This window comes from Electrophorus electricus, chromosome 8, assembly GCF_013358815.1.
Source record: "Electrophorus electricus isolate fEleEle1 chromosome 8, fEleEle1.pri, whole genome shotgun sequence".
In the NCBI taxonomy this organism is placed as follows: Eukaryota; Metazoa; Chordata; class Actinopteri; order Gymnotiformes; family Gymnotidae; genus Electrophorus; species Electrophorus electricus.
The window spans coordinates 10607076-10668023 of record NC_049542.1 but is presented as its reverse complement, the minus strand read 5'-3'; the positions used below and the strand labels follow the sequence as shown (position 1 = coordinate 10668023).

Sequence of the window (60948 nt, the reverse complement as noted above, 5' to 3'; positions counted from 1 at the left end):
CACGAGATTAGCAGGTTTTACGACTTATCAGTAACTGGAAAGAGTAAAATAAGGCTTATCACTTTTCGTAGTTTCAAATTCTAAACAGATTTTTAAAAATTATTCTGTCGTGTTTTTAAGTTAGGCTAAATAATATCTTAAATAGCCTACTACTACTACTACTACTACTACTACTACTACTACTACTACTATTTTACTACGATACATTTTTGTAAATGTAAATGTTTATCAAAACAGTGTAGGCTTAGATTGTATTGGTAAAATAATATTTTTAACCCTAGCAATACTCGTTTAGGGTCAAATTTTAGGGTCGTTTAGGGTCAGTTTTATATTGCCTGCAAGTGGGGGGATTCCCCTCTGGTGAACGTCAACATGAGCAGCTCGAAGCAAAGAAAATGAAATTGAAACTAGCTCATAATCAGCACGTTATCATCTTGCCCGAGCTCACTTGTTAGTACTTAAATTGCCGTGAAACATGAAAGTGGATTTATTTTAACGGATTAAGCATACGAATACGCTGGAGTCCGTGTTTAGATATTTAAGCGCCTTCACATCATAACCTTTATGTACGAAGCTTCGGCGGTCTATAACCAATAACATGCGGAGATATTTGGTGTTCGCTTTCACTATATGTACGGATTTTTTCATGCTCTATATGCTGGATTTCGTAGACACATGTTTGAGGTGTCGACAAAGGAGTTTAGACGGTACTGATAAACTGGTAAGACAATGGGTTAAGTCAGTACTGCGATGGGCACTGCTATACACTGCATCTATCTTCTACACAGACTTGAGAGGGTCGGTGGCGAAGCGCTGGATTTTGACCCACTGTTTCATTGGTCCGATGTACGAAACTGGTCGCTTAGCTCTTTTTGGAAACTATCCGCTAGCGAAGTTTGATATGTGGTTGGTTGGTAGCGTCGCTGCTGCCTTGGGGTGCTTGTTTTGGGAGATGCTTTTTCCTGACTCTAACGGAGAAAGTAACGGAAAAGAGAGGAAACAGAAAGCCAGGGTGCTCTTTATGAGAGTGATCCATTTATACCAACCTGACTACCTGTTATTGATTGGAGCATCGGTCTTTCTAGCGTTAGCTGTTCTCTGTAAGTAGTTAGCTTTTTGTATTTAAAAAAATCGAAGGTCAGTGATTGAAACACCAATGCTGACGCGAGATATTATTTTATTTTCAGGCGAGATGTTCATTCCACTATACACGGGAAAACTGATTGACATCTTACGTGTCGATTACCACTGGGAGGAGTTCCGAGCGGCAATAATATTCATGACGTTGTACTCATTTGGAAGGTCAGTAAAACGTACTACACGTGACAATAATCTATTTATATTATTAAAGCTGCACTATGTAAGATTTGTTAATTAAAATTGTAAGAAGTATTTCTCAGTCAAGAGGGAAGATGTCTGCTAAATAGTGTCTTGCAGCTGTGAATCACCCTGTAAAGCATGAAGTACTCATTCGAGTCATAGGTGTCGGATATGGCGGGATTTTTTTTGGACTACGTCTTTATGTAGGCTATTAACATCACATGCACAGGCTCAACAAAAAAGTCCGGCTGGTTAACATTAGTGGGGTGTGTGACCTGTACATTGCACAAAGTTGGAAGGAGATACTGCTGAATATGGAGACATTGGAACAGTAGATCCTGTCATCCTCTACGACTTCAGCCATGGTCAAAGTAAAGAAAGCTGGCCACCTAAAAGCGACAGACCTTGAGCTAAAATCAGAATAAATATTGGCTTAGATTTTCAGAGTTGATGACAGCTCTGTGACCTGAAGGGATTTAGGAGTGATGCTGAGTTGGCTTTTTTATTATTGCTAAACAAGTAAGTTATGTGGGTGGCTCAGTACCTAGCTCGCAAACCACCAGGATGCCGAGCACCCAGCTGGAGGGACACGCCCACTGACACACACCGCACCTGCCCCACTCCCAATCACCTAAGTACTCACCATGAGCACTTGTGATTTGTGCGTTTCTCTTCTATTTAAGCCTACAAATATCTCCTCCAGCCCTGTGCACTGCTCGCTCACAGTGCTAATGATGACGCCACGAGTTGTTAGACTCTTTAACGTCTACGCACTGGAGTCATTACTGCCAGCATGTGTTTCCTTTTTTATTTTCTAGTTTGGCCAGCTCTCCGCAGTGCACTGTTATTGAAAATGAAGATACTCCTTACCCACACTTGTGTCTCGCTCCCTCCCTGCCGATGTCACATTGCTTTTGTAGTGTAAAGCAATGTACCATTATAACTATTAAGTTGATTTAGCTGTACAGACAACAATTTGTATAGACTAATTAGCTAATGTTAGCCAGTTACTTTGCTGTCTTTTTATGGTTGAGTTTGTCTTCTGTGGTTTGACAAACAAGACTAGTCATTATTGTCAGATCATTTCTAGTGTTATCATCTGTTTTTGTGTAAACAATGATACAGCTACAGTGCATCCAGAAAGTATTCACAGTGCTTCACTTTTTCCACATTTCGTTTTCTTGCAGCCTTATTCCAAAATGGATTAAATTCATTTTTCCCTCGAAATTCTACACACAATACCCAATAATGACAAAGTGAAAAATGTTTGTTTGCAAAATCACATGTATATAAGTATTCACATTTCCATCACCGAGTTCTGATCAAGTTCATTTTGAGTACTCATTCAGCATGAATGCATTCACTATCATCAGAGAAATTTGCTCAGGGAAATGGATTGCTACGGTGGATGTCGTAGCTCATAGCACTACAACTCTACAAAAAATGTTTTTCTGCACATTTCTTGCAATTACATATTTCCACTGAGAGGTTGCCAATTCCCCAAACTTACACAGTGCAGCTTTAAGTTTCATTTTTAGAAGCCAGCACTGTTCACTTTGCACCTTTCGCATAACTGTCAAAAACTGTAACCAGTGCTGTAGCTATTTGAATGATCATTGTATGATAGATATTAAGATATATATAGGCCTAATGCTTTTTTCTCTTTATTCAGCTCGTTCAGTGCAGGCTGCCGAGGAGGCCTCTTCATGTGTGCTATTGGCAGCTTCATTTGTAGAGTAAAGCTTCAACTCTTTAGCTCCCTGGTCAAGCAGGAAATTGGATTTTTTGAGACCACAAAGACAGGTAGACTTTTATCTGCTCATGCAATATTCAGCTGCTTGAAAACTCAAACAACAAACCTCTCCATGGATCGACTGAATATTTTTTAATAAAGGCCTATTGGGCAAGTGATGTTTGTTGTAACTTTTTGCTTCCATAGTGATACACTGCTACAATATATCTTTTACTTTTTCTAATGACTGTTGTTTGAGATTGAAAGCCAATTATGACATTTTCTGAAATGTGCATATTTTCTGTTCTGTAACCCTTACTCAAAACATAACAGTAGAAGCTGTAATGAGTTAGGAACATTAGCCTGCTGCCAGTTATGATCTTGACTGGGTGGAGTGGAGCAGTTTTGGATATCTCTGTTAAAGATTTGTTGTGTAGTAATATTTGGTGGATTTGTTTTTTTTTAAATATTGTTTATTGTGGCACTTATGGCTCTCTTTATCTTCCTTTCTGTTTAATTACTGGGTCCATTGTCATGCCTTCCATAGTGGAAGAAGTAGGAGAACCAAGTAAAAAATGTCAAAATGTTGAATGATGTCACTTTTTGCACTTACCAGCCTGCTCTACATATCATCCATGCATGAACAGTGCACTGCCTCTCATTGCATTTTTTGTTGTGAACTCAGTTTACCTAGTTGAAGTAAAAGTGGCTAATATAATCTGGAAGTGTGTGATTTGTGAAATAGCTGTCCTGCTATCCTATCCAAAGAAAAGTTAAAGCAGCAAAGTGACTCACAATAGGGCCCCCTGCTTGGTCACAGTTAAAATTTCTTACAAGAGTGTATGGAAGTACAGAGATGTTCATAAACAGAATATTGAGTGTCTATGATTCTTACATTTGGACTTACATTTGGCAAACTTTGTGTATTCTAAATTTGTCATACAGGAGACATCACATCCAGACTATCCACAGACACCACTCTGATGGCTCGAGCTGTAGCTCTAAATGTGAACATCCTTCTACGGACTTTGATTAAGATCCTTGGCATGCTGTACCTGATGTTCAGTCTTTCCTGGAAGCTTACACTACTGGTGCTGATGGAGACACCTTTGACTGGCCTGTTACAAAACATATATGATACTCACTACCAGGTATTGACCAAAACAGAACTATATATTATCTCAAAACATGAACCTTATCATCTAGTAAGATAAATTTGGAGTGGGTTTTGTATGTCTCTGTCAATACTAGTTTAAAACAATGTCCTATTCCTTCTTTGTTACAACATAGAAAGAAATGCATAATGTCCACAGATGATCCACTTTATTCTTGATGTATGAACCCTACTTTGTCCTCCATCATGATTCCCTTTTCTAAGGCCTAGGCCACTCAGAATTTGTGTAGAATATTTACCAAAGTCCTCTGAGGGACAATTGCTCACAAAGGATTAAGTCAAACTCAATGTCAATTTATTTACATAAATTTTTTTCAATTGCTGTTGTCACAAAGCAGCTTTATACATGTCCAAGTCCAAGCCTCCAGTAAGCAAGCCAAGGGTGACAGTAGCAAGGAAAAATTCCTTAGCGTATGAGGAAGAACCCTAGAGAGGAACCAAGACTCGAAGGGGGGCCCATCCTCCTTAGGCCGACAATGGACACTACAGTAATAACAATATAAACAACAAAGAGCAGAATAAGTAGTGAGAGAAAATAATAATAGTAAAAATAAAGAAATAAACAGTTAATGTCTATTCCAATTTTCTAGAAGTCCTAGTCTGGGTTCGACGGTATATGTGTGTGCCAAACCCATTTTGCATGAGACCGTCTATCAAGGTCAAAGGAGAAATAGCAGGCATCAGCGGGTGGTGGGAGGCACCATAGCAGCTGAGACAGGTTGAGGCTTAGTAACAATATGACATCAGGAATAGGTGTACCTCAGCAGAAAGCGTGAATAGATTAGGCATGTCCAAGTACAAAGGTGTGTAAATTAGGGAACTATAATTTGCAAAGATAGAGTCTGGCAGATCTAGATATAGCACCACAGTCAAAATGTTAGAGCAAGAGGGAAACACAGGCATTAGGGCATCCTGGAACATCAGCAGGCCACTGCTCTGAGTCAAGCAAACCTGAGTGACAAACAGAGGTGAAGTAACAGCATCATAACATTACCATAACTCTCAATGCCCATGGACTCCCAGATCTACACCTTTACCTAAGATGGAAAGTAGTTAATAAAATACCTGACTGTACAGGTTTTCAGCCTAGCCTTAAATATTGAGACTGTATCTGAATCTCAAACATTTACAAGAAGGTTAGTCCATAGTGTGGGAGTTTATAGGAAAAGGCACTGCCTCCTGTGGTAGATTTTCTTATTCGTAATTAAGCATTATCTTTCAAAATTCTACTCAGTTGAAGATAGTTTGAAAGTTTAAAGCCAATTTGGTTGAAGCAAGCATCTGTAACCATGTAACCTTTGTAACTTTCAACAAAAGGTTAAAGTGTTTGTGTTGTCATGTCTTTCTTATTTTTGTTCTTCATATAGAGACTATCAAAGGAGGTTCAGGACTCCATAGCTAGAGCAAATGATGCTGCGAGTGAGGCAGTGTCTGGCATTAGGACACTTAAAAGCTTTAACACAGAGCAGAGTGAGTCCCATCGTTATAATGACCGGTTGATGAATACTCATAAACTAAAGACCCAGCGGGACACAGTCAGGGCAGTGTACCTACTACTGAGAAGGGTGAGTATGAATTAACCACCTCCAGTGTTTTTTTTTTTTATATAATATTATTTTTCAGGTTTAATGGCACTATAAAAGGGCCAAGTGCATACGTAAAAACAGCAGCTATACTGTTTTGTTCTGCATAGTGAAACTCTGCAATGCCAGCTTTCCAACCATCAGGTACCAAAGTCTTTTTAGAACATGTTGTACATGTTGCAAAATCTTGCACAGCCTTAGTATCAGCTTTTTCTCTGTGTGCTTCTTTTTACATTTGTTTTTATGTGAAATTGCATTTCTATTGTTTGTGTCAATTGCAGCTGATAGAGTTGGGAGTGAATGTGGCTATGCTACACTATGGCAGGTTGTTTATCCAGTATGGTCAGATGAGCACAGGAAATCTGGTCTCATTCATCCTTTACCAGTCAAACCTTGGGAACAACATCAGGGTATGTCTAACTAAAGGTGCAAAACTAACAGAACTAAAGTCTTTAAAGAAATTATTCTGTGCCTTCTATAATAGTTTATGAAAATCTTCTGTGGCTGTATTCTTTCAGACTTTGATTTACATATTTGGAGACATTTTGAACAGTGTGGGTGCAGCAGGGAAGGTGTTTGAGTACCTGGACCGCACGCCTGAAGTGAACTCTGATGGGATCCTGCAACCAGAGGAGCTGAAGGGACATGTCTGCTTACAGAACCTCACCTTCTCCTATCCAACACGTTCTGACCTCAGTGTGCTGAAGGTGCAGCTCTTAGATCAGCTGACACTTGTAACTTGTAATGTTGGAATCACACAAAATTACATTTAAAATTATACTGCACAAAATCTTGATTATTTCTTACTGATTGAGCAAATGTAACATTTATTGATAACCTCAGTAGAAACATTTTTAGATAACAATTCACATTCATAAATGTTTTATTCCATACACTCATTAATGCTTGTTATAAATATGTATTGCAAGAAATAGTTTCAAAGGTAGCTTTAACATTCAGAAATCTATCTATCTATCTATCTATCTATCTATCTATCTATCTATCTATCTATCTATCTATCTATCTATCTATCCATCCATCCATCCATCCATCCATCCATCCATCCATCCATCCATCCATCCATCCATCCATCCATCCATCCATCCATCCATCCATCCATCCATCCATCCATCCATCCATCCATCCATCCACCCACCCGTCTGTCTGTCTGCCTGTCAGTGAAAAAAAAAAATTCAGCTCCATGTGTTGCTTTATTCAGGACTTCTCTCTGGAGCTGAAGCCAGGTCAGATGACTGCCTTGGTAGGGAAGTCTGGTGGGGGCAAAAGCACATGTGTCAGTCTACTGCAGAGGTTCTACCAGCCTCAACAAGGGCAGATCTTACTAGATAGACAGCCTCTGGAGAACTACCAACACAAGTACTTGCACAGCAAGGTAAGACTATACTTTACTTTTACCATACTGTTTCCAACATAGTTTCACTGTGCAATTAATACTTGTTCTGCACATTTTTGAAAATGTAACAATTTATATAAGTAGTAAGCCAATGTATAATAGTAATGACTGTAATGATATCATAGTAGGGACTGTTCTGAATTATTTGTTTAATATCATATTCCTTGCATTCATATTTACTGCTTCAGATTGTTGCAGTGGGTCAAGAGCCTGTTCTTTTCTGTGGTACGGTGCGAGAAAATATTGCCTATGGCCTACCACATTGCTCAGATGAGAGAGTTGAAGAGGCAGCCCGCAAAGCCAATGCCCACGACTTCATCTGCCAGCTACAAAAAGGTTATGACACAGGTAAGTACACATGTTAGATAAATCTTAAGTCTTCACATTCTCAATGTAAGTATATTAATTGCATTTATTATATCCAATATTAATGAGATTAAAACAATAAGTATAATGGAGTTTAACTATGATCTTGACAACATGGAGCATTAAGAATATAGATTTGTAATCATGTACTTAATATTTTCTGTATGACAATATATGCCAGTGAAGATGAAAATCTTTATAAAAAGATTCTGAAGAAATGTTGTTCATCAGATGTAGGTGAACAAGGAAGTCTTCTCGCTAGTGGTCAGAAGCAACGCATTGCCATTGCCAGAGCTCTGATCAGACAGCCACAGGTTCTCTTACTGGATGAGATCACCAGCTTTCTGGACACTGAGAGTGAACAGATGGTAAATATATGCATAGACACACACACACATACACAGTAGAAGGAGCAAAACTGCATTTATTTAGTCAGTGAAAGTTAATTAAATTACATGTAGAAAAAGTGAACAGAATGGCTATAACAAGACTGTTATGGTTTACAGGTCCAACAAGCCTTGGCCAACTGCCCAAATCAGACCTTACTTGTGATTGCGCATAGACTGAAGACCATCGAGAGGGCAGACCAGATAGTTTTGATTGACCAGGGGAGAGTGCTAGAACAAGGCACTCACCAAGAATTGATGAAGAAAAGGGGTCATTACTTTAAACTGAAAAACAGGCTGTTTACTGAAGAGTCCACTCACAGTGAGATCTCTTAGTAGCTAGCTACGTCAGAGTAGTGTGGTGCATGTGGATTGTGGGAAGACAACTTGATTTCACAGTTTATGAATTTGCAGTATGAGGTAACCCGTGATTAATTGCAGTCAATGTATGTTGTCTGTGATGTCTAACATCACAACAAATAAATTTGTAAACATTGGTTATGAGGAATTATTTTTAAAAAAAGAAAACAAAGCAAAACTTCTGTCCAGAGGACATTTTCTGCAGTCTAGAGTGCACAATAAATTGCACTGATGAGGAAGTATGAAAATAATCACATATTTCATGCTAATAAAAAATGTGAGTAAGGAGGAAATACACTATGCTGCATCTTTACGATACAAAACAAATATACACCATAATGTATATTGACACCATAATGTATATTGAGGCAGTCTGAAATTATATTGAGGCACTCTCAAAGACTTGAGAGCCTAAATACTTGCATTCCTAATTTCCTCCAGTGTCTATCTTCTAAATCTACTTGCTATAAAATGAAAATGTGCTGTATATACGTAAATTGCAAATTAATGGCTATAAATGTTGATTTTGTTGATTATTGAGTGGATGATGCTAGAATAATTGTTCTTCATTAAAGACAAATATTTGAATAAAACAGAAATTAGATATCAGATGTACTAATTTATGTAAAAGATTAACAAAAAACTAATTCATAACATGAACATCCCCATGTATTATCAGTGCTAATAAAACTTTTAATTTTCCTGCTTTGATGTAAAATGGTATATTATATATGATGGTGCTATCCCCCTGCTGAAGCCACTGGCATTCGGTAGAGATCTTGCATGATCATTCATGTGTTTATGTTGTTTTTATGTTAATTGTCACTTGTCTTTATGTTAGTCCACTTCTGCATCAGGTGGCGTTTGCTGTCCATCAGTAGCTATTGGGTTGGAGATTTGCATTTGCTTTCTTTTTTCTGTACATTCTTTGCCCATAACATGCATTTTCTGAAACTCTGCCTTTGAGATTAGGGATAGCATGAAAATGTTTACTAGAGTTCTGTGTATGTTCTATGAGCTCTGTGTATGTTGCTATATTAACAAAAATAAAAAATAAAAAAAAATAAAAAAATAACAAAAAGTCATTATGTCTCCCTAGTTCCCTAGACTAGAGGTTCCTTAGACTTTCAAGCTTTTTTTTCCTCTTCATCGTTGTTTATCTGTTTAATTAGAAAAATTAAAATGATTGGAAAGGAAAAGGACTTCAACATTGTCAAATTTTGTATTGGACAAATGATCATGTTCTGTATCCTTTGTCTCCATGGTGCATTAAATGAGCAGTTATGATTATAATGTGTTTTGTTTGCTTCTACATGCTGGACAGTTGCTATTGTGTTGTATGATATTGTTGCATTAACTACTATTGTGATCATTTAAGTTCTTGTGGACACTAAGGGTTAATTCAGAGAATCTTATTAAAAGCATACTGTATGATAGACACACCCAGATTGCTAGACCTGCTTGTCTGAAACTACAGGTTTGGCATTGTCAGGGTGCACCTGCATTGCCATGGTGTAGTCTGCCATTTTGTGATCATTTTTTTGGCTGCATCAAAATGGCAGAGAGTCTGTCCATCACAATCAAAGGGACTCTTTGGAAAGTCCCTTGTTCTCCCATTTCACTTTCCTTTTGGTGTTTCAGTTGACCCTGCCAGCAACTTGCTGTGGTGTCTAAATTGCTTGCACTTGGTGCAAAGCCAAAACCATGTCTAATGTTTCATGTAGGTCAGTGACGGGAGGGGACGCAGAAGGATAATGAATTTAATATAAAATAGCAAGATTTTCATTGCTTTTTTTTCTTCTCGCTCTTTTAACATAGGAGACAGTATGATATTGTTATATCCTTTTATGATTCAGCATGTGAAGGAACAACAAAGTGAAACTTACCAAGCCCATCACACACAGTAAACCTCAGCACCATAGTCTAAATAAAGAAGTACAGTGGTTTTGCTAAAGATTATTATTTTATTTCATTTTATTCCTTTTCAGAATGACCTGATGCCCTGATTATTAATACTAATTATAAATACAATACTAATATTAAGACTAATACTGATTCTAAAAAGACTATTCAAAATGCATGCACCACTTTCCTTTTATCCTTTACTTTTATCTTATTTTAATTTGTTTTTTCTCTCTCTCTCTCTCTCTCTCTCTCTCTCTCTCTCTCTCTCTCTCTCTCTCTCTCTCTGTGTGTGTGTGTGTGTGTGTGTGTGTGTGTGTGTTTCATATTTCATAGTCAGTAGTGCCATCTTGTGGAGTGGCACACATTTTTTGAAAAATACAAAACATTGGTAAATAAACCAGTTAAATTTGGGGCAATGGTGCACACATTTCTGGATTATGCTTAAATTACATTTTATTAATATTTTATGTGCATTAAAATTTTTACTGCCTTTATTCCTATCATTGATGCTGCAGTATAATTATAGTTATTTGCTATAATTATTTGCTATATATAGTCCTAAAGTGACTATGCACAATTTGTGCTATAATCATCTTGTCACTGATGGTCAGTTCATGTGTAGAAGACTAATGACTAGATATTTCTTGGTGGTGTATTACTCTCAACTCAGAAGTGACAATGACAACATGTAAAGATTCGAGCGTTGCTGTGCCTTATACCAGCAAAATACTCACTACTGTAGTCGTGTATAGGCTGAAAATATTAATATACTTGCTCCGATTTCCACTCGACCTGTGGAAAGAAACTCATCCCTGATGGAATTGAGGTTAACAGGTGTAATTGTACATTTGTAAACTGTACGTAGGTAGGTCTATCTAATAAACTGACCACTGAACATGGCTACCGGTAAGTGTTTTTTATCTGTTCTGTGTGTTTTACCTCTTCTGAGTGTTCTGTGAGTGTATGGTGTAATAAGCCATGTGTGCAATAGGCCATGTGTGTAAAATAATAATATTTTCTCCCAAAAGCGGGTACATTTAGGTATTCTATAACCAAGGCAGGTAATGAACATTGGAACTCATAAACCTCCATTTAATTGTCCTACCAATAATATAATCCATTACACTCATACTGTAAATTAGATGGATACAGATCCATCATCAGAAATTGTCAAGTCAAGTCAAATTTATATATATAGTACTTTTTATAACAGATGTTGACATGAAGCAGGTTTACAAATGTCCAAGTCCAAGCCTCCAGTGAGCAACCAACAGTGACAAAGAAAATCTTGTTGGACCATGAGGAAGAAACCTTGAGAAGAACAAAGACTCAAAGGGGGTGCCCATCTTCTGGTCAACCACGGACACTACAATGGTAATGTGTGTGGCTGAAACAACTTAATAATTAGGAGGGGTATCCACATACTTGGCCATATAGTGTAGTTCTGTTTTATTTGTGCACACATTTATTAGTAAATATTGTCACAGTGTACAATTACAGAGATCCGAGTAACAGGCACTCACTCTTAAAGAGCAGTATGGAAAAAGCTCTACATTTTTAATCAATGATAGCCTGCGATTTACATTGTGATTGTTACGTGTATGAATGAACGCGTGTTTCTGTTTAATGCGACTCATCTCCGCATCCTGCTTAGCCTCCAAGTTACAATGTTATAAAAATGAAAATAACTGTATGAAAAGACCATGCTATAATAATGAAAATAAGTGATAGAAAAAAACCCGGCTTGTTAAAAAACAGTTAACCATCAGATGAGAAAATTCTCAAAGATAAATGAAAGATCTCAGAGTAAAAAGGAAAATGCACATAGAGTACTAATATTGTATTTTAGCAGGCTACAACTAAAGGGAGAGGAAAGTAAGAGTTCTAACTGCAGGAAAGCGCAGTCGGGGGAGAGAAAATGAGCATCTTCAGACACACCTGCACGACTCCTTCCAGCTGAGGAATGGCCTTACACTCACACACATACAGCCCCTCCCAACTGATAGAAGCCAATCACAGACACACACAGCTTCATCCAGATGACAGAGAGGAACAGCAACACCCAACAGATACCAGAAGTAATCAGAAAATAAGATACAACAATTTTATTGTTTTTTATTCTATTTCATTAATTTTATCATTCCACTCCATCATTTCATCAAATAATATACATTATTTGCCAGTAATCAGTAAAGCATAAAATAGAAGAAGGAAGGACACCCCTTATCTTAACTAAGAAGGAACTGGAAAGTCTTGAAGAAATGAAGAAACGGAACAAAATGATTAGCAAGAAAGAAAAACAATGGTGAATGAGAAGATCCTTTGATGAAGAATTATGCCAAATAATAAGAGACACTGAAAAACAACAGAAAATTAGAAAAAGAGCTCAACTAATTGAATAACAGTGGGAATTAGCAGTATTGCAAGCCTTTTGAAAACATGCAAAGCAATTGAAAAAGAAAGAACTGGAATACAAGCAGAAGAGTGAAGCAGAGGAAAAATGTGAACAATATTTACAACTACAAAAAGAGATACTAACACCATATGCCCCAAGACAAGATGCTACATAAAATCTATATCCAGTACTCACTACAAGAGAATGGATGGAAGTAGAAGTACAGATGGAAGGGAAAGTGAAGATAAGGGCTACTAATGAAGAATGGAATGGAGGTTTGCTGAGAGAAAGAATTAACACCAGAAAGCCAGAAGTAAAGGAAATCCCTTTATAGTTCCAAACTCAGGGCATAACCCTAGTTAATAGTCTATCGACTATTTCAGAGGGTAAAATAAAAGAAAAGTCTCCACCAGCCAGGTTAAAAACTCCATACTGGGAAAACGAGAACTATAATCAGAATCGAGAAGTGATCCATACAAAGAAGGAAAAGGCCTTCTTTTGGGCAAATCAAGAAGAAGAGCAGGCTAAAAGAAGACATGAGGTTGTACAGAAAGAGTAGAAAGAAATGGAAGAGCAAGTGAAGAGAAGAGACATGAAAGTATGTTGAGAGAGTTGGGTAAAGTGAAAGCTCATCATGAAGAACAAAGAGGACAAGAAGTTCAAAGACAGCATTGAAAAGAAAAAGAGCTTCAAGAATTCAGAGTGTTTTCAACAAGATGACCAAGAAAATTGCTGGAAGTGAAGTGAAAAGACAAAAGAAAGTTATGAAAGAAACTTAGGTCCAAATACAAGAAGAAAGGTCCAAATACAAGAAGAAAACTTAATGTATCCCAGTAAGCTAGAAAACATGGAACTGTATATGGCCTCTTCCCTTTAATTCCACTGATTGTAATAATCATAAACCTTGTCCATTCTGGTGTTTACTGTACAGAGGTATCTCACACTTAGTTTAAACAATGAAAAATATGTCATCCTGTCAAAGGTTTATTGAACAATATAACACTATTCTTTCCCCAGAGCATTACTGTATTATTGATGGATTTAATGAGGAATATAGTGAAAGTGAAAGTGAAGATGAACCACCCAGACCATCTGCAAGATTAACACAGAAATATCCAGTTAGAGAATGTCCACTATCACAAACAGTATATAAAGGACACAAACACACTTATATGCCACGGTCATTTATGGATTTAAAAGGACTGATTAAGCAACTGCAAAACTAGAGCAGGTCAAAGATGGATTACAGCCTTTGAAGAATGCACAGCAGGACATCAATTGGCTATTGGAGATATAAAAGCTATCTTGTCACAAACAGTTGGAAAAGGAAGGATGGAAAATATTTTCTCAATGGCAAAAATGGACAACCACATCAAGAATGGATGGGATGATACTCCGTTTGACCCACACAAAACAAGATGTGGGATGCTATCAGACAAGAATTCCATCAAAGACGGATTCCAGTCAGCTAGAAAACATGGAACTGAAGTCAAGCACATGTGTCAATGGGCACATCAATACCTTTCAAAAAAAGTAGCTGGAGGAAACAGGGTCATCATGGAATCAAAATGAAACCAATCAAAGACTCTTTCAAATGATGCTTAAGAAAAGCCTGCCTCAAGAAGTGCAAAATGCATAAAAAGAATTTGTAGGTTTAACTGAAAAAGAAAGAGGAAAAAAAGAGGATGCAACAACTATAACTGCTGTAATAGTTAAGCCACAAATTGAGACCCCAGTAGTGCCCCATCCAAGTGACACCATCTCTCAAGATGCAATGACAAAGAGGTAGAGAATGAGGAGGAATGCAAAGACTAAATGGTGTGTACCAGCAAGATAGAAATCAATAAGTTCAACAATTAATAGAAGAACAGTAAGATCAGAGACCTCAGACATATTGCTAGACATGTAGACAACCTGGACATATAAGCTGCATATGCCCCAATGAAGGATGGTATTGAAGGGGACCTAAGGGGGGAGCACTTGCAATTTTTAACTTCAACCTCATTGGTAGGGGAGCCCAAAGTGCAAGATTCAATTAACAGTCAGCAAAAATCTCTGTTCCTGATAGATACAGGTGCCACACACTGGACCAGAAGGCACTCACCTCCCCTGTCCAATGAGCAGATCAGGACATAAGGTTTCTCTGGGAACACAAACACAAACTGGATTATCATCCAGAACTGTTTGGTATTAGAGGACCATTTGTGCAATGGTCTTGATTGCTCATGTTAAAGTTCAAGTTTGGTTTATTTGTCACATACATAGTCATACACAGTATAGCTCACAATGAAATGGTTTGAGAGTGCTCTGTCCAAACTGAGGAAAAAACAAGGGTGTATAGGGAAATATATATTTATATATATACAAAATATATTAACAATGTATGTACAATATATGTATGATATGTTTATATACACAATGTACAATGTATATATGGATATGTATAAATGTATGTACCCAATGTACAGTTCCAGCTTACAATTGAATATTTACAGTTACATTGTGGTGGTGGTCCCCACAGTTTATCAGTTTCCCTGATTCAGAGCCCGAATGGCCTGTGGGAAGAAGCTCCTCTTCAGTCTCTCTGTCTTGGTCATCAGGGAGTAAAAGCGCTTCCCTGACCTCAACAGAGAGAAGAGCCTATTGTTGGGATGGGTGGGGTCCTTCACAACCTGGCCTTGGTCTGGCACCGGTTGTAATAGATGCTCTGCAGGTCAGGAAGTTCCATATGAGTGATGCGCTCTGCTGAACGCACCACCATTTGGAGTGCTTGTCTGTCCTGCTTGGTGCTGTTCCCAAACCAGACTGTGATGTTCCCCGTGAGGATGCTCTCGATAGTGCAGGTATAGAAGTTCCGCAGTACCTTGGAGGGCAGTCTGAAGTCTCTTAGGCGTCTGATGAGAGGTAGGCCCTCTCATCGTTGTCCGAGATCAGGCCCATGACAACGGTATCTTCAGCAAACTTGGCAATGATGGTAGAGCTGGAAGTGGCTCTGCAGTCGTAGGTGTACAGTGAGTAGAGCAAGGGGCTTAGGACACAACCCTGAGGAGCTCCATTGCTGAGGGTGAGGGTGGATGAGACACAGTTACCCACCTGTACTGATTGTGGTCTGTCTGTTAGGAAGTTAGAGATCCAGTCACACAGGGATGTATGCAGTCTTAGATCCTCCAACTTAGTAGTGAGTAGGGAGGGGATGATGGTGTTAAATGCTGAAGTGTAGTCTACAAACAGCATTTTAACATAATTACCCCTCCCTTTGTCCAGGTGGGTCAGTGTGGTGTGGAGCAGATGTGCAAATGCATCATCAGTGGAGCGGTTGTGGCGGTATGCAAATTGCAGTGGGTCCATGGAGGCTGGCAGTGAAGATGTGATGAAATCTCTGACTAGCTTCTCAAAGCACTTCATCACGACTGATGTGAGGGCAACAGGGTGGTAGTCATTGAGGCCAGAGGGTCGAGGTTTCTTCGGGACGGGGACAATGGTGGAATGCTTGAAGCTGGATGGGACGATACCAAGCGTCAGGGAGAGATTGAAGATGTCAGTGAATACCAGGGCTAGCTGGTCTGCACAGGCTTTGAGGACTCTCCCGCAGATACCATCTGGTCCCGCTGCCTTCCTGGTATTCACCTGGATTGTCTGTGTTATTGCAACCTCAGCTGTTTTTACCAACAACTGGATATGGTTAAGTAGGGAAGATGTGCATACATGCATCAATCACACACCTGCGGTATGATTAAGAGGCACTACCATATCACATTTGATCAATTACACAGTAGAAACAGGACTAGGACAGAATAAACGGAGTGTTATTCACTCTCTAAAAAACTTGCTTGAAGTCTTCATGGAACAATTAGAGGTTAATGCATCCATATACACTGATAATGTATGGCTGTCTCATGCCAGTTATATAGCCGGGACCATAACAACAGATAATTGTATTGTGTGTGCTAAAAGTAGATCCCAGCCAATTATATGGCCTCGTCCCTTTAATTCCACTGATTGTAATGTTCATAAACCTTGTCCATTCTGGTGTTTACTGTACAGCGGTATCTCACACTTAGTTAAAACCATGAAAAATATGTCATCCTGTCAAAAGTTTATTGAACAATATAACTGTGATGGTAGCAACTGCACAGAGGAAGCGAGAGGCAAGGTCGAGCTAAAGAGCTCTTTATATTGGTCAAATGAAAACACTCATAAAATGCAAAAAAAAACAAGTATTCTTAATATGAGGATCTGGGGAAGCAATGCACGGGATGAGCCTCCCATCTGGCTTAGTCCACTAATGTGCAGCGCCTTCTCCAGAGACCTGTAGGTTTAAATAGCAAATGCACGTATGCACAGGTGTAATTGATTAAAACTCCGGTGATTGGGAACGAGGTAGGGGTGTAGGACAGCCCCTATCTAAAGTGGGTGTGTCCTCTCTGGCGGATGACCAGCCAATCGTGACAATAATACTACTCTTTCCCCAGAGAAATACAATAATACTGTATTATTGATGGAAATCAAACTGATGTGAGGGCAGTATGGACCAATTCAACTATATTTCCTGATTGTTGTATTCTACAGAAGGATCTGGTCACAGTCTATGAAAATTTCACAGGTTTGTGTAAAAGGATTTGGGTTGTGAATCATGCCAGTTGAACGTTTTGGGGTTCTTGTCATTTTAATGCTAGTGGTCACTTAATAGTTGTACAACAAACTGACCATCCTCTTAGTGTGGTGAGGGGAGACAGGGTGATATTGTCATTTGGGTATGTGGTCATGATGAGCTGTAACACTGGTAGTGCGATGGGCAAGTCTTTGTGCAAGGGTGATGTTAGTAGTTCCCTTTTCCATGATTTCTGTCCCTGTGGGTGCATTGACCGGACACAATAATCATCCTGTTCATAAGTGTGCTGGGGTATTAGGTAGCTTTGATGATAAGGTATACATAGATGCCATTGGGGTTCCTAGGGGAGTACCAGATGAATTTAAGGCCAGAAATCAGATTGAAGCAGGTTTTGAGTCTTCCTGCTTTTGGTGGGTTACCTTCGATAAGCATGTTGACTGGATTAACTATATTTATTATAATCAAGAACAGTTTATTCATTTCCCCCCTGATGCTTTGTCAGCTGTGGCAGAACAATTACAAGCCTCCTCATTAATGTCTTGGCAAAGGTTGTGGCTTCGGATATGCTGTTGGCTGAAAGAGGTGGTGTTTGTGTTATGTTTGGTGAAACATTGTACATTTATTCCAAACAATACAAGCATTGTCTAAATTAGAGTCATTGCACAATGCATTAGCTGAAAACTCTGGTGATAACAGTATTACTGGATAGTGTAGTGGTAGGGAGGCCCTCCTTGCATTATGTGGGTGTTGTATTATTCCATGTATCAGAGGTCTAGTAAACCAGTATCATCTCAGATGTTTGTTGCTTATCAAGGTATAGTGATGCCACCAGTATATGATAAGCAGGTACCCTGCTACGTCACACCTGCATCTGAATATGCATTTCAGGCTTTCAGAGGTCTTGATACTCTTAATGATTTTGTGTAATTTTGACCCACGTTATGCTCTGAATTGAGCTTTTTCTACTATCCTTTGTTTTTTATTTTAGTTATGAAGGTTTCACTTATTCACTTGATATGGTTCGTAAGTTTACCTTGTTCCACATTGCATATGGCAGACAGGTGCCTTATTGGTGGGCAACTGGTACGGAAAATCTGGCCACCGTACTGACATCGCCTGCATGATGAGTGAGTGATGATATTCAGTTGAGAAAGGCATGTGACCGAGGACGGGTAAGATCCTGGGTGTGCACTACCTAAGGCAGGCACTGTTGCTGTACTGGCTCGAACTCCTTGTGGCAGCCTAAGTCCACATGTCTCTTGATGTATGGCCAGAACTAATGATTCATCTGGAAGCTAGTCCTTCTGCCTCAGTTTCTGAGGTTTGGCCTCTGTCTTCAGTGGTCTCATTGATGCACAGTATGGGTTTCATACGGTGGAGCAGGGGGAAATGAGATGAGCTTTATCAAGTGTTTATCAAGTGTTTATTTTGTTCATTTACTTTATTTATTTTTGTTTGTTTATGAGTGATTATTTTGTTCCTTTATTCTTGTTTGTTTATCACTGTTGACACTACCAAAAACAGAGATAACATAGTGTTGCTATACACAATATTAAATTTGCCATGAATTATATTACACATATTGGGATAAGTGTAATCATACCTATCCTATGAATAGACTGTGTGTTTAAACACTTGTTAAAATGTTTGAAAAGAGTAGCAAAAACAAAGTCACAAAAGGGGGAAATGAGGTAATAAAAGAGTGTTAACAGGCAAAAGACATATTAATGACATAAAACATAAAGGAGTATAGAAAGTCTTTGTCCTTTTAGAATGATTTGCATACAGGGCCTCTGTAGAGGCCTCTGCAGGCTTCAGCAAAGGATCCTGGTTAGGCTTTGGTGGAACTCAGGGTAAGATATAAGACCTCTCCACCAGGCTCAGTATGGTACAGAAAAACAATCTACTTTAGGACAAGGTTAAGAGAAGTCTTCTATTTGAAAATGGTGGTAAAGAATTCCAACTGATGTAGGTGTTTAATGTCAGTTTGCGTATGTTGACTAATGTATGGTTTGGATGTAATGGTGGCGAATGGATACACTAGTATGTAAAACGGTGGGATGAATGAATAATCAATTCTGACCAATGTATAAAAACGTGGGTCCTATGTTTGGTTGTTGGACATTCTCTGGAGGGTGCCTCAATAATGCTTGTTAATGTTAACTTGCAATAAAAGATGGACCAGCTATTCTCTTTAACTAATTCTGAAGTTTGCATCCTCATTTTATATTTGAATGTTTAACTTTACAACTAGCTGACTGGGGATTTAGGAACGACAGTATATTCACAAAACACCATTTGCATGTAAGAAATCATCATAAGGAACCGAGTGGAACACATACAACCATTCCCTGAGTAATCAATGCCCTCTACTCCACCATCAGCAAATCTGAATGAGCAGCTCCAACATCTCAGTTTGTCTGAGGCTTCACTGTGTCCTTGAATACACATATCTGCACCTTTGTCTGTAGCAAATAAATAAATAAATAAATAAATAAACAGCCAGCCTGACAAACTGGATATGTACCAATATAAAGATTGAATTCTTCCACAGGTGGAGACTTTTAAGAAGAAACATGACTTCTTCCTGAGGTTGTTTTGATTATCCTAAGTAATTGCTGTAGTTTTTCTGGTGAGATTGAATAGCAAATACAGACATTTGAAAAAATCACAGCTATAAGAAGTGATTAACATTGCTGTCAGATGTAAGTTGTTTGTATTTTTTCTGGGTTTTGTTTGGGGAGGGGGTATATAGATTAGGAGATTCTTGTCAACATGTTTTTTGTACTGTGCTCAGCATCTTTTTCTTTTTTTGTATCACTGCGCAATATTCTCTAACTTAAGCAATTTAATGGATAGAATTGAACAGAAGAGGTGCTAAATATAATTATACAAAGTACATGAAACAAATCATACTTGGCTGAAGTTTGGGCTGCACACTGCACACATTTTTTGCAGACATGAGGCATTTTCTCCAGTTGTATTTGTCAATAAAAGGTTTTAAAAACTTATGAAATGCTTATAATTCTACTTCACTATACCATATAAACATCTGACAAAAGGATATAAAACAAACAAACAAACAACAAAACCCGAGACAATAAACTTTGTGAAAACTTGCATTTGTGTCAGTTTCAAAACTTTTGACGACTATAGACTACCAACAATGAGCATCATTTTCTGATGTAAAACCAATTGATGTACCTAAACCTAACATCCCAGGCAACACAACTCAAGCAAGTATCCAATAAGATAGCAAAGACCTGGTTGATATTTTTAACAAATAAGCTAAATGAGTACAAATACTCATATTTCGTATAGGATAATTTCAATTACAATCACTACCGTTCAAATTATTGGTTAAGACAAGGCTTGCTTTGGGGCACGACATATTTTTGTATAGGTAGGCCTAATTTCAAGTCTCAAAATAATCAGTGGCTACATATTTCTGAATGAGAGAATATTTAAGTCTATAGATCAAAACTGATGTAAGTCTTTACATCAAAACTGATGTCTCAGACATCTGGTGGCGAAATAACTTTATTACGGTAGCCACGTGGTCACAGATAAACAAGGAATTTTCATGTCAGCGATGGGGATATTTATTCACTCTCTCCAAAAAAAACAACAACCCACATACGCAAAGAATCACTGTCATGATTTCTTTAGCTATTAAATGATTGGAATTTATACAGCTATCTACAAAAACAGTAAGCATGGTGGACATACAGTTTTCTTCTGACAGTTACGGCAGCCTAATTCACGTGATTCTTTTACCCAGTCAGAGTGCGGCTGACGTCACTAGCACCGTTCTCTTGGATAATTCTTTGAAGATATCGACAGATGAATCTGTAATACGTTATGCATTTATTTTGGGTTTGTACCAATCATAGTATTTTAACGGTAATTGTAGGATGTTCACGGGCTTTCAGGTTTTGCAAAAATCTGTGAGTAGCCTTTGCCATTTGTAGTTATGTGAATATCACATGACTTTTCCCTCCCCCTACTTCGATCCAATGAATGGAGAAGAAGAAGTCGGACATGTTGGAAGGAAATGTATTGAGTAAAGAAACGTGGCCGAAGAAAAGAAGAAAGGGGGGAAATGTGTGAAGTATGAGGATTTCAACGTCAGCCTTATATATATATATATATATATATATATATATATATATATATATATATATATATATATATACACACCTTCGATAGATGTATAGGTTGTATTATTTTACTAGCCTTATATATTGAAATGAGTAGGGTTTTTTAAATCGACAATGTATATATTTTAAATGTAAAATAGTGTGGAACTTTTTTGTTGTTTAAATTTTGCATAATTTAGATTTAAACTAGCTCTAGATTTCGTTCAGTGACGTTAAAAATACGTACCTTTCGTAGTGGGGGATGGGTAAGAGTAGTAGTCTCTTAGGGAAATTGTTTCAAATCGAATCTTGGCGGCTAACTAGCTATCTACGTTGCACAAGAAACCTTCAAACTTTAGCTAATCTAGCTAGATAACGGATGATTACCCTGAAATATTTTCAGTATTGTAGCTATGTGTCCCTCAGTTTGATGTACGTAGTAGTTTGGATTAGGCCCCATGCAAAAACAATATGCATTTATAGGGACTGTAGCCTATTTTCATTAACCCATGTTATTGGTAAATATTGGGATATTTTTTTTTACTATTGCAAGTTGTAGTTTATTACCTTGTGGCCATGTGGATTCGAGTAGTCATTGTGTGGGACGACTGGCTTTTCTTTTATGTTTCACTGTCCTTTAATTGTTAAATATGAAACACGTGTGCAGTCTTTGTTAAGATTTTTAAGAGAAGAAACAAGTGCTGAAGTTGCTGCGTCATTTTAGGGCAGACTGTGTTCCTAGGCCACATAGGGGAGACTTTGACGCTGGTTTTTGTTGGCTACGTTTTAGAATTTACCTGAGGTGTGAGCAACACTAGGATTGCGTAGACACTTCGTTTTGCAGTACATGATGGCTGGCGACATACAAATCATATTTTTATCTGGTTGTACAGTACGAACGTGGTTATTTTACATTACTATCGCGGTGATGTTCTAAAATGGCGACTTCGTTGAGTTGGAACCGCTTTAGCGTGGACTGAAGTCCCGAGTGTCGCTTTTGTCCGATATCCGTAACTGATCGAACGAGCCAATAGCATACCTCGAATCGTCCACGGATAGTCGCGCCTGCGGTTTTGTGACCATTGAGCAATATGTGTGTACGCATATTTACCGAATTAATTGAAGATAATTTATGGATTTATACCGAACTTAATCGCCTAATACTTGTTTTGTGTTGTCTGCGTCTCACAAGGAATGGCGAATTCTAGCCGTTTTTGTGAAATCGTCAACTGACATGCATGCGTCAACCTTTGTGCGTAGCAAGGCGTGGCTTGTGTGATTGACGAGCACGGTTGCGTATAGAATGCGCGGAGGCGTGCGCGCGTGCAGTTCCATTAACCAATGAAGTTGTTGTAAGGTTTATAAAGGTTCGGGCGGAGCCAGTGCGTCGCCATTTCACTGTAGCTGTGGCTGGGGAGTTAAAGGAAGTTAGCGGTGCAAGGTCGGGAGGCTCACAGCTTTCAAGGGACCCGGTTTTAATTCATAATCCAGATCCATCCTGATGAAGGCGGCCATAAGCCCGCCCCTTGACAGGTATAGAATGAATTAATTGGTGTTTAATTTAAGATCAGTACGAATATTGTAGCTGGCTGGTTGTCAAATGTTCATATTTTGTGTTTTTGTTTTTACGAATGAACTCTTACTTTATCGGTGGTAGGTAGGTTGTTTTTGGTTGTGCCATGTCATTACGTTTTGCGTTTGTTTACTTCTCGTTTATTTGCGCTTATGTTGATACTTTTGCTAGCTATAGCTAATAGTATCTGAATACTGTTTTGAACTCAGTCACACTAGTGCGCAGGCGCCATCAGACAGCTAATTGCCCTTCCAATCTTGAAACACGAATAATTTTAATGTAGAAGAAAGTGTCGTCGGTGAAAGTAAATGACAACAGCCTCCTTTTCACTTAATTGTTGATAAGCTTGTGATATCGCTCTTATTAATTTAAAATGGACGTGGACGATAACGTTCAACACTATGGTAGATGCAATGTTCTCAATATTCTCAGAAATCCAGAATCACTCGCTAATTAAAATGTAAGTTTTAATTCGTTAAACAGCCTGTCGTGTGGCAAATTCTGTAATTGCCTGTTTTGAGACCTTTGGGACCTTGGTAGTAGCTATGTGGTGTTTTTGCTAGCTAGTTAGCTTACTAGCTATCTAAATAAACCGAGATAGCTAGCGTTAGTTAGCTTTTGGTAGTATTAATGGCAAGTGTGTGTCGGTCGTACATCGCAAAGTTTTAACTTGATCCTAAGATGGGTAGTTAGTTAAAACTCGGGTTCACTACAATAAGACCCCATTGTCATCCTAAATTCTGAAATTTACTCTTGAGATAACCTTTGTGAGGTAGCAGCTGTTGAAGCTAGCGTTTTTACGCTTCCGGGCAACAAAACGGTAATGGATGCCTAGCTGGCTGCCTAGGTTACCAGAAGCCAGACAGCTAGACACCTGCGTTGTATACATCTAAACCACCCGAAACCCATTAGATGTTAACTGTCGGCTATATTTGACATTGTTTCTTTATTTGCCAACCTGAACGGCCAAACAGGAAGTTTTCCGTCTTGTCTCATAGCCCAAACTCTAACGTTATAACTAGCCATTTATGCCGCTAGCTATGCTTTGAATCTGTGTATCGTTTTCTATATACATTTTGGCTACACCTATTCTAATCACAAAAAGTAAGTTTTTCTTCAGTTGATGTCATTATACTAATTATGATAGATTTTTTTTGTGTGAATTTTGTACAAGTATAACTTTTTTTAATATATAATAAAGTGTTTCCAATGGCAACCGTTTGAAACTTGTGTCATTCACTAGGTTAAGATATTACCTATTTTATTATGCCAAGTGGAGTTATTAGACACTTTGCAACATTAAATTAGCAAATGAAAATCTTCATAATGTTAAAATATTGCTCATTCCTTGTGTAAATAAAACATGACTTATTACCAGATATTTCCATTGCCCCTAGGACAAGTGAACTGAAGAACATATTAGACTGAAATACAGTTCAGTCTAGTTAAAGGGCAAGGTTAGGTTTTTTTTGGGGGGGGGGGGGTCCACTAGGGACTGCTCACAACACACAGCTCATGGATAAAGAGGGGCCTTTCTTAATTTAGTAATGGCTTAGATACTTGTATTCAGGTAAGTTTGGGTTGGATAGAAGAGCAACCTTGGCCAACCATGGTCTAGTTCTGTTGAAGGAAAGTTGCTCATATTCTCTCAATTTCAGACGATTTCTAAAGCTGCACATATTCTCACATTCATTTCTATAATTCTATGAATTACAACTTCCATGTCTTGTAGGGTCGCTTAGTTTCCATAGTAATGGCTGCCAATGAAAAGTGCTATTAGTTTTATCATCAAGTGACAGAAATGAGCAGTAAAAAACATCTTTATTGGTGTATGAAAAAAATATGAAAGAAGGTTTAAGTTATTGAAATGTATCCTGATTTGCTAAAAAATATGTGTAAAGCCATCTGGAGGTTGCAAGTTAATGCAGCATGGGTCTAGGTAATGAAGCATGCCCTCTAGTCCATTTTTTACTATTGAGCACTTGTAATACAGTATTTTCTGCAAATGTCAACTGAAGTTGACAGTGGATTCACAAGTGTCTTGTAGTTACAGAGTACACGTGACCCAGTATAAACCAATCTTTGGTTCATATTTTACTGACCTTTTGAGCATCGAAAAACTTCTTGATGTGTTTAGTTTAATAATACATCTAATGTGAGAATAATGCATATAAGTGGATCTAGCTTTCCTGTTGGGGATGAATATTGCATTATATTAGTGCCAGGGATCTCTGGTAACAAAATATTTTCCCTAACAAATAATGTTAAGTACATCACTGGTGAACTGAACTGCAGTCAAAGAACCACTTTCCTGTGCATATGTATATTATACACTATATATTCAAGACTGCCTGTTATGGAATAGAGATTTCTTTTTGTCTAAGTATTATGTGCTTTCTTGATAATATTTCCTTAATATATTTTAATTTTAATCTCTCCGTCTTTTCTTTGCAGTGACATGGGTGTTCAGGGGTTCACAATGATGGAGCAGCCTATTTCTGGCCCTGGGAAGCGGATACGCAAGCCATCACTGCTCTATGAGGGCTTTGAGGGCCCTGTACACCCACATGCTTTCTCCACTGGACCGCCCCGTCCTCCTACTCGAGATCCAAGCCGGCAGGGTCGAATGACCAACCAGCTCCAGTTCCTCCAGAAATCTGTCATGAAGTATCTCTGGAGGCACCATTTTGCTTGGCCTTTTCATGAGCCTGTTGATGCTACAAAGCTCAACCTGCCTGTGAGTTATTTTACTGTCTGAATGATGCAACAGTATACAAAAGTTTTAAGACATAAGCAATCGGAGAACGTGGGTCACTTAACTACTTGATGGATCAATATCATGGTAAAATACCTCCTAAGAGAAACAAGTATAATTATCTAAATATTTAAAAAAAAGCAATATACTCTTAATAGACTACATCAGTTACATTAAATTCTCGAAGGAAATTTCCACATTTAAGTAAATTAATGTAATTTTATGTGGTGGAATTTGGCACAAAGGCCATATTACTGATATTTTCCCTTTTTTCTTCTGATATAGGACTACCATAAGATCATCAAACAGCCGATGGATATGGGCACGATTAAGAAGCGACTAGAAAACAACTATTACCGCAGTGCTACTGAATGTCTGCAAGACTTTAACACCATGTTTACTAACTGCTACATCTATAATAAGGTCAGTCATTTTTCTCTATATGGAGCTGTTTGTCAGAAGACAACTCGCTGTGGTCCATGTGGTTTAATTTAATGCTTTCATTTCAGTCATTCAGTTTATTATATCTTTTTGGAATGGATTAGTCAACTTATTCAGTGCATGCCTTGGTAATCAAGATATTCATAATTTTATCTTGTAGTCTTATCTGTATTGCCTTGTCTGTGCATGGATTCTGAATCTATTGTGAATGTCCCCAAGTCAACAGATGACATAGTTTTGATGGCTCAGTCTCTGGAAAAGGCCTTCTTACAGAAGGTAGCACAGATGCCACAAGAGGAGGAGGAGCTACCCTCACCTGTCCCAAGGGGCAAACCTGGCAAAGGCCGCAAAGCCATATGTACTTTACTTTATTTGCCAATACAGCCATTACATCAGATTTCTCTAGTATCATGGAAGTAAAATTTAATGCTTAATACTATATTATAATGTTGTTTTCTATAATTTGTTATAAAATTGAAACTTGAAATTTGCTCTTTGTCTGTTTTTCTTCTTTTTTCTTCTCAGTTTCAGGTGGGATAACGACTGTTCACCAGGTCCCTGCTGTATCTTCAGTGTCTCAATCTGCATACTCTCCTCATACCCCGGATATGCCAGACTCACTTCTCTCCACCCCACCACAGATGCTACTAGCCAAGAATCCACTGCCCACTCCTCTCAGTGCCCCTGCATTGATGGGTTTGCCCCCCACCCAGCCCACTGCAAAGGTAAGGTATAGGGCTTGGAGCATTGCCCATAGCAAGACCCATAACAACACAACCTAGATTCAGTAAAATAAGATTTTGACTGTATAATCTGTATACTTGGAGATCACACCAACATAGAGTTTCAATCAACTAGCCAAGCTGTGCTAAAAATGGGACTGTAAATCAGTCCTTTTGCAGAAGATTTGTCATATATTGCTTGGCCTTATTTTTCTTTCCATTTATTTCCAGAAAAAAGGAGTCAAGCGCAAAGCTGATACCACTACCCCCATGGCCATGCCCCTTACCATTGGTGTTGGCGGTATGGGTCTAGGCATAGGCAGTGGGGGTGACTCTCCCCTGACCCTCTCTGCTCTTGGAATTAACCCAAATCGTGACCTTGGCCTTGCCATTGTCCTTGGAGGAGGTCTGGTTGGAGGGAAAGTGCCAGCAAGACGAGGAGGCAGTGGTAGACCCATCAAACCACCACGGAAAGACTTGCCAGATTCACAGAACCAGCATCAGCCAGTGCGGAGGGGGAAGCTAAGCCGGCAGCTACACTACTGTAATGGGATCCTTAAAGAGCTGCTATCAAAGAAACATGCAGCATATGCCTGGCCTTTCTACAAGCCCGTTGATGCGTCATCATTGGGGATACATGACTACCATGACATTATCAAGAATCCAATGGACCTCAGTACAATTAAGGTACTTAATATAATTTAGTTTTAATTTGATTAGCTTGCAATTCTAAATTATAATAAAGCAATACTACTAGCTCTACTAAGATCTTAATTAATTTCAAAATGTTTTTTATAGTGTAAAATAGATCAGCGAGAGTACAGGGAAGCACTTGAATTTGCAGCTGATGTTCGACTAATGTTTTCAAACTGCTACAAGTACAATCCACCTGACCATGATGTGGTGGCTATGGCTAGGAAACTACAGGTACAGTATTTGGTCTTTTTTTCTTTGTGTATTGTACCTTGCACAAAACCTATAATGCTGAAAGGCTTTCATAGCAGATTATTACATGGCACAGTTGAATGTTTGAAATTGAAATGCTTCAAATTTAGTTCACCATTTGGGGGTTTATTTTGCTATAATGACCAACTAGTTGTATAATGTCCCTTAATGAATATTCTCTGTCTGTTTCTCATTTGTATTTAAGGATGTGTTTGAGTTCCGTTTTGCCAAAATGCCTGATGAGCCCCAGGATTCCCTCCCATCTGCCTCTCTAGGCAGTGGTCTAGGTGGTCATTCTTCGTCTTCCTCCTCCTCTTCCTCGTCTTCATCTTCTGAGAGTGAAATAAGTAGTGAGAGTGAGAGCAGTCCTAGCTCAGATAGTGAGGAGGAGAGAGCACATCGTCTGGCTCAGCTTCAGGAACAGGTCTGTACGCAGGTAGAAACTGAGCCTGAGCATCTAGACACGTACAGCATACCCACACACAGATATAACTATGGCCATACAGGCACCTAACAATTTCTTGCTGCCTGTTTACAACCTCCAACCATATGTGGTACCTAATGATGCATATCTACATCCCTCCATAAAACAGCTGAGGGCAGTACACGAGCAGCTGGCTGCTCTTTCTTCAGACACAATAATCAAGCCAAAGAAAAAGAAAGACAAGAAGAAAAAGAAAAAGTCAGAGAAGCATAAGCGAAGCAGGGCTGTGGCGGATGATGAGGTGGTCATCCGGGCATCCAAAATGCCCAAAATCACAAAGACAGCGAAGAGTAGGAACAACAGCAAGGCAACAGCGTCCTCCACACAAGGCAAGAAGGGACCCAGCAGGAAGAGCAGCAAGAACAAGTATGGATGTTACATTAAGCTTTAATAATAAATTTGCTGTATTTATCAGGGTTTTGTTTGCATTGTCTGTTTCTATGAAACAAAATGCTTTTGGTCCTGCAAAACAGATAGTTTATCTCATTTTCTTTGACCAAGCAGAATTGAGTAGCAGGCTGGAAAACCTGTTTTGAAATGTCCAGTTTTGGTTGTAAGATTCATTAAACATGTTATTGTTTAATCACATCAACAGAGTTAATGTGACAGTGACAGAGTTGCTTAATTGGACTCTGTTTCTCACTCTGACTGGATGTTATCTGTATATTGATCTATTTTATCATGCATGCATTACATTTGGTGATTTGTTGTAGATGATTGTTACAAATATTTTGTATTTGTGCACTTTACAGACCACTTTTAAACAGCTCCATAAGTTACACAGTTGACACTAGCTTTACTGTGATGTTGTGTAAAACAAACTCTCTCTTCATTTGCTCTTCAGATCCTCAAAGAAGTCTCAAGCAGCATGTTATGGTTCTCAGGCCATGGCCCTCCCTCCCCACTACGACTCAGAGGAAGAGGAGGAGAGCAGCCCTATGAGTTATGATGAGAAACGACAGCTGAGCCTGGATATCAACAAGCTTCCTGGTGAGAAGCTTGGTCGCGTGGTACATATAATTCAATCACGTGAACCTTCATTGCGTGACACCAACCCAGAGGAGATAGAGATTGATTTTGAGACACTCAAGCCATCCACGCTGCGGGAGTTGGAACGCTACGTCATGACATGCCTACGCAAGAAACCTCGAAAGCCATACCGTAAGTGCTTAATTAATTAATTAATTAATTAATTAAACAAACTTACCAAGCATGAAACAAAATGTGTTTATATTTGATATGCTTTGATAAATTGGATTAGATCTTACTTAAATTAACTAGCTTTCAACATCTGCACATATTCTGCACCACCAGATTTTACTGATGGGTTCACCCTTGCAAAGAGTTCATAACAAAATCAGGTGGCTATGCACAGGGTTGGACTAAATGCTACCAACATAGTTCAAGCTGTGTACATGTAAGATAGAAGCTAGCAAATATACTTTGAACTTTTTAAAGACCATGTGTCCCAATTTTGCTCCTCACTTGTCACAGTTGACTTTATGCTTGTGGGGAAAACAAATACACACGGTTCGCCTCATTTTTGATCTCAACTTTGGAAGGGTCCGAGGGAGTCATCTTGGGTTCAGTTTATTTAACTTCTTTTAACAGAAGTTAATGGAGGAAATGGTTACTATGTAAGAGTTGCATGTACTTCAGTTCTAGAGTTTTCAAAAGTGGTTTCCATTGGGAATGTGTACATCAGTACTAAGACTTGTAATAAAGGGAACATCTCATGAATAAAATGGTGACAATCATTTTTGAAATTTCATTAATAATGTCTATGAAGTAGCACAATTTATTAGATGAACAATTAGGGGATCATTGATCAATGATTCCTTATTATTACAATGTAATGCATAAGTTGCTTAGTGTTTAAAACAAAGACAGTATGCAAGAGTATTTTTAGTATTTGTGTTTTGTAGTAGCAAAGAAAGGTGGCACTGGCAAGTCCCGTGAAGAACTGGCTCTGGAGAAAAAGAGGGAGTTGGAAAGGAGATTACAGGATGTAAGTGGGCAGCTCAATTCAACCAAGAAACCTCCCAAAACCAAAGGTAAGAGATTAACCTTCATATTAACAAATGAAAAGTGGATGATCCAGGTCCAGTGTGAGACTACTGTACTGACTTTAGTTGACTAAATTAATCATTTACTTAAAAAAATATGTACATTTCAAACAAGCAAGATATTATCAAAGCAAAAGGATGTCGTGAGTCAAGGCAAAAGACAATTTGAGTTTGTTCTTAGAATTCCCTGTCATGCAGCTGGTCAACACATTGCTTAGTTGCTTGTGACATGATTTTGTAGCTTTAACTTATGGTTTAGTCAGTTTCGCACTGGAATCATGTTTTACTTTGATTTGTTTAGATTACTTTTGAGAGAAGACTCACATAACCAGTACAGGGTTAGCCTTCTATATGGCAGATTATGGAGAGATTTCAAAGATGTCAGGATAGGTGCCAATTGCCCAGACAAAAAACATGCAGACATAAATGAATAAAGAAATGTATTATAACTGGTGCTAGTTTTAGCTACCACAGTCGTTCTGCTTTCCCTGTGGGTGTTGACATAGTAGGGAGTGCACTTCTTTTGACATATATTTGCAACAGGTCTTGATGTTTGCTGTGTATTTCTTTTGTGTGTGATATTTTTATTTCTGTAGTTTGAGGTATAAATTGCATAGAGTTGCACATTATGATGACATTATGAATTGCTATTTTGTAAGCTTTATTGTTCTCTCTTCTCTCCTCCCCCCCCCCAGTGGACAAACCCAGTGTGGCAGAACCTCATGCTATGGCATCTCGTCTTAGTGCCAGCAGTTCTAGCTCTGACTCTTCCTCTTCCTCCTCCTCCTCCTCCGCCTCCTCCTCAGACTCTAGTGACTCAGACTCAGGTTGAATGAGCATTTAATAGAAGTGGACACACTTGCATGCACATGTTCTACTGGACTGACAAAAGAGCCACCATTTTGTAATGCACTGGATGGCGAGGAACTGGAAATAGTGGAAGAAGGTAAATTAGCAAAGGATTAATGAAAGTTTTCCAGGTATCTATGTTCATCCAAGTTGGTGGATGAACAGAGTAGCAATGCAAAAATAAATGCTCTTGCTGCTGGAAGAGAGGAAAAGTTTTGAAGGAGGGATGATTCTGAAATGTTGTGTGAAGAGGAATGGCATGCTCCCTTTTCTGCTGGAACTTAATTGCTTTGTTCATCTCTATAAATACACACATACATATTTCTGTGTGTATGTGTGTGTATGTATATGTATATATTTGTTTCTTTTATAAAGAATTTAAACAAATTCCCTAGTGGGGAACATCAGAATTGTCTTGGGTGGATTGGTTCTTTTTTTCTTTTTTTCTTTTTTTTTTTTCTTTTTTTTAAAGCTGTTTTCATAAAGAATAAGATAAGGGGTAGAGCTGTTGTCAATTTTGTTTTATGAGTGGGTATGTATTTGTGTGTGCTTGTGCTTTATATTCAAAATTCCAACCTAGTTATGACAGACTTGCCCATACAAAAATTGAAGTAATGTTTTGTAGCTTGACCCTAAATTCTTCTTTTGAATAAACTTCAACAATTACATTTTGGACCATGAAGACTTCAAAATGGACTATTGAAGGTGCAATTGATCCAGAAGGATTCATGGATCAAACATACAGTTTGCTTTACTATAAAACTATAGCTATACAAGGAAAGGAATTTTTTCCCTGAAAATATGTACATATGGAGAGTCATACAGCTTTTGAGTATGTATGCAAACCACCATGTTTACTGCTTTTTGCTGTTTTTCCTTTGTATTTCTTCTTTAAATTTTTTTCTCTCTACTGTTGTATCTAGTAGCTTTCCCTGTTTATTATGACTTTTACTTGTTAGATTACAAAAATGCCACCCTCACAACAAACAACTCCACAAACCAAACATAAAGCTGAAAGCATCATCTGAATAGGTACTTTTTACGTCAGACTTTTCATTTGAAAAGTTGTCTTAATAAAAAAGATGTGCTGTTCATAAAATAATGTTGATTTGTTTTTCTTACTTTTGTTTTTGATTACATTGTATATAGAGTAAGTCGAACAGCGTCCCTCAACGTTATTAATGAGAGAATCAGAGTCTCTATCCTGGGTTAGTATATGTAAGTTTCTATAACAAAACATTTACTTCATTTAGTGTGTACTGAGTCCATGTTAAAGATTATCAACAGGAGTCAGCTAATCATGTTCGTTTGGTTATGAATAGCAAAACACATAACCAGTACTCTCATTAGAGTTAATAATACAGGGGGAAAAAAAGGTTTACAGAACTAATAGTTTGAGACCAACCTGTCACATCTGTACCTGCAGTTTGCAGGAATGATCATGAGAGGTTCTTAGCTATTGATCTGTACCCTCTGCAAAATATTTCCCGCTACATATAGTATGTTTCAGTTTCTGGTTACACCTATGTTTTGAACCCTAGCATTATTTTATTTATTGTCTGCACTTTGTTTTGGTATCTGCTTGTTTTGGACAGGTTTTTGAAAACCAGGTTCTGGATTGTTTAACAAGACTTCTTTGTTATTGTGCTACTTTGTGAATAAACCCTTCTGATGGATCCAGCCAAAATATCTGAGTCTTCATCACACATTATAAAATAAAAGTAAACAAATAAATATGAAACGATATTTTTAACTCCCTTAATTCTCCATGTGTCTTGGTTAATGCATTACTGCCTCAAAAACATTGTTTTATGTACGTTTCTATCATATTTTGTTATAAAATTATTTGTGTCTGGCATTTTCTTTCACTTTGTGGACTGTTGATTCCAGTTCTTTTTTTCCTCTTCACTTGATCACTCTCTTAAACTTTCTATGTGCATCATGCATATGTAACAGATGTCGGCTCATTAAAGGAATTGTGAGAAAAAGGAATGTTAAGTTTGCTGCACATTGTAATCTGAATGTCAGTGAGATATTTTTTGTAAGGTCCCAAGTGCCAAATAAGTCCGATGAGAAATAACTGACATTACTGACAATGTTAAAGTTTGCTAGTAACTAAAATAACTGGTTAGTCATTAAGGCGATGGGAACCCCGTCGGTTATGAGTACGTGTAATTAAGCGCGAGGAATGGAGCAGTATGAAAAAAGGCACAGGCTAAAGTGTGGGTGGATGGCGTTTGGCAAGTGTTTTCGTCGGCGCTAACAGACACGGGAAAATAGCAGTGTTGCAGCTGTAAGTGATTCGGGAGTTTTCTTCTTAACGTGACCCGGTCCCGGGGCTGGTATGGAATCGTGATTTGTTTAAAGTGCTGATGTATTTGTTTTATATTCAATTTAGCAGCAGAATGAAAGGAGAGCGGTGGGGAAATTAAAAATATTTTAAGCGAGTAAGCGTAATTTCGGTAAATCAAATATGGTGTAAGGTGATATGATATTTAAATATAATGTGTTTTAATGTTTGTTGATTTGGGATTAATTTGTTATGGTGTGGCATAATCTGCTTTGTATTTTGTGCGCAGCGGGCTGTCACGTTTGTTCCCGCTATGAGTGTTTCCTGATTCTATGAGCTTTTGTGAGGTAGAATTTTATGGCTTGGTGTTATTAGGTGTATTTAATTTTATTGTAATTAACTTTATGGTTCTTAAATTGTATTAATAAACCTGTAGTTTGCCCTGGCACTGGTGGTGTTGCTTTTTAAAAGGCCTATGGTGGTACCTGTTACAATTGGTTCCTGCAACTTCTGTATTTGACATGGAGTCAACTCCTGGAGGTTGTCTTGTACAGGCACTGCCAATGGTTCAGAAGTCTTAGACTTCTGGATTATGCTTGGCTTTATTTCTTTTACATGCAGCTCTCCCTCTGTTTATCCTATTTAATTCTGCCATTCATGCACTTGGGAACAACTTTATAGCCTTCTTAAGCAACTTCGCTGGAACTGTCCAATCAGCTGCATAAGTTAGGATATTTGCAACCAGTATATCACATGGGAAACCCAAACCTGCATCAGGCTCTACCAACACTCGGCACCTTGTTTTTGGAGGAATCCTGAACTTACCAACAATGACCTACTCAGACCCCCCCCCCCCCACAGCTGATCTTCCCATTTGGACCCACACAATACTCTTCTCACTCAGTCCTCACTAGGACACAGCTTAGGCTAGCCTTCCCTGCATGTACTCTATTAAGTTCTAATATATGGACACTCTTCAAGTCAACAAACAGTATTATAAGCTCTCACATTCATCGCCAAAATAACTGGTACCATTTTTCTTTTTTTTGTACCAGGATGGCTGACATTCAGCACAAAAAAACGCATTTGCCCAGCCACACCCTCCCCATAATGTTGACATTAAACAATGGACAATTGAGAACATTTGCCACTTTTAGCTGTGTCCATTTAACTGGTGATACACCTGCACTATTGAGAGCATCCTCACGGGGAACATCACAGTCTGGTTTGGGAACAGCACCAAGCAGGACAGACAAGCACTGCAAAGGGTAGTGCGGTCAGCGAGCGCATCACTCACACGGAACTTCCTGACCTGCAGACCATCTATTACAAGTGGTGCCAGACCAAGGCCAGGAGGATTGTAAAAGGCCCCACCCATCCCAACAATAGGCTCTTCTCTCTGTTGATATCAGGGAAGTGCTTTCACTCCCTGAAGACCAATAGAGAGAGACTGAAGAGGAGCTTCTTCCCACAGGCCATTCGGGCTCTGAATCAGGGAAACTGATAAAGTGTGGGGACCACCACCACCATGTGACTGTAAATTTGTAAGATGGAATTGTACATTGTGTACATACACATATATCCATATATACATTGTACATTGTGTATATATACATATTGTACATACATTTGTTACATATATTTTTGTATATATATAGATATATATTTCCTTATGCACCCCTGTTTTTTTTCCTCAGTTTGGAAAGAACACTCTCAAACCATTTCACTGCGAGTTATACCGTGTATGACTATGTACGTGACAAACCAAACTGGAACTTGATAGAGAACTCTGTCCCCTCAAAGTGTTCTCTGAAGTAATTCTCAGATCCTGGCAACCTCAGACCGCATATCACAAAGGAAATATGTCTTCATCTGTTGCAACATGTGTAAAAAACTCCCAAATGCATTGTCTAGAGAAGGTCAGGTCTGCTCACCACTCATGAGACAATTACACCTGCAGAAGCCATATTGGCTGTCTCCTGTAGGTCATATTTAGCCTCATCCTGTTGTGGCAACAGCTGCTGCATTTGATATAGACTCTGCTCCTTTACTTTGATTGGATACTCAATTTGTGTGACCAGGCTGATCACGGGCAAAGCAGATGAGTGTTCTGTCACCATCTTTCAGTTGTGGTCTCTTTGGTCTAGCAGGCAATATGCCAAGACACCATACTTCTTGCACTGTTGTGAAGAGTTCCTCCTGTCAGGAAGCTAGTTTCTTTACAGCCTCATGAAGTTTTTCAAGGGTCAGTGGAAAGGACATCCTCTTCAATGTCCAACAACAGGCATGGGCACCTCTTCCTCTTCAGACTATGGAATAACAGCTTTCATAAGGTCCAAGAAAAACTGAGAAGGCTGCTCCTTTTAGATCCCGCTTCATCTCCCATCATAGAAAATCATCTAGAGACCCAAAACTAGCTGTTGTTTTAACATTTATGTCAGAATTAGAAATGCATTCTGGAGTCTCACTTTATAGAACCTCTCCTGTAGAACACTGGTATACATATGATTATGTTTGCCCAGGCATCTGTGTCCTGTCATAGAAATCCTTGAGCCTGGTACCAATGTGAACTTTGTCAGCATACATCAGCTAAAGAATTTTAAAGACTTTGTTCACATCAATCATCCCTCTGTATATATTTCACTCAGGCAAGATGTTGTCTGATTAGCTCTATCTGATCCTCCTCATGGACCTTGGCTACCCTAAAATAGGACGTCATGAACATTACCCACTGTTCTCATGGGTGGGGAGGACACCCACTGAAATCTGGGCATTTTCTTTCTCTTGGGATATACATGGCCACTGGGGACCTTGGTACACTGGCCTACTGCTCAGTGAGTTTTTCCATGAACAATACCCCCCTTTGATATTGCTGGGTTAACTCCTAGAGCACTGTCTGCTGTTCTATTTTAGCTAATTGCTCTGCTATCTTGGTCTGCAGGGCTGCAAACTGCCTGCATAATTCCTACATTGCCAATTGTAAATGAGGCTGGTGAGAAAACGGACTCCCCCTGTACTTGTGTCAAGGCTAATATGAGTTAAGTGTAATGGTGAGTGGTTAGGAGGTGGTGGATGCATGTGCAGAGAAGAGCAAGATTTATTAGGGGCAAATCCAGATTCAGAGTCGTAATAACAGTCCAGGGTCATTGAGCCAATACAGAAAGTAAGAGGATACATGATTAAACAAACAAAAACATACAAAGGCAAACAGGGGAAGCAGGCTATAACAGAGGCTAGGAAGAACTCAGAGGCTAAGACTAGGATACACAGAGTACAAACTTATGGCCATACAGATTCAGACATTCAATGAACAGCAAAGACACAGGGCACAAGCCTGAGTTTAAATACATGAACTTAACAAGACTAGAAATGAAGAACAGGTGTGGAAAACCAAATGACAGGCAGAGAAAATGAAACTATGGAATGGAACCAAAACACAAGGCAAGGAAGCCATGGAACAGGGAAGCTAGGAGGGACTAACTATGACATTAACACTAATTAACCAATGTCCAGGAAATTCACCTGTTCATGATGTCAAATGTGGCCTTGTTCTTATCTTATACCAGGCTTGCGGTAGTCATCAAAAATAATACTACTGTCAATGAAAATGAAAATACAGTAATTTTTTCCACTTTGTTCACTACCATCTCTCTTCTGTCTTGATCGTATTTTACCTCTTACCTTCTACCTTTTAGAATTTCCAACACACCTATCCTCTGTCACATAGACAAAAAAATTGAAAATTAGAAAGGGAACAAACTCAATTCAAAAGAAAAGCGATGCAACAATAGAATTGTAAACCAAGGTTCCTACACACATGATTGAGCAGGAAGTAGTCACACTTGCCTGGTCCAATTTATAATTAACATCTATCAAGTAAGCATAATCATTGCTTTAACCATATGTCCTGTAGATCTTAGGAAAGAAAAAGAAAAAAAGAAATCAAACACTGTGGCAACTAGAACATAAACAGAAAAGTATTGGACTTGAAAAAGGTGTTTGCTATGGTGCAGCATCTCCCAGTGAAGGAGACTTTGCAAAAAAAAAAAAGCTCATAATCTAATTTTACCATAGACTGAGCAGGTTATGTCCTTTTCAATGTCACACTGTATACTCAGTAATTTAAAAGTTATTTTGTTTTCACTCACATTTGTTTTTTGTCAGTGATGAATGATCTGTTTAAACTGACCTCATCTCTATGTTCTGCAATGATTTTACTTGGTAATTTTAACCTACGTACTAGGTTATTATAATTTAACTGTAATATTAACTTAGTATGTACGTTATTACTAGCTGTTCCTTTTCTTATGAATTGTTGTCTGCTCTGAATTGTTTTCAACCTCACACAACATGTAGATTTTTCTACCCATATCCATGGTCATACACTGTGCTTACTGTGTTCTACTGGCTTCATGACTGTTAGTGTTTTCCATTCTGTTATTGGTATTTATGATCACAGACTCATCAATTGCTCAACCCCCTGTGTTTCACATCCCATGTACTACTGAACAGTGTCAAGCTTTCCTACACTTTTACAGTGATAAAGTAAGATCTATCAACATTTTCCCACTACTATTTAACCATCCATCTCGTTTTAATCTTTTTCTATAATACCAGTATAGATCCTATTTCTGTCTCTGAACTTATTACCAAATCTAGCGCTTTATCATGTCAGCAAGACCCCACCCCTACCTCTCTTCTCAAGCTCTGGGCGCATGCCATCTTTATTTCAATTGCTCATTTGATGAATGCAAGCCTGTCTACTAGTTTTGTTCCTTTTACTCTCAAAATTCCAGCTACCACACCTATTTTGAAGAAACTCATTTCTCTTAGTACCTATACACAAATCCAATCTACATTTTAATAGCTACATTTATGTAAAAAAAAAAAATTGTAGCCGTGGAACTTACATCAAATCAAATCAACCGGGGATAGTATTGCAGAGGATAGTACTGTCAGTGTGAGTGTGGATATGCAAGAATACAGGCCATGCTGGAGTACTATGCACTGTTCAGCAGTCTGGTGGCTTCCTGTTTTCGAAATTGTTTCACACGAACACCACTGTGTAGGCATACTAGCTCTTACTGCTCTCTTACTGTTCTCTAAAAATATACATTTTTAGACATAACTATAATTAACCTGGAAATCAGCAACCTCCACCAGACATCCAATACTACTCTATCATCAAAAACTACATCCAAAAAAACTACCTAAAACCGTAAGTCATGTTAGCATTTTTCTTTTATGACCATGGCCACTTCCTGTTCTTCTTAATGTGCAGAGTGCAGCATGTTTAGCTATTCTTCATTGTTAGTGATAGTTTTATCTGTGAGAAGTGTAGATTAATTGCTAGACTCATGGAGAAGATTCTAGCACTAGAGGTGCGCATACAGACCTTAGAAAGTGTTAGATGCTCTGGATACCTTATGCAAAGTTAATGAGCCCTCAATTCTGCAATAGTCCGAGCTTTGGCTCCGAGAGCACCGCGCCCCTCCCATTCACTGGTCCAACAGGATTTTGTCCCTCTCAGCGTGTCACCTGCTAAGATGCCTGTTGAAAAGGTTCTAGTTATAGGGGACACATGAAATTGGCTAGGCTTTTAGGGACACCAGCAGCATTAGTTAACCGTATACCGAGGGGCCACAATGCTGGATATTGCAAGTAATCCTAAGGTCTCAGGCAAGCAGAGATTATCTAAAATAGTCATTCACCTAGGAGCTAATGATATACACCTTCGCCAGAATTGCAGAGGTGTTTTAATTAGTGAAGGTGATGTCTGATGCCATAGTTTGCTTTGGTTCCATCCCAGTGCATTGCAGCAATATCACTTACAGCCGGTTATTTTTGCTGACCTGCTGGATGTCCCAAGTGGTGCTCACAAAACAATGTTGGGTTCATAGATCATTGGACCACATTTGAGGGCAAGCCTGGACTTTTAGAGTGGGATGGTATCCATCCTACTAGGCAGGGCACTGATCTCCTCTCTACTAACATAAGTCACAGACCTAGTTAATCTTTGACAATCCAGAGTAGAGGCCAGGAGCAGACAAAGAGGCTAAACCAACCATCTGCTATGAGGTATCGCCGAAGGTCCAACATATTGATGCTGTGTCTGTTCCCAGAGCTAAGCAGAAATACAGAAACCAAGAAAAACATGCCTAAATAGCCTAATTAGTATTAAAGTAAGTGACTCAGAGAACGGTGCCTATACCTTTGAACTAAAACTAGGATTACTAAATGTTAGATCCTAACACATAAAGTGCTAATAATAAATGAAATCCTCACAGATCATAGATTTAATGTATTCTATCTAACAGAATCCTGGATCAAACCAAATGAGTACATAGCTTTAAGTGAAGCGTTACCTTCCGGCTACAGCTATGTACACTGTCTTCGTCTAACTGGCCATGGAGGCAGCACTGCAGTTATCTATACTGACAAATTAAGCATAAACCAGAAAGCTGGTTATGATTTTGAGTCCTTGGAAATTTTTACTAACATAAACAATGCAGCCAGCGATAAGAAGTCTGTCCAGCCTCTTCCACTAATTTGGCATCTACAGCCCACCAGGCCCTTATTCAGAATTTATTAATCAGTTTGCAGATTTTCTCTCTAATCTACTCACTCTTGTAGAAAGAGCCATTATTGTTGGTGATTTCAATATTCACTTTGATAGTGCCAATGAGGTCAGTCTTTAGTACTATATTAGAATCAATTGGTTTCACCCAGTGTATAAGAGAACCCACACACTCTGGTGGACATACGCTTGACTTAGTACTGACATACAGTGTAGGCATAGAGAACATAATCATACTACCCCAGTCCGATGCCATCTCAGACTATTTGAACTACATTTGAACTACATATGAGCCACAATATAGTAACCTTGCCTCACTACCACACCAGACACAAGATCACGTCAGCCACTGCATCAAAATTTATTGCGAATCTCCTACACTTATCATTTGTGACTGGAATACCGTCAAACTCCAAGGAGCTTGATCAAATGACTGAATATTTATAATCAGTATTTCACTGCACACTCAATTATATTGCTCCACTTAAGAAACAAAAAAATTAGAGTAAAACAATTAGTAGATAGAACACAAATGGCATTATACTAATCTTGTCTTCCAGCTCTTTTGCTGATGTACACCTACCTCACCCCATCACAGCTGCCATGGCACCTCCCACAACTGTAGCCCACCACAACTCCATCCCAGCCAACTACTTCTACATTGCCCTTGATGGACATTCTCATGTGGGATGGGTTTTGGATATGCACACAACAGAGACCATACTAGGACTACTAGAAAATCAGACAAGACACTGATTGCTTATTTCTTTTATTATTATTTTTTCTCTCTCTCTCTCACTAGTTATTCTGCTGCTTATTATTTATATTTTTGCTATTGTAATGTCCATTGTTGGCCAGAGGAGGATGGGCCCCATCTGAGTCTTGGTTCCCCTCAAGGTTTCTTCCTCATGCTTTAGGGAGTTTTTCCTTGCCACTGTCGCCCTTGGCTTTCTCACGGGGGGCTTGGACTCAGATATGTGTAAAGCTCTTTTAGGATAACAGCTGATGTAAAAAAACACAATATAAATAAATGTGACTTTGACTTTGATGGCCTGTATAAAGAACCTGTCCCTGAGGTGGCTGGTTCAGGTTTGTATGCTTCTTAACCATCTGCTGGATGGAAGCAGCGAGAACATACCACAATATTGGTTAGACATGGATGAGTGGGGCCTCATGGATTTCCTCATACAACATTTGGTGTACAACTCCAGGAGTAATGCAAGTTCAACCCCAGCAATGTGTTGGGCTGTCCTCACCACCTTCTGCAGAGCTTTCTAGTCCAATGTGGTGCAGTTCTGGTTCAGGTTGTGATGCAGCCTGAAAGGATGCTTCCCGCAGTGCAGCTGTACAATGTCCTGAGGATGCTGGACCTCCACAACCTTCTTAGATAGAAGAGATGCTGTTATGCCTTCTTTACTACATTATCTATGAGAGTGGCCCATGTAACATCCCCTGTGATATTGTATGTCAAGGAACAGATCTTTTCTACTCTAGTGCCAATGATGGTACTGGGCACATGCTCCCTTTCCTGCTTCCTAAAGTCCACAATCAGCTCCTTGGTCTTAAATATTTCATATCACAGTACTGAAACTTCCCTCTTGTGTGTTGTCAGTGTGTCATTAACCTTTTGCTGCCTGCTGATGTTGGACATCTAAATATTGTTTCTTCTAGACTTAAGTATGCATTTAATCACAGTGTACTGTTTTCCATTCTATCTTCTATTGGTATAAAAGGGTTACTTTATATTTGTTTAGGACATACCTTTTGTTATGAACCTCCATCTAGGCTTGGCGGCCGTAACAAGGAAAAGGAATTATAAATGGCTAATGGAACAGATAATGGCACTGGTAAAGAGTAATAAAAATCAAGGGAAGCACAAATGGTGGTGTCTTTCTTTAATGTATTAGTGTATAATACAAAGGGTTATTATTTACATACAAGTAAACACACTGGTACAACTGCTTCAGAAGTGACCCAGGACAAAACAATAAACAAGACCCACACTAATGAAAGAAAACACACTAAATAATCCTAACACAAAAGAAACATACAGAAGACTACCCTCACTACCTAACATATAAACAGAGGGAAAAAAACTAAACTAAAACTAAAATGGCAGCCACTTCTTACCACCAGTATCCAACCTCAAAGTACCATATAAAAACAATATTTACACTACATAATATACGACAGCAATCTAAGCAGGAGGGATGAAGCTACAATTCAAGGTCCAAATAGGGAAAACAAGGTCATACACGAGTATCAAAGCCACAATATAAATCAAAATCTCACAAGAGTAATCACAGCTCAAACACCACAAGTTTCTGCTCTATTTCTCTGTTCCTCCTTATCTCTCCTGAGAGGGGCCATTAAAATATGGCTGGCATGAAAGCCGAGCAAGGAGTGGGGCGGAGTCTCGAATGGGGAAATCCCGGCAGTGAACCTGGAACATGCACAGACACAATACAACATACACACATATCCATCTTTCCATAACACTTTCCAATAGAAAACAGTCTGTCTCCATAGGAAAACAAAAGGCATTCATTTCTCCCATAACTCAAGATGTTCCCCTTGGATCAGTTCTTGCCCCCCCACCTTTAAAATGTTTTTAAATATTCATGTTGCCCATTGGCAGAGGTGGGTAGAAGTGTGCTATATTTACGATGGTATAATTATAATTAAGTACCTTTTGGGACAGATTGTACTTCTAAGAGTTGTTTTATAAGAGGGTAATTTATACTCTTACTCAAGTATATATGCAAAATCCAAAATGTACTTTTACTCTGTTATATTAATCGACGTTCCTTCTGTTACATTTGAAAATTATTTTTTATATTTCATGTTTTCCTACAAGCTGTCAAGTGTGGGAGGGTTAGTGAAATCCCTAAAGATGATCGCCGAGTACCACGGCTTTACTTCAGTAAGTTGGGTGGGTGGGGGGAGAGAGAGAAATGCATGCCCCATATTGAGGCATATATTCAAGATAATAAAGATTATAAAGGTTTCAAAGTTTTACTAATGAATGTTTTAATTCCCTTTATATGTTGAAATTTATTTTGCCTACATACAGATGCAGTTGTTAGCTAGGTAACGACGGATATCTAGCTACCTAGCCAGTCAGTCTGACTAATCGGTCGCCCATTGCAATGTAAATACAACGAAAAGTAAAATATCAAATACATTACCTTGGAAAAGAGCGCAGAATATTCCCAGAAACTGTATTAATCACAAAGTGATAATCAAATCCAGTGTGATGCTTGTGACTTCTGTTATATGCACAATACTAGCTGATATGAAAAACCTCATGTAGTTTAAACATAATGCATGCACTATATAAGACAAATACCCAGAGCAAAGAAAAACAGCTCTTTATTAAATGTTTTTGCATGCTGGATCCAATCTCTTCCCATATGAAATATAAAATTATCTTTCTTACATTAAAAAAACTGCTCCTAATTATCTTTCTGAACTCCCTCATCTTTAAAACACTTATTGCATTTTTAGATCTTCTGTTAGTAATTTGCTCACTGTACCGTACACTAGGTTGTTGTCTATGAATGTCAGGGTGCTGATGCAAAAAAAGTGGAATTCTGAGCATACTGCATGTTAAAAGATTTTTGCTGTATTTCGCCATCTAGCGGACTTCAAGACGCTTGCAGCTAATCATGGCGGCGCCCTGTCGACTTCTATCAAGGTTGGCGGTTGTGTCAGGTTAGTTGTTAACCGTCCCATTTTTGTTATACTGATTGGGAGATGAAGGTTTTTAAACAATAAACACTTTTTCCACGAAAAAAAGGTTTATTCGAAAAGCATCTTTGTATTTTAACAGCTTGTTGAAATCTTGTAAAAGGCTAAACGGTTCAGGGAGATAACATCTGAATATATGTTGTCATATAAACTAAACTATATGTTGGCCGTTTAAATGTGAACGATATTGCTAGTTAAAACATCTAAACATCTAAACCTTTAAGTAGGTTGCGGTAGCTCATATGCTATCTAAGCTAGCACTCGTGAAATAATTGGTGCTGTATCAACAAAAGGCCGTCGCACAATCGTAGTTGTTACTAAGCATTTGTAAAATAACTTTATTGTAGTTTCCTCTTGGTAATATTGTAGGTGAAGTTTTTAGAGGGTCAAAACAATCTTAAATAAAGTCATTTTATGGGTATTGCTTTTTGGTTGTTTGTTTGTTCTTGGTTTTTTGACGTGGATATTGCCTTGTCATTTACAAGCATATTTCCTTGTCTTAAATCTGAAGGGCAGATCTGTGAAATTACTTCATTTTTACGCGCACACAACAGTTAACGTCTGTATTAAAATGTTATTATTAAAATAGCCTACTGCCAACAAATTACATTGCTTGGCGTAAGTTTTTTAAAATTGCGATTATTATTCATAATAGAATAATAAAATAATTAATTAAACACCGGATTATATTTATTCATTGTTTTCTGAAAGTAATACAACTGCTGGGGCTTTTATAATCTTTTAATAAAGCATTAGAGAGCACAACCTCTCTCATGGGTTACATTGCTTTATTCATCTTAATTTGCAATTTTCCTGAAATTCAGTTTAAATTTATTTCAGTTTTAGCATTTCAGTGATATGTAGGTTTCATACTTCAATTATATAGGATAAGAGTCTTTAGAAGATTTAGAAGGCTATAATGAACATAGGTCATGCCAAGACATCACCACATTGTTGCATTATTACAGTATGACAAATGTTGCAACCAAAAAAGCAATGTTTTCCTTCAGCAAGCTCAAACTGAGAGAGTGAAAGAATTTGGAGATCTGATGAGTAGAGGGGTGTTGATATGGAGATCTGAAGAGTAGAGGAGTATTAATGTGATATCCAGCATGTGGAAGGGCTGAGCTATGAAGTTTTTATTTGTTCCAACAGTAATGAAGTCATTTATATACACACAACTACACACAAAATACAAGATAAAATAACATTTATAGAAAACCAGTTTTTAATTATATTATTATTATTAATTATTATTCATTGTAGTAGTAGTTTTACTGTTATTATTAATTGATAGCAAAACAGAAAAAAATGAATGAATGCAGAAATATAATTGCTAGGAGATTCAGTAATGTTAACAGACATCACATTATATTAAATCACACCAAATAAGTTCCTACAGCTTTATTTTTGCGAGACCATCTTACTTTAAATCTCGTAAGTTATACTGTGTTTGTCACTATATTAATACTGGCAGTATTAACCATTACATCTTTTACATATATGAATATGTTTTCTGCACTTAGCTATATCAAGGTACTCAGAAATCAATGTATCTAACATTATCTAGACAGCAATAAGAAAATTGTGTGTATTGGCTGCATTTGTAATATCTGGATGTGTTTCTAGTTACATACTGACCATATTTATCTTTTATCTTGACCATTATGCCGTTTACTTAGATATATGTGTAAGTACATATAATGCATTTGGCTTGCTATCCAGCTATTTTTCAGTCTATCTAGCCAGCAGTGAGTGATACCAGGGGCATTTGGTGATACACATTTTTTCTACTTGTTTCTACTGCAGTGCTCAGAGTCTAAGCAATATTTTCACACAATGACTGATCCTTTTATTTATTTATTTCTTTGAAAGTGCAATCCTGGCTTATGAGCCTGCATTCCTAATGTTTTCTTTTGTTTGGAATGTACTTGTTGGATAGACAATATGTTCTAAGCAAAAAGAGAAACAAGAATACAGATATCTACCCATCTTTAGGGAGTAAAATACAGAAGGAACAGTTTACATAAATAACTTTTGTAGGCTCTTCCTTATACTGTTTCCACAAAGATGAAAGTGTATTCTCTAAAATGTCTTTTTTACATTTAGCATTAACTTTACTCTTGACTGAAACTATTGGGCCTAGCCCAACCACTAAATACCAGCCACAGATCATTATCTCTATTCCACCAAACATTACCAATAGCTCTATGCATTCTGGTAGGTAGCGTTTCCTGGTATTGCATGTAGTGATCCTAAGCTTGTGTGCAGCTGCTTGGCCATGGAAATCCAATTCATTAAGCTCCTGGTGCACTGTTCTTGTGCCAATTGTGCTTTCAGAGGCAGTTTGGAACTCTAGTGAGTGATGCAAAAAGAAGTGGGGCAATTTTTATGTGCTTTACTCAGTCCTGCTGTGCGAGTTTGTCTGGTCTACTGCTTTGTGACTGAGCTGTTGCACCGAGATATTTCCATTTTACAATATTGGCAATTACAATTGACCAGAGCAGATATAGAATAGCAGAAATGTCACAAACTGAAAAGGTGACATCCTATGACATTGCCAAATATAAAATCACTGCAACCATTCTGTTGCCAGTGTTTGGAGATTGAATGGCTGTGTGCTTGATTTTAAACACCTGTTAAACACCTGCAGTCTGTTTGTTTCAAACAACTGAACTCAATAATTATGAACTACTAAATTGGATTGACCTTCTGGCTCCTTACACTGTGCCTTGCACCATTTATGCAGAGAAGCCTCCAGAAGCAGTATGTGTGAAACCCTAACTTATCATTTTACATTAAGAAATAAGTTGTACACATTTGTTATACACATATTTCTATTTCCTTTCTACTTTCACTCATTAATAGTACAACTTTGACCATACTGCGCATATGCTGTTCCAAAGATTCCACCGCTCTGCTTAGGCTAAGTAGGCTGTTTCCACAGAATCTTGCAGCACATTTTCAATCAGAATACTTTTATTATGTCGAACAGGTCCAACTACTACTTGTTATTGCATTAAATACATTTTTGGTTGAGCAACAATATTAAATATACCCAGCAATTTTCATATAGCCCCATTGTGGCTTTTTGCAAAGTAGCAACATTTTTACTGAACTATTCCAGAAATATTTCAGCTACTAATAATTTGTTTAATTGGATTAACAGTTACAGTTCTGTATATTTGATTAGTGCAGGCCGGAGGTGGGTAATGTAGACAAATACTGTACTCAAGTAAAAGTGCTACTTCAAAATAATAAGTACTCAAGTAGAAGTAAAATTAATTTAAATTATTACTTAAGTAAAAAAGTAAAAGTGCCATGTGCCAAGCTCAAAACCACAGCTGCTGACCTGAGATTGAAAATCATGGCCAAGCTGCCAAGCTGTAGCAGAATACCAAGACCATGTGAAGTACCCGAAAGGTACTTGTGAATGCAGCTCTACAGGCAATTCCTAATGTGTCCATCACTAAAACCAACAAGCAACCAGTAAGGGCCTCTCGAAAGGGCAATTCTATTGAAGTACCATCCAACTACTACTATTACTAATAATCCAGCACGTAATAGCAGGATCCAAGATGCTAGCAGGCACCAGATAACCTGCCTCTGCACAACATGGAAGCTCTTGTCAGGCATCTTTTTGGCTAAGATAAATAGGCACATGGCTCAATACATTAGCGGGGCTCAAAAAGGCATTGGCAAGAACACCAGAGGAGCCAAGCACCAGCTACTGGTGGATAAAACACTCAAGACTTTAAGACCAGATAGACAAACCTGTGCACCACCTGGATTGATTAAAGAAAGCCTATGATTCAATGCCCCACACATGGATCCTGGAATGCTTGAGGCTGTATGCCATCAACAAGACTCTTAAGAGCCTTCATCATGATGATGGGGCTGTGGCAGAGGACCCTCGAAGCCAACTTTAAACCAATAGCACAAGTCACCATCAAGTATGGGATTTACCAAGGATTTACCGCTGTTGTTCTTCATCGGCCTGACCTCTCTGAATTAAATCATCACCAAGAGTGGCTACAGATACAGATAATGATGCAATTATTTGCCACTTCCTGTACATGGATGACATCAAGCTGTATGCCAGAAGTGAACAAGACATTTCACTGCGAGTTATACTGTGTATGACTATGTATGTGACAAATAAACCAGACTTGAAACTTGAAACATTGACTCTGTAATCCCTCTCATTGGGATATACAGCAGTGATATTGGAATGTCATTCAGACTGGATAAGTGTGGTTGTATGGTTATAAGGAGAAGAAGGTTGGTGAGAAAAGAGGGGCTCACACTACCAGAAGGTAATAAAACAGATGTTGAGGGCAGCTACAAGTACCTAGGAATCCCACAGGCGAATGGGAACCATGAAGAGGCCACAAGCAAAGCAGGTACACCCAAATAGCTACAAAGACTAAGGCATGTCCCGAGAAGTCAGCTGAATGAGAAGAACAGGATCAAAGCTATCAACACCTGTGCCCTGCCAGTACCGTGCTGGCATATTAAGATGGCCTAAGGAGGAGATAGAAGCCACTGACATCAAGACAAGGAAACTCCTCACAATGCACAGGGGATTTCATCCCAAATCCAGCACTCTGAGACTGTACTCATAAGTGGAAGGAGGGGGGGCCCCAAAGACTAGTCTTTGCCCTTATAGTTAGTTAGTTTGCTATTGTATATTTGTACATATTTCACTTTGTTTCATTGTTGTGTGTTCATTGTGGAATGACTTCCATTTTGTTGGGGGGGGGGGGGGGGGGGGGGTTGGTCTCTGTTTTTCACCTAGGGAGTAAGTGTAGTTGTGTGCGTATTTTCTTTGGTCTGTGTAGGTTTAGTTAGCATCTTTTTATTTCTAGTGTATGTTGGTTTGTTATTTTGGCCTGGGTCACTCCTGACATTACATTCCAGTGTCACACTGTCTTTTTTACAATACACCGGCTATCACTGAACAATTTTTTTCTTTCGCAGTCTGTCTTCATTTACACTACACAATTGACTAGCCGTATTCCTCACACTTCCTGGTTCAGTCTGGAGCCTAGACAAGGGCGTAACACAGATAATAGTTGACTTGTAAGAGTATAATTGCTCTGTGGGGAATTATTACTCAACAATATCTGCTATATTCTTAGAAAAGTCTATAGTGAAGTATTTTTTTTATGGTGATAGAACATAGAAAAAGGGCTGTATTCCCTAAATGGTCAGGCCAATATGGAAATAAATATCCTGAATTTTTTGATGGTCAGTTTTATAGTTACTGTTTCTTTTCTGCTGAACTGAAGTTTTAAAAAAGGAGTCACTTACAGTCATCCTTATGGGTTTTTGGTTTATAATCCAGTAAATTTCATGTAAAGTCAAAGTCAAGTCAAATTTATTTATATAAGGCTTTTTACAACAGCTTTACAAATGTCCAAGTCCAAGCCCCCAGTGAGCAAGCCAAGGGTGACAGTGGCAAGGAAAAACTTGTTAGAGCATGAGGAAGAAACCTCGAGAGGAAGCAAGACTCAAAGGGGGGCCCCATCTTCCTCTGGCCGACAATGGATACTACAATAGCAACATTATAAACAATAAGGGGCAGAATAAGTAATGATAGAGTGAAGAAAAAAAACATTAAAAAATAAGCAATCTGTCTATTCCTGTATTCTACAAGTCCTAGTCTGGTCTTGACAGTGTGCATTTGTTCGAAATCCCTCCTGCAAGAGAATGTCCATCAAGGGCAATGGAGAAGTAGTTTGTAAGAGGTGGAGCTGTGGTGTGCTACAGCAGGGTGCATTAGGGGGTGGTGGGAGGAGCCATAGCTGCTGAGACGGCTTGAGGCTCAGTAACAACATGACGTCGGGATAGCTGTACCTTGGCAGAAAGAGAGAATAGATAATTATAAGAATAGAGCCAGATAAAAGGATAGACCCAGAAGGAAACACAGGCAAGAGGGCACCTTATGACATCAGCATTCCTGCCTTTCTCAGTCAACAAACTTGAGTGACAAAAGAGAGATGAAGTGACAGCATTATAACATCCCAGTTTACCATAACTCTCAATGCCCATGGACCTCCAAATCTACACTTTTACCTAAGATGGGAATTAGTTAATAAAATGCTTGACCATACAGATAGGCTTTCAGCCTAACCTTAAATATTGAGACAGTCTGAGAACATTTACAGGAAAGTTATTCCATAGTGTGGGAATTTTATAGTCTCTGCCCTCTGTGGTAGATTTTCTTATTCTTGGTACTAGTAAAGAGCAAGTAACTTTTGATGTAAGCAGACGTGGTGGGTCATAAATCAATAGGAGCTTTTTTTTCTCCATCTTTATTGTTATTGTAAAGCGACCTTGAGTCTGTGAAAGATGCTATATAATTTAAATGTATTATTATTATTATTATTATTATATTATTCACGAACTCATTACTACTATTTGATGATGTAGTTTGAGCATTGGTTGCAGTTAGATGTGCAATTGTACTAAATAGAAATGTAGGGGTTTTGTTATTTTCTATTAGGGTCGAGAGATAAGTAATAAGTACCTTTCTATACTTGAGAAGGCTCTCCTTCCATGTGAACTAGAAGACTACAAAGTTTAGTGTGGCGCCATTTACGTTGTATTTAATAACTGTTCTGGTAAAAAATTGCAAAAGTACCATGGTACAATTTTTTTTTTAATTCTTAAGTGGAGTAACATCATTGACTGTACAGTGAAATACTGATTCTAAGCATTCAGTCATTTGATCAAACTCTGGAGTTTGAGGGTATCCCAGTCACAAATGATAACTTTGGGAGATTCTCTATAAATCTAGATGCAGTGGCTGACATGATCGTGAGTCTGGTGTAGTAGCGAGGTGAGGTTACTATATTGTGGTTCATATGTAGTTCAAATGAACTGAGGGAATGGTCAGAGCTGGCATCAGACTGGGGTAGTATGGTTATGTTCTCTATGTCCACACTGTATGAAAGTACTAAATCAAACATATGGCCACCAGAGTGTGTGGGTTCTCTTTTACATTTGGTGAAACCAATTGATTCTAACATATGACAAAAGGCTTGATCTCAGAGGGTCTTTGGCACTATCAAAGTGAACATTCAAATCACTAATAATAATGCTCTTGTTCATGTAAATCTGTAAATTCAAGCACAATGTTGTCTATGTTGTCATTCAATTTTTTATGGGATATTCAAAGCTTGTTAAAATGGATTCCACCATATTTTTCTTAAGATTGAATGCTCACAGATTATTTTGATTTACTTCTTCTTTTACCAAAAGTTTAAAATTCATTTTAATGAGTGAAAAGACTTCAATTTTTGGGGTTGGACCCCAAAATATTATTCTTTTTATTTGAAAAAAATGTTTGCTGTTTTTGCAGGAGGAGGCAGTGGCATTGGAAGAGCTGTATGCCAGAGGTTTGCTTCAGAAGGTGCTTCAGTAGTTGTAGCTGACTGCAACAGAGAGTCAGCCTATGAGACACTTGAACTCCTTTCGCATGACCACAGAGGACAGGAACATATGGTTCTGGGAGTGGATGCATCATTAAAGGATAGTGTGGAGAGACTACTGAATAATATACAGGTCTGAAATCAAATAATTTACTATGGTGATGTGCATAATTAATTATTTTTGGAATTTCTACATCAAATATTTTCAGAAATGTATGTCCAGTGGCACTTTCTTTTTAAACTTTTACTTGAAATCCCAGTAATGGCATAGTAAGTAAAAAGTAAAGTAGCAAGTAAAAGCCAACACCCTCTTAAATTGTTAGCTACTGTGAAATGTGAGAGATCTAGCTCTTAAATGGGAAATGGTGTAAATAACTTGGGAGAAACTTTTTTTTTAACCAAAATAAAAAAGGGAAATAATGAATTTATTACTTATTTATGGAATTCCAGAGTCATTACTTCCAGCCACCCTCTGTGTGTGTGAGTGCTGCTGGCATTACACAAGATGGGTTTATACTGACAATGCAGGAGGAGGACTTTGACAAGGTCATTCAAGTTAATCTTAAGGTAATTTCCAATGTGTAATGCAGTGCCAACAATGCAGTTTCTTTCAACAAGAATGATGATGGGTTGACATCAATATGAAGGGAAAATAGAGTAAACACTTTAATGTATGTCAGATTGCTCCATTTTTGCAAAGCTTTAAATTCAGTTACATTCCACTACAAATCTGGCAATGCAATTCTAGTCAAGGCAGGCTGGACAATACAAATTTTGAAAATCAATCTGAAAATAAACTGCAATTGTAAATGAAATCTATATTAGGTAACGTGTGTTGTAATGTGTTAAGTAGTGGTGGATAAAGAAGACAAATTCCATACTCGAGAAAGAATAGACAAGCTAAATACCCTTGATGTAATTTTAGTTGTGCCAAAATAGTGAGGTTTTGTACCTGACATAACAAAATACAAAGTACTTTGCTAAGATAAAAGTAAAGGTAAAAGTACAATGAATATCAAACTGTATTAAAGTTATTACATTATTTTCATGAACAGTTCATATTAAGGAGGCCTAACCTGTGGCTGCAGACAAATACACACAGACAAATACAGACCTGAGTATTTAAAAATGGCATTAATATTTCAAACATACCTTTTGAAATAAGGTCGGTGGACCTGCAGCATTCCACTGATCCCAGTCTCTGCAGGTGATTCAATATTAAACAAGTTGTACATTTTTTGCATGCAAAATTTGAGGTTGTATAGCTAAAGCTAGCTTTCTAGCTTCTATTTGGGTGAAACAGGTCAAACAAATCAGAGTTAAAGAGAACCTATTATACTCACTTTCAGTGTTTAGAATTGTATTTTTGGGGGTACTCTTTACTACTGATCCAAAACCACAATATTTTTCTCATACTGTACATCTCTCTCACCCTCTGTCTGAAACATTCTGTTAGAGCTCCAGATGAGTCCAGTCTGATCTGATTGGTCATCTTACCCACTCTAGTCTGACTGATCTACCATCTGATTGGTCAGCTTGCCCACTCTGTTCTGACTGATCAACCAACAGTGATTCCTTCCGTACATGTTCCACCCCTGTCTAGCAGTCTGCAGACTGCCACTTAGTGTGTTTGAAATGTTAGAAATCAACACAGTATTTTCCAGTATTTTCTAACCTGTTTGCCTATGAACAGACATGCAGTTCTTTGCAAGCAGAATGCAGCATAATCCATGTGTAAAGATACTGGGGGTCATAAGCAACTTATCTAACTGGTTATCAGAAGCTTACTGTGAGTTGTGACCATAAAATTACAGCTTGTCATAAAAAAACAGCCATATTTCCACACAGTTTTAGTAAAACTGGGTCTAAAACTTGGTTACAGTCCGCAACTCCACACTTAATCACTTGTAGTAGCTACCGTGTTTGCTTTAAACATCCCAAATCTTACCAATAATAATACTTGATGGTTGTAAACCTGGATTTTACATTGTGCCACACAACAGTGGAAATGCCCTGTCTTTCAGGAGTAAATTATGTGAAAATGCAGAATTTAACTGCACATGAGTTTTGAAGCAGTCCTCTATGAAGTGCCAGGTAAACACTAAAATACCTGAAGCAGTGGTAAAAATTTATTTAAACCACTCAACATGACTACAAAACTGAACAATCCCTTTCTGGCCTTTGTGTTGTGTGAGGGCATGCTGGTAGTTTACTGGTAGGTGGGCAATATTGGATGTATTATCTTATAACAAAGAAAATGACAGAAATTTCAACATGGTATTTCAGTTAGCTGAGAAGTAGGTTACTTTGAGAGAGTTACTCATTCTTGATAGTTACTCTGTGTACTTTGCAGACATTTTGGATGCACAAAAAGTTATATAACACTAAAAAAGAGGAAAATAAGAAAAGCATAATAGATTCCCTTTAAAAGGTGCACTACATTATGAATGCTTTGCTTGATTTTAAAGTACATCATATTCTTTCAATATAAAAACTTTTCAATAATTGTAATATTTTGAATGTTATATTAATATTAATTTTATGAAGACAGTTTAAAGTAGTCATGAAAAAAGGTTATAATTAATAACTGTCCAACCATGTTTGTTATTCCAACCTGAATTCAAGTGTGTGCATTGCTTAGCTGATGGCATCAAAATTAAAATAGTTCAGTTTTTAGAAAAATGTTCAGGGGTCTTTAATAACATTGCTCATGAATGTACTTTTTTTTTTTTAGACAAAAAGACAGTCAAAACAAAAGAGGCAGTGTTTATTTTAATACAACTGTCTTTCTCTGAACCATGCCAGCTAGTAATAAAGTGAATAATAATAAAGTCGATTGCTGTAGCCCACCACAGCTCCACCCCATGTTTGATGGATGTTCTTGTGTGGGATTGGTTTTGGACATGTGTACACCATGTACATCGTCGGGACCAGACTAGGACTTCTGAAAATCAGGACTAGACATTGAGTGCTTATTTTCTCATTTTAATTATTATTTATTTTTTTCTCTCTCACTACTTATTCTGTTCCTTATAGTTTATTGTTACTGTTGTAATGTCTTTTGTTGGCCAGAGGAGGATGGGCCCCTGTTTGAGTCTTGGTTCCTCTCAAGGTTTCTTCCTCATGCTCTATGGGAGATTTTACTGGCCACTGTCACCCTTGGCTTGCTCAATGAGGGCTCGGACTCAGACATTTGTAAAGATGCTTTGTAAAAAGTGCTATATAAATAAATTTGACTTTGAATTTGATAATGATTGCACTTCGTGTAGCACTAGTAGGTTAACCCACAATATCAAATAAGGTGTAAGTAGTTTATGCATCAACCATACTCACCCCACACTTCACATTAGGCTTGGGTGATAATGTAAATTTAAACAAACTCTTATTGTTTCAAGATTGTGATAAATTATATTATCTTGTTACAAATGTTTCATCTGGTTCTGTCATGTGACATTTTTCTGGCAATAGTTTGTTGAAGTGATATGCTGCATAGTGAATCTTAATTCTCGAAAAACAATGAATATAAATATTAATTAATATGTTATAGAAGATTAATGTAAATGTATATGTTACAGAATATGAATATTAATTAATATGTTACAGAAAAAAACTGCTTTTGAATCATATATATCCCAATAGTTGTCACGGAACGCACGGAACGCTCGCCTCCCGCGAGGCACGTGGTTTGGCCAGCCACAGTAGGAGTAGGAGGACTCGTTTGTGGCCACGCCTGCACACACCTGTACTTCGTTTTGTCTGTGTGTATTTAACCTCACGTCAGGGTGTGCGGTGTTGTTGGTCATTGTCGGCGTAATGTCTGAATGTAACGTGTTTATGTTAGATATATTCTTGTGTATCGTGTTTGTTTAACGTCATTCGTTTCATGTTGATCGTTTGTAATACGTGTGAATGCTGCTGTCGTTTATGTTAATAAATGTTCGTCCCTGTCGAGGAAGTCTGTGCGTCCTGCCCCTCGCCCTACGGCACTAGGGCCAACACACGTTACATAGTTACTGATTAAACGTTCATGCGGATGAGCAATTTAAATTCAGGGAGCATCAGAGTACTTGTGTTGAGATTTTCTTTGCATTTATGGCAATAAATGGTAACCTTCAAATTATGAACTTTGAAAAACAGGTACATCATCTTTAAGAAATGAGTAAATAAAATGAAATATAGTTTAAACCTTAAAGGTATTCATTGATTCATTTTAAATTTTTAAATGACAAAAATGACAACTAAAAATACAATTGTAATGAATGCAAAGATGAAGCAAGCTTCAGTCGTGAACATTTACACACTTGTTAATGTTGTTCCCACAATCCAGTGTCCAGACATGGTGAAATGGCTCAGTTAACAAACAGGGAGCAAGACATGGGTTTTACAAAGAAAAAACACAAACCTGAAATCAGACAAAACCAGCACTCACTTATACAGAATGGTAAAAAAAATCCTTGCAATGTTGACAGGGAACAGAGGAGTATAGATACACAAAAGTTAACAAGCTAAGCACAATCAACTTGAGAAAATTACGACAGTAATGACTAGGATAATTGATATTGACGGGGTGTAGACCAAGGCATGGCTAAGAAGTAAACAGGACATGGCACGACTGATAGGACAACAAACAGAACTGGAAAAGAGGAGACAGGGTGGAATTGTGACAATACAAGCAAGATAGCAGACATATATATATATATATATATATATATATATATATATAAAGAAATGACAAAAGTTAATTGTGCAAAATTGCACTGTACATTTTGTAACAAAATTTTGGCCAAAAACCTTTTTTCACTACCTCATGCCAGTGCATTTACACATTTTTGCAAAGATGACTAGAATGCTAACCTTGTCAGGCTTAAGATTGTCAGCTGTCTGCTTTGTCAGAACTTTAATGAGCTGTTAAAGCAAACTTTTGGGGAGCATTTCAGCCAGCTGTAATTGTGCAAGTTCTTATCAAATGCTCTTTTCTCTTTTAGGGTACTTTCCTTCTAACTCAGGCAGTCTCCAAGGCTCTTGTTGCTGCTGGTGCTACTAAGGGCTCCATCATCACTGTGGGTAGCATAGTGGGCAAGGTCAGTTAACCTGTTAAAAACTAAGAAACAGACAAACATGCATGCAAGCAATTTTGTTTTTAACCCACAGGCTAAACAGCAACTATACATATAGCAATAGGCCAAACAGCAGTAATACATAGTGCATAATACATAGTGCTTATATGAAGCTACAGTTTAAATACATATATTTCATTTATTCACAATTCATTATGACAGTACATAACATGCTGTCCACTGGTAGTAGATAGAGAAATATTATGCATTAGTGATCCTTAAATCTGAACTTTATTTCCATCTGTTTTTCTGTCTTTCTGAAGTTTTGTACACATTTGTTTTGTACACATTTTTTTTTTTCATTGTAATTTAACATAGCCTTCATTTCTCTTTGTACTTGCTTGGCACCAGGTGGGGAACATTGGCCAGATTAACTATTCCGCCTCTAAAGCTGGAGTGGAGGGGCTCACTAGAACTGCAGCAAAAGAATTGAGCAGGTAGGTAGTTTACTAAAGTTCTGTATTATTAGAATGAAGTTTCCTAAATTGACTTTTCAAATTCACATTCTAGGGTTCATTACCAGTGTGAGAGTTATGATTTAAAAAAAAATTATATTTCAGATATGGGATCCGTTGCAACTGTGTCTTACCAGGGTTCATTGCCACACCTATGACAGAAAAAGTGCCAGAGAAAGTCATGAATAAGGTATGATATAAAAGTGTGTCATGCCATGTGTTACAAAATTTTTCTGTAGATATCTAACTAATAAATAGTAAAAAAGAGGTAAAACGACTGAGACAGACACAAGTCAGAGACTGTTTAAGTTTAAGAAGAATATTAAATCCAAATTTGAACACATATTTACTGCTGTGTAAACTTAAATATATTAAGCGATATGAAAGAATTCCATTAATTGTGCTAAACTAAAGGTAGGTAGGTTACTTGTATTTACTTGTGGGTTACTTCATTAAATTTTATTACTAATAGTGATACTAATATCACTAATAGTAATTAAGTAAGGTTAACTTTGTCTTTTCACCAGCCATACTACTTTTAGAAGGTCAAGTGTGTACTATTGATGGGATGTCCAGTTTATCTTAGAAAAAGTTTACTACAATGCAGTTACTCACCAGGTATTTTCTTTGAATGTGTGTGTATAGAAAGAGAGAAATTGAAATTGTAGTAAAGCACACAGAGTTTCAAGAGAAACAGAAAATTTCGAACAGAGCACTTTGCTTGAACAGATGATGAAGGACCTCTGTCCGAAATGTTCTGTTTCTCTGGAAACTTCAAATCTTTCCTCAACCATCACCAAACTTCCAAACTGCCATCACTGCTCTAGAAAATAAATGATGTTTGTTACTTTTGTGATGGCATAGTATTTTAAAAGCCACAGCATTTTAACAGGTATTTGTTGTCACATTTACCATTTTAATATACTGTTTATATTTAATAGTAAAAATTAGTGTATGAACTCTTTACTTTTATAGAAGTAGGGAGAGAGAAATGTTTTAACCTTGTCATTTACTTCAAAAAGTTACAATACAATTGGATTGAGACTATATTATACTTTATATACAATGTTTAATATAGACTGTAATATTGTTTATTAGCGTCTTTATTTAGTTTCCTTAATATTAGGGTCTTCTTTTTATTTTATATTATAAAAAAATCTTTCTTGTCTTGGTCTTGCCCACATGCAGTCTCAGTCTAGACTTAGCCCAGAATTCGTGTCTGCAGATTTTTTTTTTCTTGAGTCAGAGTCAAGACAATCTCTGTCTTGACTTTGACTCAACTATTACAAAGACTTGACTCAGACTCAGTGTTTCTCAGTCTGCATACATATACAGTTCTAATGGTCTTCAACACTACCCTCTTCTATTGACAGTGTGAATGAAGATGAGTCTTCAGAATAGCATGGAGACAATCTGTCATTAACTATAATCAGGCTCCTGATACTCCCAGAACTATTTAACTGAAAGAAAGCAACAGAAACAATACAGATATTGAAGCAATATGATTTTTTTAGATTAGCAAATATAGATTAACAAATGATCAGCCATTAATTAGTCTTAAATTGTGTTTAGTCCTTAGTAGCTATAACTCCACAGGCTTCCTTAATAAGAGAATAGAATAAATAAACTGGAGGTGATTGAAGTGGTTTTTCATTGTGCTTCCCATTCACTTTATTTTCTTTGGAAACATGGCTTGTATGGTCTTGTATAGGACAATGGGAGTGAGTGTGGTGTGAAGCAACCTGTGGGGGGAAAAAGGTTTTAGATGTTTTAACTTTATGTAAATGAAAATCTGTTGGTGGAATGTATCATGCCCATGACTGATAACTTGATAACTTTATAGTGCAACTCAGTTGGTAGTAGGTCTTTTCCTTATATAGCTCCTAATTTCTGGAGTAGGATTTTACATATTAAGAATGCTCTAAAGGGGTTTTAATCCCTTGCTGGCCTTTATTAAATTTATTGGGTGTCTTTAAAAATGTTATATTTAATCAATATTTGTAGTAATATTGGCCTACTTTATTGATGTACTTGATTAATCTTGAAAAAAAAGCTTAATATTATTGTCGTCATTACTATTAAATCATTTCATTTTGTAGGGAATGTTTTCATTAGAACCACATGGTAGTCAGAGAATCTTATTTAAACTGTTAGAGAGCTGGAGTTGCAAATGCTCATTTTGAAGTATACTTAAATACAATATTTATATCCATATTTCATATTTTATATAGATCACCCCATATATTCTGATGGGCAGGATGGGGAAGCCTACAGGTTAGTCCCCTTATCAATCTAAAATGTAATCTGTGCCCTGTCAAATTATTTATTAAAATATAAAACTCAATTTTTAAGTCCTTTTTTTGTCCTTGGTATGTCTTTGTAGAGGTTGCTGATGTTTGTGCATTTTTGGCATCAGATGATAGCCGGTATATAACTGGAGTCAGCATCGAAGTTGCAGGTGAAGTGTTTTTTTACTGCTTAATGCCTCTGCAGCGAGTAAAATCAATATGCCACATTTTTCTACTGTTGAATATGGAAATATACTAATTTTTAAAGTCCAGTATTTTGAATTTTACTTTTCTCCTACGACTTCTCTAGGAGGCCTGTTCCTTGGCTGATGCTTGGTATTCCACACTCCAATGCACTGATAAAATATCCAAATGTTAATAAAATATATGTACATGTAATTTTTTTGTCAACTGTTCTGATGTAAAAATGTTATGTAATTAAATATAAAACAATCTTATTTAAATATTTTTTAATAATGTAACAGATATTAATCTCCAATGTAGGATGTACAGTATATAAAGTCTGTGTGTTGGCAACATTGTTTTACATTAAAAACAATATTGCTAACAATATTGTGATACCAAATTAAATTTTAAGACTTTGGTGCAAGCAACATTTGACCATAATTTTGAACAACATCGTAAATAAAAACAAGTGAGTCATGAATGCCTTTTTTAAAAGATTATATATTACAGTATTGTCCTACTGAGAAGATCAAACAGACATTGTTTAATAATTCATAAATACTGTTGCATTTTCCATCCCCTTGTGATATATCAAGAAAAACAAACAAATTCACAATGTCTCATAAAATGGCAGATTGGCCATATTTTTGGTTATGTATAATTTTTATTGTTGATATTTGCCCTTCCTCCCACTTGTTCACCGTCCTCGTTGTGGCTGTTCATTTGTGGTTGCATCCCCATGCCTCAAGATTGTCTTTCTACAACTAAAATCCACTAAATCTCCACAATGTCTCCTATGTATTTCACAAGCAAAGAGTGTAATGTACAGAGAAAAGTGTACATAGAAGGCAGATTAATTGTCTCAGGTTTTAATGTGTAATGAATTAGAAAACTACAGGAAAAAAAATACAGATTAAATACCACATTTTAATTTGTACTGCAAGTGTTTTGGTCTTTAGTAATCTTGTTTGATTCTGTTAAAAAATAAATACATTAAAATAGTTTTCTATACAAATGGTTTCTTATGCACATTTCTAGACTGAACACGGCATCGATGACCTGAAAAGTGTTTTAATACTGATGGCCTTTAGAGGAAATAGCACCTTGATTAACTGCTGTCATTGAGTGCATGCTGGCAAATCTATACAAAACAAAACAACTCATACTGCTTTAAGGCACAAATTTTGTTTTATATAACATCTGCATGTGCCTCTCACGGGAATGAACAGTAAACAATGTATTAAGGAAACTACCTTCAATCTCTTCTTCATAAATACTAAGTTGGATCTGTGTTACTGGTTTGCTTACAAAACCTTAACTTGTCTAAAACACTCAGATTTAATCACTCTACAAGACCTGTACAAAACATCAATACAATTCACAGAGAATTTAAATTCATTGCATATATTAGGCCCAAGAAAACATACAGTACAAAAACATTGCTGGTAGGGTTTTATTACAGTATAGAAAGGTCAAATGTAAAGTGTAATCATCAAACCAGAAACAATAAGAAACTCTGCATTAACTGATATGGCTTAATTTAACCTTATTTATAAATTATCTTTAAATTAAAAAAACTAAATTAAACAAATGAAATCAACAAACAAAAATTTTACTTTGCCTCTGGT

General features: G+C 37.7%; 4 protein-coding genes across 10 annotated transcripts in view; 3 read left to right on the top strand and 1 right to left on the bottom strand.

The window, feature by feature from the left end:
- The first annotated feature begins 375 nt into the window (after positions 1 to 375).
- On the top strand, positions 376 to 9777 carry tap2a (transporter associated with antigen processing, subunit type a). The gene is made up of 11 exons (XM_027016283.2): positions 376 to 1100; positions 1188 to 1302; positions 2993 to 3123; positions 3998 to 4203; positions 5594 to 5791; positions 6091 to 6219; positions 6328 to 6516; positions 7029 to 7202; positions 7412 to 7571; positions 7821 to 7957; positions 8096 to 9777. The coding sequence occupies exons 1-11, from the start codon at positions 599 to 601 to the stop codon at positions 8309 to 8311; spliced, it is 2157 nt and encodes a 718-aa protein (XP_026872084.2). The 5' UTR covers positions 376 to 598; the 3' UTR covers positions 8312 to 9777.
- An 11299-nt stretch (positions 9778 to 21076) lies between these two features.
- Positions 21077 to 32124, top strand: brd2a (bromodomain containing 2a). 5 transcript variants are annotated; one of them, XM_035528928.1, is made up of 12 exons: positions 21077 to 21358; positions 25414 to 25696; positions 26000 to 26137; positions 26375 to 26513; positions 26681 to 26880; positions 27109 to 27564; positions 27676 to 27804; positions 28028 to 28258; positions 28416 to 28672; positions 29151 to 29467; positions 30232 to 30360; positions 31068 to 32124. In XM_035528928.1, the coding sequence occupies exons 2-12, from the start codon at positions 25418 to 25420 to the stop codon at positions 31202 to 31204; spliced, it is 2412 nt and encodes an 803-aa protein (XP_035384821.1). In that variant the 5' UTR covers positions 21077 to 21358; positions 25414 to 25417; the 3' UTR covers positions 31205 to 32124. The 5 variants fall into 5 exon arrangements, with proteins under 5 accessions (XP_035384821.1, XP_026888290.1, XP_026888288.1 ...); XM_027032489.2 differs by lacking the exon at positions 21077 to 21358 and adding an exon at positions 21430 to 22919 and having other exon boundaries at positions 28028 to 28246; positions 30235 to 30360; XM_027032487.2 differs by lacking the exon at positions 21077 to 21358 and adding an exon at positions 21430 to 22919 and having other exon boundaries at positions 30235 to 30360.
- Positions 32125 to 43748: 11624 nt separating this feature from the next.
- Positions 43749 to 60322, top strand: hsd17b8 (hydroxysteroid (17-beta) dehydrogenase 8). Of its 2 annotated transcripts, XM_027032491.2 has the most exons (9): positions 43749 to 43802; positions 51205 to 51407; positions 51725 to 51841; positions 56260 to 56355; positions 56743 to 56828; positions 56952 to 57036; positions 59078 to 59120; positions 59230 to 59304; positions 59445 to 60322. In XM_027032491.2, exons 1-9 carry the CDS (start codon positions 43757 to 43759, stop codon positions 59462 to 59464), a joined length of 771 nt encoding a protein of 256 aa, XP_026888292.1. In that variant the 5' UTR covers positions 43749 to 43756; the 3' UTR covers positions 59465 to 60322. The 2 variants fall into 2 exon arrangements, with proteins under 2 accessions (XP_026888292.1, XP_026888293.1); XM_027032492.2 differs by lacking the exon at positions 51725 to 51841.
- A 101-nt stretch (positions 60323 to 60423) lies between these two features.
- Positions 60424 to 60948, bottom strand: part of col11a2 (collagen, type XI, alpha 2) — a 58771-nt gene continuing 58246 nt past the window's right edge. For both annotated transcript variants that reach the window (XM_035529249.1, XM_035529250.1), the window contains one exon: positions 60424 to 60948. This exon is cut by the window's right edge and continues 734 nt beyond it. The gene's annotated coding sequence lies outside the window, so the exon portion shown is untranslated.

Excerpts from the sequence above, each read along its gene's own strand:
- tap2a (XM_027016283.2), top strand. The coding sequence starts at position 599 with ATGCGGAGATATTTGGTGTTCGCTTTCACTATATGTACGGATTTTTTC. Across the intron at positions 6,517-7,028 it reads CTGACCTCAGTGTGCTGAAG|GACTTCTCTCTGGAGCTGAA; the intron begins GTGCAGCTCTTA and ends TGCTTTATTCAG. Across the intron at positions 7,203-7,411 it reads ACAAGTACTTGCACAGCAAG|ATTGTTGCAGTGGGTCAAGA; the intron begins GTAAGACTATAC and ends TTACTGCTTCAG.
- brd2a (XM_027032486.2), top strand. The coding sequence starts at position 22,888 with ATGAAGGCGGCCATAAGCCCGCCCCTTGACAG. Across the intron at positions 22,920-25,413 it reads ATAAGCCCGCCCCTTGACAG|TGACATGGGTGTTCAGGGGT; the intron begins GTATAGAATGAA and ends TTTTCTTTGCAG. Across the intron at positions 30,361-31,067 it reads GAAACCTCCCAAAACCAAAG|TGGACAAACCCAGTGTGGCA; the intron begins GTAAGAGATTAA and ends CCCCCCCCCCAG.
- hsd17b8 (XM_027032491.2), top strand. The coding sequence starts at position 43,757 with ATGGCGGCGCCCTGTCGACTTCTATCAAGGTTGGCGGTTGTGTCAG. Across the intron at positions 51,408-51,724 it reads GACTACTGAATAATATACAG|AGTCATTACTTCCAGCCACC; the intron begins GTCTGAAATCAA and ends ATGGAATTCCAG. Across the intron at positions 57,037-59,077 it reads CAGAGAAAGTCATGAATAAG|ATCACCCCATATATTCTGAT; the intron begins GTATGATATAAA and ends TATTTTATATAG.